Raw genomic sequence first — 72,089 nt, forward strand, 5'->3', positions numbered from 1 at the left:
GGGTTCTTGGTTCTTAGAAATCTTTTATTTTTGGTAGGAGCAGGGGAGGGGGGGTTGATGCGAAGTCTGAATTTGAAATAAATAAGGCAATAATTTTTTTAAAGATTTTATTATTTATTTGAGAGAGAGAGACAGAGAGAACATGCGCATGAGCCGGGGAAGGGGGTGGAGCAGAGGGAGAGGGAGAAGCAGACTCCCCACGGAGCAGGGAGCCTAACATGGGGCTCGATCCTGATCCGGGCCTCCAGCATCATGACCTGAGCTGAAGGAAGAACCGTAATTGACTGAACCATCCAGGTGCCCCAAGACTAATAATTTTTAAAAAGAGAATTAAGTTGATGACCATATTATTATTTGAATAAGTGTAATTTATTATGATTCCATATGAGGTCTTTATAGTAGACCTTAAAATTCACGTTTTCTAATATCTATCTGTTCAAGTCCATGTTTAACATTACTTCAATTTAATTGTAGTTTATAAGTTTACAAGAAAGTTCTTTTTTTAAGTATTAATAGTGAACAAGAAATACAATAATATGTTTCCATATTATCCATTGGCATTGTAGAATTTCAATCAGAATGAGAGGCAGGGACTCATCAGTACTGAGAGTTCAAAACCGCAGAGATATACAGAATAGAATCTTACAACGGGAAGAAAGTATCAATAAAAATTCAGGTGCTTGAAATGACTAACCATAGTTACAAGTTTTATTAATTAAAGCCTTAAGTGATGTTGTAAAGAAAACTTTGGGAAGCATTCTTCATCATTTATATTTAGTTAATAATGCAATAAACTGTTATTGACACCAGACAGCATATCTGCCACAAACAATGGCCTATTAAGCTAATTAATGCTAAATTCTTACTAATGGTAAGGCCATGTGCTGTACCACCAATGATGATGATATCACTATAGATAACCAGTATAGCACACATCATTTGCTAGTTGCTGGTCTCAGCACTTAATATGAATTCACAATGATATCATGAAGTATGGCATCATCATATCCCCTTTTATCAGATGAGAAATTGAAGTTTGGGAAATTTAATTTGCTTGTCCGGAGTCACATAGTTATTATGTTTGCAGGACCAGATTCCAGACTCTCTGGCTTGTGAGTCCGAGCTACCGCACAAGGCTCTAGCTGGTAATACCCTAACACATCACGTCTTATTGTAACTACACTATTTTTTCCCCAAAAGATGAAAAGAATTCTATCTTTTATTCATACAACAAATTAAAATACAAATTAAAATTTTGGAGGAGATTAGTTTGACAGAATCTCTCAATAATGATATTTTTATTCTGAGAAGAATTGATATGATTAATTTTAAGAGTTTTACATGATAAATCACATAAATAGAATTTAAATTTAGAGGTAAGTCTTACAGATTACAAGTTTATTCATGAGAATTCTTGTTAATACTGAAACAATATTCCTTTTCTCATCTAAATCCACACACTATAATGGCAGTTGTAGATACTCATTTATTTAAGAATATTACTGAATATTCTTTATGTACTAAGATAATTTCTAGGAATATTCAGCCAGATATGAACAATGAATATTTAAATACGCAGATGGAGAAGAAAGAATTTATTGAGAACTTAGGGGAAAAGATAAATATATCAGTACATTGCAATTCATATACTGCTTGCTATAAAAATTACACAAATATATTTGAGTTTGGGTTCACTCTCATTTGCCAATGACAACAGAAAGCCATGCAAAGAGAATTCAAAATGCAGGAGTTTAAAGCAGCGTCTCTTTGCCCTCCACCATGTAATACTTTCCACGACAGCGTAACTCTAACTATGTAAAAAGATGTTTCTCCATCTAATTATTTGCAATGAGTGAGCACCTTATAAATTTCATGATGAATGCCCTCAAAAAAAATGAAAAATGAGTATTTTCATCAAATATTACTTGGAAAGTGTATCAATCTCTAACACAGAATTACTGCACTTCTGTGCACTTCCTCATGGTGTTTTCTCTTCTGGTTGGTTGGTTGTTTTTCTCACTACTACTGTGGTTCATTCCACCAAGAGTTTGAACTAAACAGTGGACAATAAAGACAAAGAGTTACAATGTGCATCCAAAGCAATTGCCTCATTGAACGTTGCCTTTAAAAAAAAACAAACAAACAAAAGCAAAAACAAAAAACACAAGTTTCTGGGCCTGTGATTTTTCTTCTTATGCCCCAACTATGAAAGAATAAGACAGGAAGGGGCTTGGGAACTGCTCTTGGAGGGGAACAAAGCAACTGTTGTCCTCCGTACTCTTCTAAATCACTTTCACTTGAATAATTTGCCTCTAAATTAAACATCACAAAATCAATATTTCTTCATCATTTCCCTGGAGCGTACTGGATCCCAAAGCTATTACAAGTATTTTTGAAACAAAAACAGATGAGAAGAGAAAAAAGAACCAGGGAAAACTACAAAACATCAGCGATTGGGTGGTGTCGACAACCTACAAGGCCAATGTCTCCGTGGACTTTTCATATTCATTAACTTATTTCATAAGGTGTCAGGAAAAGTAGTAAAACAATCACCCCCGTGAATAAAGAAATTACATGTTTTAAGTACCAGGAAAGAACAGTGTATAAATGTTTTTAAAGGGGGGGGCCTGCCTGTGCTCAGGAAGCATTCCCTCTGAAAGGGGGAGTTAGATGGGAGAGGGGAAGGAGGAGGGTGTTTATTTGTGTTTTAACCGCATCACCAACAGTGATGCAAGGAACGTGAACACTTTGGCCCGGATGTACCATAGCATTTCTGCAGGCGGTGCCCCTCAGGGTGCTAGGGGTGTAACTTCAGGTTTTAAGGCTGTGAATATTTTCACACTCACAAGATTTTTGCCACATTATTTTCCAAAGGACAAATTCTCGTTTACTTACAGTTCCACAATTGCAATTTACATTTCCACAATCATTTCCATGGTCTCCATCCTCATTGATTTTTGGAAGTATTCGGTTTTTAATTTATTGCCAGTCTGGTAAGCGTGAAATGGTAGTTTTTGATGGTTTTTACATCTCCCTGACCAGTTGTGCATTTGAGAATCTCACATGTGTTTGGCCATTCTCATAGTCTCTCCTTTAAATTGCCTGTTCATTTATGTCTCCTGTTTTTCTATCGAGCTATTTGAATATGTTTATTTATATTTAGATAATTCTACCTTATGAATATCATTTGTTGCATGGATATTTTGCAAAACAGAGTTTCTAATCATGACTTTACTTTTTATATTTCAGTTTTGAATTACCTGAGATGAGTTTGACAAATACAGCAAAAACATCCAATTTCATTTTTTTAAACATATGGTTTCCTAATTGTCCTAGAACTCTTTATTTAAGAATCCATTCTTTCCCACTTGATTGTGTGGGATATCCAAACCTGTCCCTTATCAAATTTCTGTATACGTGTGCCACTTTTAGCATCTCTATTATATTTCTTTCATCAGTTTGCCCGTTACTGGACCAGTACCAAACTGCCCTAATTACGAAAATTTATGTCTTTATATCCAGAGGACAACTTCCTTCAATGTCTCCCTCTTTCCTTCCTTCCTTCTTTTTTCCTTGGAGGAGTTTAAAAAGAATTGTAGTTTTAACATGTCACTATGACTGCCTAGGGGGGGCCAAGAGTAAGTTTGAAGAAACCGTTGAGAAAGTCAGTCAGGTGAAGGGTGAAGGTGTTTAACACTGAGGAGGTGGTGATGGGGACCAGGGGAAATGAATAGATGCAAAAGATACTTAGGAGGTAAGATGAAGATGATGGTTGATTGGCTATGTTTGATGAGGCAAAGAAATGTATAATGGATGACCTCAATACTCTTGCTTGAGGAAATACATGAATGAGAGTGCCATGCTTGGAGACAGAGAATACCAAAAATGGGTAAAAAAAAATCTGTTACTTATTTAGGAACTAGGAAATCTGTGACTCGGCCAGCATTAGTCTGTGTTTAACCCACCAGAAAAGAACCACAGTTGTTAGCTAAGATTCGCTTAGTTTTCCTAATTGTCCCTGCGCTTGATACACTTGCTGTTAAAACAGAAAGAATTGTCAACAGATGGATAGTCCTTGAATACGAGAGGCTGACAGATAAACTGTCAGGAGTGAATATTCTGGTACTATCTCAATTATTAAAATGGCTTTTATTTTTTTAAAAATGTACTCTCTCCACAAGATACTAATTCAGATTCGTCCTAGCTAGATTTCCTGCTTTTTTAGCATTTTGTCTTCTTGAGACACTTTCCAGCCTATTATTCTATTTATTGACACTCAAGGAAACCAAGACTTATGCCATGTTAGAACAGGAAGGAATTTAAAAAGACTGTTGTCTACCCCACCTCCACCAGCTCAAGGGAAGCAAGTGACTTAGACATTATGAGTTTAGCTCCAAGCTAGATTGCCCAGGTTCAGTCCTCTCCTACAGCTTGTATGATTTGGCAGGTTAGTTAACTGTCTCTGTCTCAGGTTTCTCAAACTGTCATGGTAACATCATCACTTCCTCACTTAATGGCTATTTTGCTAGAACGTGTTTACATATGTGACCGTCTGAATTGTGCCTGGCACATAGTAAGTGGTCAGTAATTCTGCCTGCTTTCTCATTAAGCTTACTTCCGTGCAAGAGATACATGGACTCTGCCCAGGATTCCCCAGCCAGCCAACCCTTTAGACACGGCGTAACAACCAAACAAAGAGGCATGGGTGTTTTTTGCCACCTTTGAATGTTCTGAAATATAATGTTGACCATCCCTCTTTCCAGTTTGTTCCAAATCACTTTTTTAATCACCCGATGTAACTAATCCTGTTTTGCCATTGTTATTGAGTATCGCTTAGAGTGTATGATTGCACTGATACTGGTATTTTGGACTGAGGCAATTAACAAAACCTGGGAGGGTGTTAATTTCTAAAGCCCCCTCCCCTACACTGTAATGGAATACGGAGGAAAAAGAGAGGAAATACAATTCACAGACACTCGTCAATATCTCGTAGAAAGTATACCTAAACGCAAACAGCAGTCTATCACCATCCAAATATAAGCTGATCACAGATATAACTAAATTATGAAGAAAATAGAATTATAAAAGATAACTTCTTCCTACCTGTCTCCCGAGAGCCAGCTCAAATAAAAAGATCTTTGAAATAAGCACCAAACTGACTTCAATTTCAAATTTCAAAATCACTTAACTAGTTTGTAACACAATATTCCAGCTGTCTCTCATATGCTTAAGCTCCAAAAGGAATCTAAGGTCAAAGCTGGGACTTCTCACATTCAAATCAAAGAACTTCTTTATTTAAATCAAGAAAGAACATGAAGTTAAAAAATGCCTGTAGGAAAAAAAATCAGAGATTCTCCTATTCTGTGATAATATTTCTCAACTCCTTCAGCTTAAAAAAAAGGATCAGGGTAGTGAAATTTGTATTCTTTTCATATATTCTCTGCAAAGCTGCTCTTATGTAATTAGAAATCCATTAATGACATCAGATATTTCTTTACCCAGTAGAGGGCAGTGCTACATATGGAAACCCAATACATAACTACGTTCCCCAAAGTTTGTGAATGAATGACCCCATTGACTCCTGTGCCTGGAATAAGCTCAATTTGCTTCTTGAAACATAGAATCAAATCCAAAGGAAGTAAGTGACAATACGCATATGCAGAAGTAAAATGTGCATAGAGCCAAGCGACAGCTACAGAACTGTAGCAACATAGATAACACTACCTCATTTTTTGTGAGTTACAGGGGTGGGCAAATAATGGGTGAAATAGAAATGTACACGACAGCCAGAAACTAGACAGATTTTCAGAACTAATATTCAAGAGTATTAGAAAACATATAAATTATATTTTCTTTTCCTCCAGCTGTCTAGAATTAGGAAAGTTCTAGCATCATAATTTTGTATGATGTAAATTCTACCTGTTGGCGATTTTGTGCCAGTTGAATCCCCACAGCGAACAAGTCAATCTTTTGAATCAAAAAATTCCCAATTCATAATCTAGTTTTACTTCAGTATATCTTGTGATGACATCAATATCCTAGAACCAAAATCTGAAATAATAATTCCTAATAAAACCTTCTCCTCAAAGATACTGAAATTTAAAAAAAAAAAATCTATATACATGTCTGATCCTTAGGGGAAAATTACATCTTACTCTTTTCTACTATATAGCATTTCATCTGTTTCTACGCCATGTGCTCCTCAAAATTGCCACGCGGATTTCTCAATTATACAACTTGGACACATCATCTTGAAAAGACTCTGCTTTCAAACATTTCCACGATACTTCTTAATTGCATCATTCCTTTAAAATCTATTTGATTTTCTCATTCTTAAGCATAATTATTGAAAAGAATCAATTCTGGATGTTCAATCTTTAGACGACCCTCTTTTCAGACTTTAGATTGAGGAAAAAGGAATTATATCTTCTTTTTCTGTAAAGTACTTAGAAATAAATATTTGATGATGATGATGATGATGATGTTGAAGCTTCCACGGGATTTTTTTCTCTAGTCTGTTATTTAAATCTTGTCTAAGAGGAACGTCTGAACTAGGATTTAAACAAGCCCGAGTATGCTTTAAACCCTTCCAGCTAGTTTACGTTGCAACACCTACCCCACTGAAGTGCTCAGTAGGAAGCAGAAATTGGTACTTTGACAGAAAATTAGTATTCAAAACAGTTACTCAAAAAATTAAAAAAAGATACTGTCTACGGAAATCTCCTAGAACCAACTCTAAATTATTTTATATTTAATCATTTGACCTGAAAAATGTGAACCCAAATTATTCTGCTATCATAAAAAATTTATTGGTATAAACTATTCAGTGAGGGAAATGAAGCTAATGCAAATAAGGGCAAACTATTTTATGATTCACAGTGAAATGATCTTAGTTGAGTTCTAGGCTCTGCCACGTGCTCGGCTGGGTTAACCTCAGTCTTCATGTCAGTTAATCGGTAGCAACACTGCCTTCCTTCGAAGGTTGCTGCTAGTGCCTTCAGGCAAATGTATAGAAGGCACCTGCCTTAATGACCAAGCTGTGTTTGTTGCCTAGTAAATGCCAGTGACTCTGATTAACTCTGCAAATCACTTTGTATTTGATGTTGGGCAAATTATTGACTTCTTCGAGTCTCTTCTTCAACCCTCAAATTAGAATTATAACACCCACCTATCCTACCAGGGAGCGTTGTTAATTTGAAGTGATAACAGTAATATAATAAATAATAAATGTGTAATAAATAAATGTGTATATATAATACAATAATAATATAATTTATATAATGTAATAATAACATATAATTATAATATATTATATTATATAATATATTATATAATATAAAATATTATAATTATAATGTAAATAATGTAAATAATATATATTTTATATATTGTATATCTATATAATATAATAAGTAATATATAATTATAATATAAATAATATATTATTATATATAAAAATTATATATTATTTATATTATAATTATATATTACTTATTATATTATATAGATATATAATATATAAAAATATATTATTTACATTATAATTATAATATTATATATTATATTATATAAATTATTATTATATTATATAGATATTATTATATTATATAAATTATATTATTATTATATTATATATACACATTTATTGTATTATTATATGCACATTTATTTATTATAAATTTTATATAATTTATTTATTATATAATATATAATAAATGTGTGATAAATAAATGTTAATAAATGAGATAATAAATGTGTAAAGTGTGAAAACACTTTGCAAGTGATAAAGTGTCATATAAATATTAGGGTATACAATAAACTGGGAATATATACAAGAATTACAACTGGCATGAGGAAAGCTCTTTTGCATACTCTTATCAACTGGGGATATTGTTGAGAAAGATCATGTTGAATGGAAAGTTTTTATTGACTTGTAGAGAGCAGATCATTTACAGCACCCTTATAATTTTTGTTTTGTGGAAATCATGTTTACATGTTTCATAGTTTTGCCTAAATACTGATGGATTGATTTAGTGGGTCAGAATAAACAGAGTTGACTATATGCCTAAATTACAAAACTCCCAAGATACACTTATATTTACCCTTTCAAGATAAATTTTAGTTTCTAAAAAAGTGAGATCTCACTCAAGGAAAATTTTGTTACTGCTGTTTACTGATAAGAAAACTGCCGGGGCTCCTAGGTGGCTCAGTCAGTTAAGTGTCGGACTCTTGATCTTGGCTCAGGTCCTGATCTCACAGTCATGAGTTCAAGACCCACATTGGGCTTCACACTGTACAAGGAGCCTACTAAAAAAAAAAAAAAAAGAATGAAAAAAGAAACCTCTGGCGTGTATTACAAGGATTTATATTCAGAATTACTTTATATATCTGCTACTTGGCAATTCTTTAAGGAACTAAAGAATCTCTGAAAAAAAGCAATGCATATGTTGAAAAGTCAATCTTATATCCCTCTAGAGGGTCATTAAACAAGAAGCATCACTAAGAGCTAAGTCCTTCCTTAGGGCACCATAAAAAAGAAAAGGAAAGAAAGAAAGGAAGGGAGGGAGGGAGGGAAGGAGGGAGGAAGGAAGGAAAGAAGGAAGGAAGGAAGTCAAAGGGTCTTTAAACTCATTTCAGGATCTCTTTCCCCAGAAAACCGTGGCTTCCCATGTCATCCAAACGCCCATTCAGATCCCCCTTTCTCAGAGGAGAGGGAATCACTATCTCTATGCTTAGACAAAATATATTAGTAGTTGGGAAAATATTGGCAATACCTAATTCATCTAGCTATTGCTTTTTCTATTTATTTATTAAATCTAAGATTCCCCAACCTCCTAAACACACACATAAACACAGACACATGCACACATACTGATCACACTAACATTTAGATAGATGACAGATAGATAGATACTTGAAATTTGTGGAATTGCCGAGCCTATGGCTTTATCTAGCTTCTAAGAGAGAGTGAGATGTCCCTCTAATGGTCCATGTTTAGGAGAACAAACAAGGTATGGGACCGACATGTTGTCCACTCTGGTGAGCCCCAACCAAGGGTAACTATAGTGGCCTGTTTAAATTGTTCTTTCAAGAGAAAGAACACCAACTCCCACAATAAGTCCAACTGCCTAATAAATCAGTCAGAGTTTCGTAGCTTAATACACATACATACCTTACAGTTTTCTCTTTCACACTTATAAATGACTTTTCCCATCACTTCCTAAAACACACCATGCTACTTCCTATGACAGGCTCTTTGCACATTCTTCTTGCTCAGTCCGGAATGGAATATCCCTGCCTCCAGATTAGACTCCTTTTGCATGAACTGTCATAGAACTAAAACCTTCCCCGTAGGAGTACTTCCCTATAAATGTGCATCATATGCACATCGTGTCCATCAACGTGTCTTTCTCACTAGACTGGAAGCCGAATATTACAAAGGCTTATTAAGCATTTACAGTATATTTTTAGCATATTTTAAAAGAACGTGAAGTAAAATGCCCTTGTTATTCAAGAAGTGTTTCTACTAATCAAATCATAATTAGTTAAAACCACATAACTCTCCTTAATTTTGATGACAAGCCTTTATTCTTCAGAAACAGTGTTTCTGTAGTTATGCTTACATTTTTCATTTGGTAGGTATCCAAATACAGCTCTTTGCAAGTTATATATCATATAAGCTAAAAATAATATCTGGGTATTTGTTTCAGAATAGAAGGAATTCTAAACTAATGTGATAAATGGCATTTCCCCCAACTGCACAATTCCATTTTGATTAGAAAGTCAGCTCCAAGACTAGGCAGAGTCTAAAATGTCTATCTTAATGCACTTTAAATTTGTGATATTTACAATTTCAGGGATGGAAGTTCCTTTGATTCTATGTACTTTAATCAACAGATATAATGGTGAATTTTAATTTATTTTTTTCCATTTTATTTATTTAAGCAGCATTTGAATGATGCAGAGTTAAAATAGGAGCCATGGGGGAAAAGAAAAATTATTTAAGGCACAGACCTCATGTCCAACTAGTCTTCTAGTCCAGTGAGGGAGAATGTCATGGTATGTGTTCTTTTCCTCTTTGAAGATTCATTTATACCCCCCCCTTGAAACCCACATAGATTATTATTGTTATGCCAAGTAAGAGTAGAAAATCATTATTACTTAGAGAGCTAAGAATTCAACAACATTACAATTACATCATTAATGGTCAGGATTAAACTATTTCCTTTCTATATGTCCCTTTCTGGTACAACCATGTCTTCAGATAGGACCACAGAAAATAATTTCTCAATGGTGAGGACTAGATTCTAAAGAATATCAAAAAGAGCAATAACAAATATTCAAAAATGTCATTCATTGACCCGTCCTATCAAACTTTCTCTTTTTTTTAAGTAAATCTCCCCAGCCAGCCCACAACTGGCTCCACATCTGTGAGAGAAACAGATATCATGCATCTTGAAACACACCGTCAAATAGGTCAAAACGAGAGCCAAGAAATGGTTACTCATTTTCAGTAATTCCTTGGGGTGATGGTGGGAATGGTGCTAAGTAATCACAGGCAAAGATGAAAAGCTCTACCGTCGTTTGCTGACTGTGACAGTCTTTGTCTAAAAGGGAGAATATTTTACTTTTGGTTAGAGATGGGTTGGCAAGAACTCGACTCTGAACTCGCAACTCCGCTGATACTCATTAATTTTAATTGAATGAATTGGATGTCCAGTCTAGATACAATTTCTCAAACCCAATTAATAAGGTACTTAAGGTGTTGGCAAAAGTCACTGCAAGGCTTCCAGCTATAATTTTAAGAATTTGAAAGATGGGCAAGATGCCTAGAAATTATAAAAAAGAGTCAATGCAGTAATTCTAGTTAAAACAAGGGTTTGGAGGAAGATGATACCCTATGTCCTAGAAAGCTCAACTTACGTATATACATGTGCACAGGAAATGTGAATTTAAAATGTCACTTTTAAAACACCTGGATGAGAGCAGAATACTAGGGAACAAACAGCACCGCCTAAGAAAGAAAAACATATGTCAGGTTCACTTTATTTCACAATCCTGGATAGGATTCAAAATTAACCTCTTATTCCAGGAACACTGCTTATCTTTTCAAATATTATCTACCTTGTCAAGAATATCCTTGTCTTTTCTTCCTCTGGTCAAATTGTAGTATTTTGTCATCTATACCAACCCATCATTTATGTTTAGTCATGCCTCTCCAGGATAAAATTTATTGAAAGACTGATGTTCTATACCGCAGCATGCCTGCTTATAACTTACATTACACTATATGGTAATGCTACATGTTACACTGTCTAAAACCAATAGGAGCATCTGGGTGGCTCAGTCGGTTAAGCCTCCAACTCTTGATTTCAGCGCAGGTCGTGGTCTCAGGGTGGTGACAGCAAGGTCCCCCACCCCTCCTCTCCTCCCTTGAGGTTCTCTCTCCCTCTCCCTCTGCCCCTCCCCACGGTCCCCATGTGTGCACGCATCCCTGCTCTCTCTCAGTCTCTCTCTAAAAAAATAAATTAAAATAAAGTAAATGTAATTCACATTTCCTTGTTCCGTTGGAACTGTGCACCCTTGTTGGACACTGAGCAACGTCAGTATTGCTAAAGACTGTTTTAAAGAAGCGCCGCTTCTCTTGCTGAAGTGGGTGGGGGGCGCTGAGATGAAGCGGGTTAGCAGAAGGCTGGGGAAGGAGGAGGGGCAGGAGCTGCAGCTGCGTTCAGAAGGATTCAGAGGCAGGTCCTGATCCAGGATGGGCAATCAAGGTATGACCAGGAAGAACCTGGAAGAAGAGGGCACCCATGTGAGCTGAGGAATCCAACAGGCTCCAAGAAACAGGAAGGGCAGAATGAGTCCAGCCACGGAGACAGACAGTAGGTCAGGGTGTGATGCACGGAAGAGCTCAGAGAGGACACGTGGGACAAAGGCTGTGAATCCCATGAGAGCGTAAGCAAACTGTGTGACCTCGGCCTGGTTTCCAGGGTGCTTTCTGAAGCTCTCGGAGGACAGACAGAAACTGAGACCAGCAGAAGTGAAAATGTACATTCTTAACTTACGGAGTATGCCTACATCGTATCAATATGCATTATGTCGTTACAGGAGATTTCATATATCCTAGATACAAATATTCATCTGTGCATATAGATGTCGACGGAACTGGCTGTATACAGAGGCGTGTGCTAGATTCTGAGCGTCTCCCGATAAAAGCCCGCATTTCAAATGCGAATGTCTGAGATTGAATCTAATTAGAATCCGTTTGAGAATCAAAGCCAGGCAGTGGGAGATGAGCTCAGCCTCCCCCAGCGCCAGCCGGGCCAGAACAGGAGAGCGTGTTCGGTGGGAGCGGAGGCGTCTGGGCTCCCGGCAGCAGGGAGAGGCCTCCACTTCTGGAAGCGGTGCTCTCTGCTTTTCCTCCCAACTCCGCTCATCTCAGCTCCATTTTTTTAAATCTCCTTCTTCATCAGGTTTGCTCCCCCCGCCCCCCCACCCCCGCCATATGGAAGAGAGAAACACATGTTCTCCGTGCTGCCGAACTAACAGATGTGGACATACTAAATGCCAAAGGAAAAGGCTCTGCTCTGAGGGAGTTCGGTCCATCCACTCGGGGAAGGGCCGGGTTGGGGACAAGAAGCTTCTGCCTGTGGCCTCTGGTAGTATTGGAGAAGGAGAGACTTGCCCAAAAAGTAGAAGGGTCGTGTTTTTTAAGTGATTTTTTTTTTTTATAGGCCTCACATGGGATAAATTTTGCTCAGATGTCTGATGTGTCTGGATTATGACGTCACATGTACATGTGAAAGGGTCAAATGCTGCTTAGAAACGTGTGGAACCCGGTGGCCTTCGCCAAATGCCAGAAGGCAGGAAGACAACCTCCAGCTAGTAGGGTGGCTAGAACCGTGGATGTCTCTGCCTGATGGGGATTTGTTGTTGTTGCTGTTTCCTGAAGGGTAGGCACCTCGTCGCTGGTGTTTACGAAAGAACAGGGCTGGAGGGCCTGTGGGCTCTACTCTTCACCCCAATTCCTCCCTCCTCCAGGTGCCATGTTCTTCCTGACCCCCGTACCTTGCACTTGCCAGTCCTGAGCTTTGCAAGGTTCCAGAGGGATGAGCACTGGTGTTGACCCTTGCCCCAGCCAGCTTTCTCTATTCTGCCTTAAAGTGACATTCCTCTGCACGCTGTCCTGCGACCCAAAGGAGGACGCCAGGGCTGTTTCACCGCGTTCCACTCCCAGCCCTCCTTTTGGCATCGCGAGATTATACTTAGTTTCTCCCTCCCCTGCCACTGTAACAGCATTCAGGTAGCCTTCAAGGGTCTCTGAGGTCAGCCTCACACTGGGTGACTCCCTAGAAGAACTAGGGAAGTCACAGGACCCTTGCCCTGTGTACTCACAGCTACGGTTTATCGCTGTGAAAATTCTTCAGCAAAGGAAAAAAGAATGTGCTGGAAGGAGCCATCAAGAGGATGTAGCCGCCAGTCGACTTGTAGAGTCAGAAGCCCACCCCACCTCCTCACAATGCACGTTCTGTCCACATTTCCCAGAGCTGCAGCCTTTTCAAGGAAGCAACTCTTGAGACAGGAAAGTGTCCTTGAGACCGTCTGGGCAAAATCCATGACTGAACCTAGTTCAGGAGTTTATAGAAATGGCTAAGAGTCTGGTAGGCAGGTATGGAGATCTACTCATCCAAGACAAGCCTCGTGTATGTAAGTTCCTTTGCTTCTTAAAAGTGCTACCTACCCGTCTGTGGTGGCTTCCCGCTTTCTTCAGTCTCTCCACATACAGGGGTTAATTTCCGGTCTCCTCCAGGGAGCTCCCAAGAAAGGCCAAAGGGCTAGAGAAATCCACACGCAGGATCCCTCTGCTCTCAGCCTCCAGCCAGAAAGGGGTCACACTAAGCCTATTTTCCCCAGCAGCGAAAATGCAACAACATGTGCGCATTGCTTCTGTCTCAGGGAGCCAGTGTAAGAATCACAGTGCTGGGATTTTTAGGGAAAGTTGGTGGTCCAGGCACCTTCTGCCCATGAGTTCACCATAAACGACATCATTGATTTAAACCAACCAGACGCAGCAAAACTGACTGATCAGTAGGGACAAAGAGACCAATCTGAGAGCCGAGTTCCCAGCTGCCAACCAAAGGCCGGTCCTGCAAGCAGGAACTTTAAACATGCAATCTTACTATGTTAACGCTTTCCTGCAAAGGTGATAAAGGGAGGCAAGCCTATGTAAGAGAACATTACTAACAAAACTAAAGGCCCTTTTGATCTAGGCAGCCATTCAGAAGAGAAGCTTATACTACGCTTTCATATTAAAACCCATGTTGCGATTAACAAATAATATTGAAAGTTGGAGAAGTCAGTAATTTTTTTTCCTTGGTCAACTAGGTTAAATCTCAGGTTTTTATTTGGATTTTGAAGCATGGGTGGAGGGTAAATGAATTCAAAGAAGCAGAAAACGGCATGAACTAGCATGTGATGTTCTGCATAAATGTGCATTATAAGGCAAAAAATAAAATCATCCATTACTCTAGAAATGGAATCACATTAGGAAGCATATGGAGGTGAGAATTTATAGATGGGGACAATGTTGAACAATAAATTTTGCAATTCTGCTGTAAGAGAGGTAGGAAGACTTTTTTTTTTTTTTTTTTTTCAGAAGAGGGACATAATGGAATTGATGCAGTGTAGAGAAATGGATCTCTCCAGGATCCTATTATGGTTCTGTTTGGTGACTCTGGAGCCTTGTTGTGAACATGGGCAGCCGTCTGAGCTGAGGCTGTAAGCATTGAAGTGTTATTTTGACTACAAGGCTAGAATTAAAGTAGGTATTAAAATAGCAGACTGACGTTGGGAGGAAAGGAGAAGGTTAAAGGTCAAAAAGAGAGTTTGAAAGGATGAAAGTCAGAAACAGATCCAGATTTTGGTTTCCTGAATCTGGAAATGAAAGAGAGCGGCTGATGGTTATTTAGAGCAGCAAAACTTATGTAACTGAGATAGATAGATAGACAGATAGATAGAAAGAATAGATTAGACAGATAGGAATGCAAACATAGACATATATATCCTGGGTATTACTTGTAATAGACATTCTCGCGGTGAATGGGTCTCACACAGGTCATATGGAGAATAAGGAGCTTCCCACAGACCATCCAGTACGACCCACGTAGTGCCGTCTTCTGCAGTGGCCCTTCCTGAGGATCCATGGAAAACAACCCCAATGCATCTACAGTTTTCCAAATGGCTCCTGATGCAACACTCAGGGGGTCTAACCCAATTAAAAATGAAACCTTGAAGGACAGGGGGTAGCATGGTCGCCTACAGTCATCCGTACTTCCAACGTCTTGGAAATCATCCTACGAGAAGGCTAGACAGACATTTCTAGGCTGTGTTCTTCGGTGAAGAATTGGACCATAAGTGAAGCAATGTGCCCACTGATAGTTAACTCTATTTTATTTATTTTATACTATTTTACGTATTTTTTATTGTAATACTTTTTTTAAATTTATCCAAGGATTATTTCCCTTTAAAGGGAGAATCTGTATTTTTTTCTAATAGGGTTACAAATCATTCCTTCCTTATCCTCCTCTTCTGGATGTATCCATTGTGGATGTGGCCTATGGCCAAAACCAAATGAACTGTAGGCAGTTGGGCAGGGAGTGGGCTCCTGGCAAGAAAGTACTGTCCATGAATGGTACATGAGCCATTTCACATGGTTAAGCTGAGATCATTCTATTCTCCTTCTTGAGAATGTAAACCCAAGAGGAAGACAATTTGGTGGAAGGACTTGGGCACATAGTTCATGGGGCATTGAAAATGGGGCAGGCTTCATGGAGCAATGGACACAGGAAAGTGGGGAGCGGGTGAAGATCCTGATATAACTAGTCAGGAGACACAGACAGAAAGAGGTAGAGCCACAGAGAAAGGGAGAAGTCCTAAGGAAATGAGACACAGTTAAAAATGACTAATCTAGGAGCTGACTGGGGTCCTGCCTCTGGAAGCACATTTTCAGAGAACTTTCCCCAGAGTCAGAGAGATGTCTGAGCATTGTTGGAACACCAGAGAAGAACCATTGTTTGAGACTGTTTGGGCATAAGGGAAGAAAATAGAGCAGACATGCAAAGAAAGACAAACAGACAGAAACAAAACTGGAAGAGACGGTCGGTGCCTCACTGAGGAGAGAAAGCATCCATGAGTCCACAGGTCCAGGTCTCAGACTCAGCGACATTCCCCTTACTCTGTTTATGCCTATGACTTCAATTCCTTTGGAATCCTTGCAAAAAGCCCTCCCCTCATTTTTCGTGAGCTAGCTCAAGAGGATCTCTCTTCTTGTAGGGGTGGGGGAGGAAGACAATACTAATTGGCATTGCTTTACTCAAAATAAATAAAAATAGATAAATATAAATAAATAAAAATGGGTGTATCCATTTTATTCAAAATAAATTTTTAAAAACTGTGTATTTTATTTCCTTGTGAAAATTTATTTTGTAAATTATCCTAGCTGTTACTTCCCCTTGCTCATCTATCAACTGCTATCTCACTTAAACCTTAAAAAGACACCTTTTCACAATTATGGAAGTAAGACATTAGATGTTATTACTATAATCAAAGTTCACCTAAAACAAACCCTCTTGAGAAGATCAAAGAGATGGCATATAGTTAAAGGCAAAATAACTAAGGGGATAAAATAGATAACTATGATTTAGTCCCAAATATGAGTTAAATTTATTTATTTTTTTAAAGATTTATTTATTTGACAGACAGAGATCACAAGCAGGCAGAGAGGCAGACAGAGAGAGAGGGAAGCAGGCTCCTCGCTGAGCAGAGAGCCTGATGTGGGGCTCGATCCCAGGACCCCGAGATCATGACCTGAGCCAAAGACAGAGGCTTAACCCACTGAGCCACCCAGGCGCCCCAAGTTAAATTAATTTAAATCAAACCTTAATAAATTGTGATACTTAAAGGAATTGTCTGAGCTTGGCTTTATGTTGTGAAAGTTAAATATAGAAAGCGAAATCAAAACATATTTCATGGTATGATGGGCTTATATATAATAATACACAATTTTCAAAATTCAGAGCACAACTCTTTTTTTCTAACTATTGAATATTTAGCTGGTTAATTCTTTGGTTTTAACATATATGTGTATGGATGTACTTGGAAACGCATTAAACAAATTCCAGGAACAAATAAACCATTTAAGTATCTTAACACATAGTAAACATATTAGTTTTAATCTGAAAGATTTACTCACTGTTTACCTGTAATGTATCATGCCTTTGTACAATGTAATATGATAGCTTTTATGAGTCCATTTTACTTTTTTGCCTGAGTTGCAACAGAAGTGACAAAAATGAACAGATCAAGGAGAATTTGCGAACCTATGAAGATGAGGGAATTTGCAAATGCATTTGCAGAGTCCCTACAGGGCATATTTTTTTGAAATCCGAATTGTTCTGCTCCATGTGTTATTTTCATGTAGATAGCAAAGTGGGGAAAACATAAAATGTCTGTAGGTAGAGAGAGACTCAGTCTTGCATTAGCTTACATGCTTGGCCAATATCCTTGTTCTTTCTCCATACTTTTCAGCATCTTTCTGTTTGATCACTAAAGGTTTTGATGGTATTCTTAGCTGTTAGTCCAAAGAGAAGTTGTTCAGGCTGATGTCCAAATGTCTAATATGTTAACTAGATCTAGAAGATGTAAGGGAACTTTGGGAGCCAGCATAATTTTTGCTCCACTGAAAAAATCAGATATTTAGTGTCAAATTGGAGATGATAAAAACCCAAACATAATTATTGAGGTCTCATTTAAACCATTATTTTCAACTTCTTTCACCTTGAAACTGAGGCCAGCTCTAAAATTGAGCAGTAAAATTAGTGGTTTGACCTCCCTATTCTCTCTTTCCACTTGGCACTACATGGTATAATGCTGGAGATTATTGAAGGGACACAGATTGTGGGCAAGGGAGGAAAGTGAAGGAGAACAGCAGTTGTTTTATGTTCTTTAAACTTGATAATTAGGTCAAAAATATAAGGACCATAATCAAGAATACTTATTAACAGGGTAAATTAGGAACCTAAATGTATCATTCCAACATGATTTTCAGTTATAAATCATTAAAATTCATGGTATCACACTAAACTTGTCACTAGGAACACACTAAATTAGAGTTTGATATTATGAAGATGTGCCAAAAACCAAAGCCAAAATAAGATATTTCCCATCATCCCATCTCTTTTCATCTGAAGTGATATTTGAATGTTGATCAAATCAAATAGTTTGCTACTTCAGAGGAATTGGGGTGATTTCTACCAAGTGGACATGGATAGAAAATAAGGTAAAACAATAAAAATAAAATAAAATAAAAAGATATGGGGTTTTCTGAGAGTCTAATACAAACCAGGAATCTCAACAAGGGTTTTTTACAAATGAGGTCTAACAATTTTTATACATATTTTATGGGGACTAATTATCCTCATTCAAAAATGGGTGAAGTAAAGCTCGGAAAGACTAAAACTTGCTCTAGATCATGCAGGTAGAAAGTGGCTAAGCCTTTCTGAAATTAATATTCAGGCATATCTAGGCCAACAAACCAGGTATTTTAAAGCTGCCAACTTTAAGGCAAAGAGCAGCTCTGTTTTTAAGTCATTGTTACCAAAGAAACAACTTTGACATTCGAGGATCTTTGAAATCAACTTCTGTTACTAAAATATTGATTGGGATAGTGGAAATCAGGAGCTACAAGATCTCACCTACAACTTTGATAAAAAGCTAAGGTTTCTTGGAATACAAATGTACTAAATATGTTTAAATCCATGAGTTCATTATGGTAGGGAAAATATGCATTGGATTTCTCTAAAGTATATTAAGAAACCCGCTAATTAATGCCAGAATTGATAGATGAAGGAAAGGAGTTAATTTTTCCATATATATTTTTTCCTTTCCTATATGAATTGTACCTCAGGTAACCAAATAGTTGATATGAGGAATTTTCTTGTTATAGAAGTGTAATATGTAAATATTATAAGTAATAAGAATAAGTATTGATAGAATTAGGATATCACTGGCGTGCCTAGGTAACTCAGTCAGTTAAGCGTTTGCCTTTGACTCAAGTCATGATCCCAGGGTCCGGGATCAAGCCCTGCAACAGAATCCTTGCTCAGCTGGGAACCTGTTTCTCTGTCCCTCCCACCCCTGCTCCTGCTTGTGGCCCTCTCCGCCTTAAATAAATAAATAAATAAAACGTTTAAAGAAAAAGAATTAGGATATCACTGTTCAGTTACCCTGAATTAATTAAAAGATCATATCAGTTATCTATTATGATATAATAAATCTTCCCACAACATAGTAATTTAAAAGAAGAGTCAACTGTTGGTTTACAAACTTTTGAATGTGAGAGAATAGTCAACTGTTAGTTCACAAATCTTTGACTATAAAAGCACACAACCAGGCAGATCTGCTGTCTTCTCCTGAATCACACATATGGAATCAATCAAATATGCTGGTATAGAGGGCCTCACTCACACGCCTATAAGTTAATACTTGTTAACTTATAAGTTAATTAGCTCAGTCTCTCTCTCTACTCATCATCTCTCACACTTAAAGATGATACCCTGACCTTCTTCAGCTTATGGGTACAGGGCACAAAAGGGCAAGGATGGAAGGTTTCTCTTGAGTCCTAGACTTCAAACTCCCAAATTCATGTCCACTGAATTATGTCAGTCAAAGCAAGTCACAACACCAGAGTTATGGGCTGGGGGTGGGGTGGGGGGAATGAATGCCATCTTTTAATGGAAGGAGTGGAAGAGTCCATTGCAAAGGGAGTGGGGCTCATGGGGTTAAGAATATGTGACCATTTTTTGAAATCTAGCAAATAATTCAAGAAAATGATTACCACATACAGCTAACATCTCAAAAACTGAAACAAATAAACATTATGAACCTCCTAATCAATACCCAAAGAAAAAAAGAAATCAAAATCTGATTAAGCTGTAAAAATCTTGGATAGGAAATTCAGGGAAAAGAAGAATGAGCTACACAAAATCACAGGCAAATGCAGGTTGTGTTAAAGTTTATAGCACAAACAATCCGGTTTCTTCCAACCAATAAAGTACGGATAAAATAAAAATAAAGTCAAAAAGGGAAAGATTGGAAAAGGAAAAACAAAAGTGTTTTATTTACAGATAAAATGACTCCCTATATAGAAAATTCAAGAGAATCTGTCTACAAAGTATTATGAATTATGGTAACTAGAAAGAATTATGGTGACTGGAAGAACAAGAGAAAAATAGAGTTTCTCTACAAAATAATAAATAGAGAGACTAAGAATGCCCTTTTACCATACCAACAAAAATATAGTGGTTTTTTTTTAAAGATTTTATTTACTCATTTGACAGACAGAGATCACAAGTAGGCAGAGATGCAGGCAGAGAGAGAGGGGGGCAAGCAGGGTCCCCACTGAGCAGAGTCAGATGCGGGGCTTGATCCCAGGACCCCAGGATCATGACCTGAGTCAAAGGCAGAGGCTCTAACCCACTGACCCACCCAGGCACCCCCAAAATATAGTGTTCTTAAGAAGAAGTCAAATGGAAATTGGCCAAGGATTCTGTATACTACCTTCAGAAAAGCCAAAAAAGAGGAGGTCTTTATTATTCCTTCTTGGACTTTTGGCTAAGATGAAGTGAAGAGGAGGTCATTATGATCAGAAGTTAGTTTCAAACTATTTTTTATGGATTTGTTTATTTATTTGAGAGAAAGAGAGAGAGCAAGGGGAGGAGCAAAGGGAGAGAATCTACAAGCAGACTCCCCACTGACCATGGAGCCTGAGGACGCGGGGCTCCATCTCATGACTCATGAGATCATGACCTAAGCCAAAACCAAGACTAAAACACTCACTAAGCTCCCCAGGTTGAATGACCGAGCTATCCAGTTATGCCTAGGTTAATTTTTTAAAAACAAGATTCAAAATAAGTTAACATTTCTCATTTATGGATTGAAAGCAATTTCAACTCAAGTCTGAACTAAAATTTGAATAGACAGTTTTAAAAAGAATATGAATGTGCAAAAGCCCACAAATGACCTAGAATAGTTTTTTCCAACAAATGTTATTGAGTCAACTGGATATCCACATGAGAAAGAATGAAGCTGGACCCCTTTCTCACACTATTCTCACAAATTACACAAAATGGATTATTGGTCTAAGTATAAGAGCTAAAATGATAAAAATCTTTTAAAGAAAATCATAGCAATCAATCTCTGTGACCTGGCTTGGGCAAGGCTTCTTAGACATCCCACAAAAATTTAAATTATACTTCTTCAAAATTAAAAATATTTTGTGTACCAATGCATATCATCATGAAAGTGAAAAAATAACCATATAGTAGGAAAATATATTTGCAAATCATATGTCATTAACCTTAAACACATATTCAGAATATATAAAGACTTCTACAACTGAACAATAAAAAACAAATAACCCAGTTGTTGGGTATTTTTTTGTTGGTTTGTTTTTCTTTAAAGAGGGTCAGAGGGCTTGGTTTTTTTTTTGTTTTGTTTTGTTTTTTTGTTTTTGTTTTTTAATGGCTGAAAGATTTCAATAAACTTTTCTCTAAAAGGGATCTACAAATGCTAATGAACACACACAAAAATATGCAAAGCATCTTTAGTCACTAAAGAAATGCAGATTAAAACCCCAATGAGAAATGTCCTAATACTCCTAAGAGTGGCTAAAATCAAAAGACAGACAATAATAAATGGTAATAGGACCAGGAGAAATTAGAATGCTTATCCATTGCTGATGACCGTATAAAAGGGGTATAAAGTTTCCTTGGGAACTAATTTGGTCGTTTCTCAATATGTTAAGCATCGAGTTATAAGATGCAGCAATCTTACTTCCAGTCCTGTACCCGAGAACTTAACACGTGTCCATGCAAAAAATACATATACAACTGTTCCTAACAGCATTATTGGTAATAGAAAGTTGGAAAACCCAAACGTCTTTCAGCTGATAAATGGGTAAACAAACTGTGGTATATCCACACACACTGGGGTATAATTTGTCAATAAAAAAAATGAGTACCACCACAGGGACAACGTGTGTGAACCTTGAAAACACTAGGGTTTTATACGTATATACTACACGAAAGAAGCCAGGCACCAAATGTTATATGATACCTTTTATATGACAAGTCCAGAGAAGGAAAATCTGTATTTTTTTAAAGTTTTTTTTTTCTTTTGGTCTTTGTTTTTAGTAATCTCTCTACCCAACATGAGTTAAAACTCACAAGCCCAGATCAAGCACCCCGTGCTCTCCTGACTGAGCCAGCCAGGTGGTGCCCCAAGGCAAATCTTGAGAGACAGAGCTTAGATTAGGGATTCTGAGGGATTGAGGGTAGTGGAGGTGGACAATGATATGAAATTTCTTTTGGGGTGTGGAGAATCTTCTGAAATCAGAGAGTGCTGATGATTACCCAAGTTGGTGAATTAAAAAATACAAAAAAAACAAAAAAACAACAACCCACCAAATTGAGCGTTTTTCAAAACTGAATTTTATGGTATGTGTAGTATATTCCCACAAAACCATTATTTAAAAAAAAAACTAAAATCTGCCTGTGACATCAAGGTTACTTTCAATTTAATATCTTTTTAAAGAGTAAATAAAAAATGCTGAAAGCTATATAAATTTTTCAAAGGCAATTTGAAGATATGCTAATCTCTTAGAAAGTAGGATAAAAAACATATCATCTTTGCAGAATTTTTAGATCCAGAGTGGGGCTTCCTTATCTTTTCATTTACAGAACTGTCCACTTTACAATTAGCACTCATTGAAGTGAGATAAATTGTCTATTTTTGCAGATGAATGAATCAAAGTCAAGTGAAAGAAATTGGAACTTTTAAATGATGTCCAAACTTTAAATTATAAAATGATATTACCCATTTTAAGAAATATAATTTCATTTTCTTCTCATGTTGATCCACATTCAGACTACTGAAAAGCCTAGCAAATCAAGGAAATATACTGATATACTGATTTCATTTCATTTCTTTTCATTTTAACGGACAGAGAAGGGAGAGAATTCTTCATGCTGATTATAAAATGCTAATTGTAACATTCATCCTTTATAATTAAACAAACTTCTAGTTTTTGTTTATTAAACATGGACAGATTCTTCTCACTTTGATTTATTAGAATGTTTTTGCAAGGCTGCACTTATTGCAACTTTTTTTTTAACTAGCATAGTGGAGAGGTTTAAAATAGATTTCCACTTTGTCATTTTAAGTTGTAAATAAAAATCTAAAAACAAGCTGTAAATAAAGCTCAACACAGGATGACAATATAGCTAGAACTAAATGAACAAAGGATTAAATGGACTGGGATTGCCTTCGGGATGATTTATCAGTTTGCGTAGGAAAAACTGGGCTGTTTTACACGGGAGTGCACTACATAAAAATCATGAACTCTAGAGCTGTATAAACTGAAATGACTGTGAAGGTTAACTTCATTTAAATTCTCTTCTGAAGCCTTCATTTCCACAGTTGTTCAATGTGTGTCTGTATTTAAACAAATTCAGTGATGCTTCCACCGTGTTTTGTTGATCGGATATTTAAAAAAAATAATCTTTAATTGGTGAATGTTACAATGAATAGAATTTCTCTTTCTTTTTTTCCTTCTTTCTTCCTTTTTTGTTTTTTATTCCTATTTATTTGTCATGTCAAGCTCAAGTGCCCATTGATAGTCTGGATTTTTGTTTTAAAGCGTCTACTTAGTGCATACATTACATTTGACTAACATCTTGCCTTGGATCAAAATAAAAATTTTCATCTTTATTTTGTTTTGGTTGGATAAAATATTTTAGGCTCACACTTTCTTCCCCTCAGAATTTTAAACATCACTCTATTATTTTTTCACACCAGGAATTGCTGAGTGGAAACCTTTTTATGATGAAAAACAAAACATGAGGAAAACAAAAATATCTTATCGAAGTGAAAAACTTCCTTACTGATTTAAAAAAAAAACAAAGACTTCAGTATATATTATGCTTAATACTAACAAAGGAAAAGGAGTATAAGGTACATTTAATAAAAGATATTCAAGAACTCTATGGAGAAGATTATGAAACTTTATAGAATGACATAAAAGAATGCCCAAATAAATAAAAAGCTAATTTCTCAAATCGCTCCACCTTTGGATAAAACAAAAAGTGGTTTGGAATTCCAAACGCTCCAGCAGATTCTTTTTCCTGGACACTTGGCTCAGCCAATGCTGACGAGTTGCTTCTTCCAAGAAGAAGGAGATTAACACACACAGAGTTTGATAGAAGATACTGACTCAGTCAAGCCTTCAGAGTAAGACTTTCTTAAATTCACTCTAAAGTTAGTTCCGAAAGCCCCAGCCTTCCCGTACTCTGGATTATTTAAAGAGCTGGTGTACCTGATACCTCCCTCTTCTCCGGCAGCCTGGAGTTAGGGCCCTGGCATGGCATAGGCAGATCAGCATAAGCAATAGTGATGCCTGAGATTCTGTCCAGCACAAGGTCCACTGAGGGCAGGAACCCTTTTACCAATGTGTGTTTTTGTGATGTGACTAGCAAAGAATGGGTGCTCCATAAACAGATGTACAAAAATTTTTGAATTTGAGCCCCGACTTCACAACTACATTGAAGGGTTCATTACCAAATATGCAAAATCAAAATATTCTCCTTGATAGAAGAAGGTCCATGATCTTGCTCTCTGTCTCCAGCATGCTTCAGAGGATAAGACGGGACTGTGTGTGAAGGTGAACGAGAGACTACAAGGCACTCCCCAAGGCAGAGGCAGGGCAGTACCAACTGTAATCTTTGCTCTTTATGTACTTTGTTTCACAATGTTATCAGTACTGATTTTATTAAAAACATACACTCTAGTGACTAAAACATACATAAACATATGCCTAGTTTTGTACAAATAGTTCTTTTAAACACAAATTACTTCTAAACTTTTTTAAGTGTTGTGTATGTTCTGGTTCCTTTATCACGTGATTTCCCAAAGGTGACACTTATATTAGAAAATTATATAGTCAGGGGCATCTGGGAGGTGCAGTCGTTCAAGTTTCTGACTCTTTGTTTCAGCTCAGGTCATGATCTCGGGGTCGGGTCGTGACCTCAGATCAGGAGATCAAGCCCAGGGTCGGGAGATCAACCTGCATTGGGCTCTGCACTCAGCATGGAATCTGCTTGGGATTCTCTCTCCCTCTCCCTCTGCCACTCCTGTTTGCTCTCTCAATCTCTCTCTCTCTCTTTCAAATATAAAAATAAAACTTTTTTTAAAAAAAGAATATTACATAGTCATATGTTCAATAAATATTCACAAAATGCATCATGAAAAGATAGACTAGCAGGAGTGAAGGGCCATTGATGAAATAGGTTGAGTTTTGCCTTCTGTGTTTTGTAATTCATAAGGTATTATATAAAGGGAATCAGATGTTTGTGTTGGTTTCAAGTCACGAAATTTCACTGCTGCAAAGGAATCTGAAGCACTAGCTAAGAAGAAATTCATATCTTTATTTCCATTAACCACTCACAACACACCACTGTGGTAAGAGCAGTACTTATGAGGCTGCAAATAGAAATCACAAGTACTATCATATCCTACTGCGGACTTCAGACATCTCAAGATGACATTACTTTGAAATTAAAGCAGTTATCAAATCTAAAGTTAGGCCTTGATATTTGATGCATTAGTAATGAAGCACATATATTATTATACCGCAAACTGCTATGACAGTTTCATATTGGTATTTATAATTGCTCAGTTTGTAATTTTATGAATTTTAGCATATTATTTGAGAAAGGTCCATAGGTTCATAAAGTTGTCAAAGGAGCCTAGGACACATATTATTTTAAAGATGATTAAGAACCCCTGCCTTTGAGGGTATCTAATTGTACTTCCCGTCCTCTATGACCTTCCCCTTGAAAGGGGTGACCAGTAGCATCCCACATCATCTGGGAACTTAAAATGCAGAGACTCCAGGCCTACTCCAAAACTCTTGAACCAGAATTTGCATTTCAACAATATCCTTTGGCTATCTGGACATTTTTCAGTGTGTTATTCCATACTATTAACATATTTTCTATAGCAAGACCCCCCTTTGGGGCCTATATACTTTTCATGACATTATTTATACATTAGTCCATTTACCAGGATAAAACAGATAGAGAGGGACAGAGACCCATTTTATTGCCAATAATCAGTGCATTTTCTAAGTTTAATTAGACACAGACACTACTTTTCTAAAATAATTATTCATTATATTGAATCCATGGATGAAATCACATTTCTGGGTTCCAAGAGGTTTTTATGACCCTGGAATTGCCAAAAAATAAACACATCTTCCTTCTTTTTAGTCCCGTTTTGGAAATTTAAAATCCATGAGAATATATTTATCCTGGAGGAAGAGAAGAAGGAAAAGGAAGCAAGTCACTAGGGAACATTGATGCATTTGATTAACAATAGTGTCTATATTTAAAACCTGTGAAATGAGAAATAAAACAGGAAAGAGATTGTTAACGAAAAACCAAAATTGGCGAATTATTTACCATTCAGTTTTGAAATTTGAGCAGATATTTTAATATAACAATTTTTTTAAGTGTTCTTAGAAGTAGTAGAAGTATTTGCATGATTTTTCAACAAAATCCAAAATGATGCTGAACTTTTGGAATGCAAAGTTCATAAAGTAAATGATGCAAAATCTTTCTTTGAAAATTTTGATTCAGTAATTTCCTGCCAAAAACCTTTTTTAGCAGTACTGCCTTCCAAGAATATAATAAAACGATTAAGCACAGAACACCTTTAAAATATGAGATAAGACAACGTGCTTATATAATGATATTTTCAGAAATAAAATTAAATGTGAATTTTTATTATTCTTTTGCTGCAATATGTATCGACTATGACTTAAAAATTCAGAGGAGCTCACAAAGAAATGAGTGTATAGGGTGGGGGATAGGTGAGCCTGGCGGTGGGTATTAAGGAGGGCACAGATTGCATGGAGCACTGGGTGTGGTGCATAAACAGTGAATCTTGGAACACTGTATCAAAAACTAATGATGTATTTTATGGTGACTAACATAACACAATAAAAAAAGAAAAAAAAATGAGGGGATAAGCAAACACTGACGCAGCAACTTTCAGTTTTTTTGATTCCATGGATTCAAGTTTTAAAGCTATATTAAGTCAATTACTTTTTTAAAAAAACAAAGCACAGGAGCGCCTGGGGTGGCTCAGTGGGTTAGGCATCTGCCTTCGGCTCAGGTCATGATCTCAGAGTCCTGAGATCAAGTCCCACATCTGGCTCCCTGCCCAGCAGGGAATCCACTTCTCCCTCTTCCTCTGCCCCTCTGCCTTCTTGTGCTCTCTCTCTCTCTCTCTCTCTCTGTCATATAAATAAATAAAATCTTAAAAAAAAAAAGAAAGAAAAAAGCAAAGCACACACACAAGCACGCGCACCCACACACACAAACACCCACTATTCAAGCAGTAGACATAAGTAAAGACTTTTTTTCTAACTGCAAATGTACCACTAGGAAAGAGCATAGTTTTATTATTTTTTAAATAAAACTAAACTAAAACTAAAAAAATAATACTTATTTTTTAAAATAATGATGAACATGTACCAAGTGCTTCCTGGGAGCCAGACACGGTTTTGTTAATGTCACTTAGTCCTTATCATGACTCTGTGCCAGAGGCCTTAGTATTTCAGCCATTTTACAGATGAAGAAGTGAGCAGTCGAAGAGGTTCTAACCCAGACGGTCAGAGAGCGACGGTCACAGTGTGAACCCAGGGACTGTTCCTTGAGAGCCTGAGGCTTACCCCCACGTGCTTCTTTGTTCCAGTGGGAAGAAGTCCCATGTGTCCAGACACTTGCCTGGCACCAGGGTCACACTGTCACACCATCATCAGCCCTCTGGTTCCTGAGCCGCCTCTCTGTCTGCCTCGAGCTTCCCAGGAGTCAGAGTTGTGGGAAATTTCCTCTTTGCGTTCCCACCGGTGTACTATTCCTCCAGACACTGAGGGTTTGCTACTCACCTGGAAGAAAGGATTCTGTCAGCACACAAGCTAGAGAGAGGGTAAAAAGAAGGAAATTGAACACCACAGGGTACTGGCTGGCTATTAAGGCATGTCATAAAAACCCTTTGAAACAATTCTTAATTGGATTTTTACTGAAGTGGAGAATGAGGTTCTCTGAAGTCTACTCCTGAACCCAATATTGCACTGTATGCGAACCAACTAGAATGTAAATGAAAATTTGCAAAGAAAGAAAAGCAATGAATTTAAGTACCTGTTGATTTTTTTAAAATCCTTAAAAATCCACAAACCACTTTTGGGCCAGCAAAGACCTTTGGTTCTGGCTGGAGGTGTCAAGTCATTCTTTTCTTTTTCAAGAAATCCGTTAATGACTTGGCACCACCCTCTGTGAAATGAGGAGATAATCTGATTCTGTCCTCTCCCCAGGGAAAAACCCTGGAGAATTACACATCTTCATCTTCAAGTATAATGGCCTGGGGCACTTTGTATAACTTCATTCTCCACTCCTGAAAGCATAGTCTCAAAAGAAAATTTTTCCTGAGAGAGCAGTAATCTATCAGGTAAAAAACTAAGAGTAACTTTTCCATCATATGAAAAATATAGGTAAAAATGATGAAAGATACTCATGTGAAAATAGAATTGTGTATGCATTGCCAACTTCAATTACCATCAGAACAGATAAATAAGTGGACATAAACAATGAGTGAATTTAACTGCTGTTCAACTTATCCAGGGACAGAACTCAAAATTGAGTCATAGGAAATGGGCTCATCTTGAACCAGAGGCATTTGGGCACTGGACGGTGACACGAAAATCACTAATCTAAAAAGCAAGAGTTGGTCCAACTGTTAAAAGTAACTGCAGTAATGACTTTCTTCCTATTTTACAGCAGGAGTTCCCCCACACACCCTCAGGAATGGAAAGTTTCCACTGTAGCCTGCCATCTTGGATTTCTCTCTGGATCCCTGCCCCTTTCTTCAACTGCATTAATTTTATATCTCATTTCTGTTGGTAATCAATTGTGTTGCAATAATCTCTGAATGTTTTCTATATTTTCGAGATTTTAAAACTTACCAGAACACATGTCAAGTAACGTTTGTGCTTATGTTAGGACACATGCCATTCAAACTTCCCATCAAGGAACCACTTCTTTCCGCTGATCCTGTTTTGTCAAAGCTGACAGCCACTTCAAGGATGGCCTCAGCTGCGGTATCACCTATCCCAAAATTTTGGCCTTTGTGGGCAAGTCCCTATGTGAAGACTTCTGAGACAGGTTTATAAAGGCTGGCCAGTCCATCCAACATGGATCAATTCTCCAGGCCATTGTAGCCTCAGAGACACCTGTGAGAATGACCAAGTTTCATCAGTCTCCACTGCACCTTTACCTCTCCCTCTCTCCACACCTGCTTCCTTCCTCTTGTTATAGGTGATGTTGAACCTAAAGGCACTCCTGATAAGCATCTTGCCCCCTTGCCAACTTCTTGGTTTAAGAACCTCTCTGGGGAACCCTACTTGCGACACTGCTGCTTAGAAAACCTAAGCAGGCAAGAATGGTGTTTTGGTACTTGGGTCTTTTGATCTTTTTGTAGTTGTTGTTGTTTTGGGTTTTTGCTTTTTTGTTTTGTTTTGTTTTCATTATTCTCCTTCCTCCTCGTGATTCTCCCCTTCCAGTCTATTTTAAAAGTACTGAGTTAGTTGCCAATTTAGTTGATGATTAAGTACCTCCCAGGAGTGCATTTTAATGAGGAGATTTTTGAAGATATTGCCTTGACAACCCAAAAGAAGGAAGCAAAAATGGTAGAAAAAAATAGAAAAAAAAAAAAAAAAAGAGGTAGAGACTAGTATTCTGATCCAGGCAACTTTTTAGTATCAACTCTAATATGTTATTAAATACCATGTAAACACCAGGAAAACCAATGCTCACAAGGTCTCTGGCCTCAAAATTAGCTTATGGAACCCACCAAGACCAACAGAATAGAATGCACAGGGATACACCAAGTGATTCTCTACATTCAAGGATCTACTTGTCTTATTCCCTGAGTATTTGGAAGGAATTACACCTCAAACCAGTCATGCTCTAAACTCTTTACCACCCTAACCTTTTTCTAAAACATGCTCTTGATAAGATTTTATTGTTTGTTTGGAAATCTGACTGAATCACTGATGAGAGAATGCTGGCTGACCTCATCACTCTCATTAACAGCCTTCCCGGCATGGTCATCGGTAATGACCAGAAATTCGACCAAGCGGGGGTGGGGGGTGTTAATGTAGTTTCGTAATTTGGCCTGTACTAAATGCCACTTCTATAGTTTACAAAAATTTACTCAAAGTTAAAATGATTTTGGATTTTTTCAAGAGCTTTGGTAATATTTCCAATATGTCTAAGTTTTTCTTAAATTCAAATTTGTTAAATTCTCCTTAACATCCTAATAGATCTTTTAAACTCCAATCCTGGGTAATCACGGATCAACCATAAAAAGTAAACTAACCCAAAACTATGATTTTGTTTCGATTATTCATTTATGAATTCAAGGCCATAGGAGTGGAAGGAAATTTAATTTGTTTCTGGCACTAACTGTTCTTCTTCTGAATAAGAACCCCTTCTTCTTAAACCTTCCTTTCATCTTTTTACTTTTCCTTCTGTTTTCTCCTCCTTATCCTTTTTGCTTCTTTCTTACCAGGTCACGGGTACTGGGGAGTTTGTGGTATACCAGAGGAGCTAATATCTTTCATAACCCAATATTTTCTTACACAGGTTGTGAACGAAAATACATACCTGCCTTTCTTTCCATGTCCCAATTAACTACATATATTGTAAGTTCCTAATTTAATTAAGCAGTGCACAGGTGGGTCCTAAGTACGGGAAGAATCCCCAAAGATTTGCCTAACACTAGCTTCACAAACAAGGTCTATTGCATGTACTTGTTTGAAAAGGCCACGGGAAAATACCAGGAACCATGACTGGTAAATATATTTGAAGTTATTTGTAAGCAATGATATCATGGTGACATAAAAGGAAGAAAAATCACCCTGTGGGATGTCTGGTTGGCTGAGTTGGTTAAGCCTCTGACTTTGGCTGAGGTCATGATCCCAGGGTCCTGGAATCGAGTCTTGAATTGGACTCATTGCTCATCGGGGAGCCTGCTTCTCCCTCTCTGCCTGCCACTCCCCCTGCTTGTGTGTGCATGATCTCTCTCTCTCTCTGTCAAATAAATAGATAAAATCCTCTTTAAAAAAAAAATCCTCCTTGGGATGCCTGGGTGGTTCAGTGGGTTAAAGCCTCTGCCTTTGGCTCTGGTCATGTTCCCAGAGTCCTGGGATCGAGCCCCTCATTGGGCTCTCTGCTCGGCGGGGAGCCTGCTTCCTCCTGTCTCTCTCTCTACCTGCCTCTCTGCCTACTTGTGACCTCTGTCTGTCAAATAAATAAATAAAAAGTCTTTAGAAAAAAAAAAAATCCCTCCTTTACTGAGGCTAACAGAGGCCACAGGGTTGTAAATGTAGTCTCTCTATAACCCTATGGTAAAATTCAAATATAGCAAATTCAGAGAAATTTTTCAACCATCTAACACCAAAATTATGTTTATTTTCTTTACCAGAATATGATTACTTTTATATTATATTTTAATTATTTCTTGAGAATTGATGGACAATATTCAGTAAGGTATTTAAATAACTTTGGGGATGTTAATAATGTATTCAAAAGCAACAGTGGAGTATTTTGTCATACAATTGTGTGTATTTACGTATATTTTAGATTTGTATCTTTAAGAAACATAGCTTAAGTACCAGAAGTATTTAGGACTTGGTCTGTTAGTTCAAACTGATATCCACCCAATTATGTTTATTAACAGCAAATCATTGACTTTAACATAAAGTCAGCCCCAATGTGTTATGAACTATCATAGAAATATACTTCCTCTTTTTAATATTTACTTTAAGTAATCTCTATACCCAACATGGGGCAAAATACGCTTTCTTTTTTTTAGGATTTTATGTATGTATGTATGAATGTATGTACGTATTCAGACGGAGTAGGGGCAGAGGGAGAGGGAAAGAGAGAGTCTCAAGCAGAACTCTTCACAGAGCTTGGAGCCCAGCGTGGGGCTCAATCCCATGACACAAGATCATGGCCTGAGTCCATATCCAGACTGGGTCACTCAACTGACTGAGCCACTCAATCGCCCTAAAATATGCTTCCTTTTTAAAAAAAATTACTCTTGAGAATAATTAGTATGTCAGACACAGCTGACTAACAAAATAAAAAAAAAACCAAAGCTAGAAGGCCAAGGATTTTATACATAAACTCTTAACCCTAAAAATCTCTCTTCCTCCTCATCCTTTTTTTTTCCCTACAGGCTCAAATAGCCTCATCAGTACAATTTAAAAATTTTAAATGCATTTAATGAGCTCTAAGTTCCCTTGGTTGCTTCCAAAAATGTCATTATTCCAGCACATCATTTAATCTATTTTAGGATATTCTAAATATCTATTGTTTTGCAGATCTATAAATAAAATATGTGAAGTAGACAGTTATTATTCATTGTGTTACATGATATCCATGCTCTTCCATGAAACACACCCTGACTATCTGGAATAAAATGTTTTTTCTTACTATAAAAAATAGCGATGTTTCGTTTATTTTTATATTGAAAGGAATGTGAGATCAAGCAATAAAAATTCATTACATTTAACCACTTAATTTTTCGTGCAATAACTGTTAAAACACTGAGCTTTTTATACTGACAACATGTGAGTCAAAAGATTTTTTGTTAAGTTCTTTGATATTTTTGAAAAAATAAGTTGCATATATATAACAGAAACCACTTAACTTTCAAAAATATGTCTAACAGATGTTTTCAAAGAATGCATGCTATAAGCATTTTTCAATGTAAAAAAAAGTGAAACGTTTGCTTTCATGTGGCAAAAAAAGAAGAACTTCATTAAATTATTTTACATAATACCAGTTTTTACTTGAAATGTCAAAATTCCAAGGAACAAGACAGATTTTCCCCCCTATGGTTATTTTATTTGCAGCTGATAGACCAAAAATAATCAGTTGGACATACATAGCAACAGGAAAACGTGTTCTATATCATTAATACAGTATTTTTAGTGAATTTAGAGATAGAATTATATTAATTTCACTTGGTTCTTAAAGGAAAGTAAGTTCTATTAATAGAATATTTATTGTTGAAGAAGTGAGTCATATCTACTCTCAAAGTAAAAAAGAAAAAAAAAAGTATGGAAAAATTAATCCAAAAAGTATTGAAGACATTTTTGAGTTTTTGTTTTGGAAACAGAAACAATATCAAGCTGATTTGTATATAAACCCAATGAAACCCAATGATAAATAACCAGCAGGTTGAACAAGCAAAATGATTGATATAATCATGAAGCCTGTTTTTTCATTGTTTTGCTTACTCTGTGTCTTCTGCTCCCATTTACAACGTACATATTGCATGTAGTTTCCCTCTGCTCATGGGAAAAACGTGGCTGGACCCCTTGACAATTATGTTCACGGTCTGAAGAATAGTTCATTCTATGCTCACTTTCAGCCATTAATAGAGTCTATACGGTAACTAGAAGGATCATTCCAACATACTAATAAGCACAGTGATAAAAGAAGTGTGAAGTCCCTTCCCACCCACCTCAGAAATCAGCCAGCTTCAGGCTGAAAATCTTGGAGAAGGGAAGGAAGTAGTGCATCCTTGAAACCCTCTCCTTCTTCCTCTCCTTTTTATCACACCTACCCTTGGTTTTATTCACCCTCTACTTGGTCCTCAGTGGTCCAGTCCAACCCCTGAAGATCTCTCAGCTTGGATGGTTACATCTTTAACCAAGTGACCGTATCTCTAATCCCAGAGGCTGTCTAGAATATTCCACACTCTCTACAATTTTATACAATCCTGTCCATGCCTCCACAAAGCCTTCAAGCTGAGTGTGTTGCCAGAGTTCTCTGACCACGGTCCTTTCAGGAGACTCTACAGAATCGTAGACATCACTGTGTAGCGTCTCTTACTTCAGTCAGCCCCATGAGCCCGTACTCCGACGGGTCTGAGGAGAGGGAACAGCAGGAAGCCGGAAAGTGGAGCTCATGCACCACTTCCTCTCAAGATCTTGCAAAATCCCCACTTTCCATGATTTAAAATCACATACACATACACAGAGAGAGAGAGATGGATATATTATTATGTCCCAAGTTCATTATTATGTAAATATTATCATATGCTAAGTTGAAGTTATACGGACACACACACATGCACTAAGTACAGGTGTTAAGTGTCCTGGAACAATTTTTTTATATAATATCCTCCCCATGGTGATTAGTATTTCATACACTTTAGAGTCTAATATCTTTCTCAATTAACCTAGCCAAAACTAAAGCAAGGAGACCGCTTCTAACACACCATATCGGTCACTTATTACTATAATAAAGCTGCATTACAAACTACCACAAAACTCTGTAACTTAATAGAATCATATTCCTGTTTATGCGTGTATGCTTTCTGGGGTTGGGATGATTTTTGGCCGGGGCTCCTCAGGTCTTGGCTGTTAGCTCTAGGTAGACACCAAGTCTGTTGCTTGTTCCTCTCCTCTTGGGATCAGCAGAGCAGCTGGGGCCTGTTTTTGGTAGGACAATAGCAAAAGTGCAGGAAAGTCAGCCCAAATACTCAAAGTACATTTCAAGTCCTTGCTCATGCAATGTTTTCTAGCATTAAATTGGACAAAAGAAGTCTGCAACAGGGAAATATCTCCACCTCTAATAAGAGGGACATCAAAGTTACATGGAAAAAAGACAGGGAAGAACGAAGTATTGTGGATGACAATTCAACCTACCAGTAGTCTCTGAAAGTTGTAACCAAGTCTCAAAGGTCAACTCAGTGTTCTAGGTCATTTCAGCAATATGTGCGGCTGCTGTCTTTAGGGAAGATCAGTTGTAGAAATTGAGGTACTCTGGCGCGCCTGGGTGGCTTAGTGGGTTAAAGCCTCTGTCTTCCGCTCAGGTCATGATCCCAGGGTCCTGGGATTGAGCCCCACGTTGGGCTCTCTGCTCAGCAGGGAGCCTGCTTCCTCCTCTCTCTCTCTCTCTCTCTGCCTGCCTCTCTGCCTACTTGTGATCTCTGTCTGTCAAATAAATAAATAAAATCTTAAAAAAAAAAAAACAAAAAAGAAAGAAAGCAATTGAGGTACTCTATTACTATCTCCAGTTTCCCATGATGTCATCATTAGTCCAGATGAAAACATTCTGCTCTAGAAATTACTCTGTTTTCATCTTGAATTCTATTTCCTCACTTTCTCTGATATGTTATTCTCTATATGATTCACTGAAGCTAACATGTGCCTAAGAACTTGGGTTCAAATTTAATAAATTCCTGCTAATGTTCTACCTTGCAGGTCAAGTACATAGCATCTCTCAAATCCAGAATTTAATTAAAAGCACTGTTACCTGCATATCATTATTTTTTAGTCTCTAATCACTTGTTATGATCCATTCAGATACTGTATGTCTTTCCTACAGACTTTTGTTTTTCTTGTACCTCTTACCATATTTAACTATGTACTATTTTAAGTCCTGGATTCAGTCGTTATGTTATCTCGTGACAATAATTTGGACCATCCTTTTTTTCAATTCAATTTTTAGGTAGAAATTTAAAATGCATATAGTGTGGAGAAACTACGCACTTCATCCTAGTTCCATAGGTATTTTGCAGATGTTTACCTTTATAAATGTTTAATTTGAAATAATTGTAGACTTGCAAAAATAGTACAGAAATTCCCCACATACCCCTTATTCAGATTCTTCTCATGCAACAGCTTATATTCATGGTACAGTTTTTAAAAGAAGCAAACATTGATGCATTTTTTTAAGATTTATTTATTTTAGAGAGAGCATATGCACAGGGGGATCATGTGGTAATGATAGTGTCTCCCAGTTCCACTGTAAAATGAATATTTTTTCCTTTCCATCTCCATTTACTGGAATGGGCCACACTAAGCCCAGTCCACACTCAAAAGGAGAGTAATTAAGCTCCACCTCCTGGAAAGAGGAATATCAAAGTATCTTTGACATGTGTTAAAACCATCACAGAAGCTCCTGGGTGGCTCAGTCTGTTAAGCGTCCACCTCTTGGTTCCAGTTCTTGGTCTCAGCTCAGGTCATGATCTCAGGGTCATGAGATCGAGGCCTGCGTTGGCTTACATGCTCAGCTGGGAGTCTGCCTGAGGATTCTCTCTCTCATTCTCTCTGCCCTTCTTCTTCTCCCCTCTTTCAAATAAACAAATAAAATCACAGTAAACAATAAATATTTGGCAGAAGATATTTTGAAACTCTACAAATATTGTTTCTCTTTAAAAGTTAGCTTAATGGGCGCACTTGGGTGGCCCAGTGGGTTAAAGCCTCTGCCTTCGACTCAGGTCATGGTCTCAGGGTCCTGGAGTCAAGCCCCTCGTCGGGCTCTCTGCTCAGCAGGGAGCCTACTTCTCCTCTCTCTCTGCCTGCCTCTCTGCCTACTTGTGATCTCTGCCTGTCAAATAAATAAATAAAATCTTTAAAAAAATAAAAAAATAAAAGTTAGCGTAATGATTTTAGCATCCATCGTTACGTCCTACATTCTTGCTGCTGCAACTGCTGTTGGAATGTTCTGGTGATGGTTTTTATTTCCCCTATTCCTCCTACGTTCACTGAGTGGAAATCTTTTGTAAGGAAGACTTGTTCCTGCTCCCCTGTTTATTTCTTTATTTAGTCACTCAATCATTAATTTATGTCAGTACAGACTCACGAATATCTATTTCATTTTGGGGGTTAAAATCCAAATACTATCATTATGTAATTTGTCACCTAACTTGTTCCACATTTAATCATTGACAGCTCCTTCAGGTTTTTTTCTAATGTCCTTTGGATATGCCCATTTTATTTTCTCTTTCCTTACTTTCTTTTTTTTTTTTTTTAAAGAAACTTTCTTACTTTCTAGTACCCCAAGACACTCCAGGCTCATATTGCATTTTCCTTGACTCAACCCCATTTCTCCAAGAAGCTCTTCTCTCTTGAATCTAAGAATGGTCTTTAGAAACCAAAAATCGGTGGACTCACTGTTAAACATGATTAATTTTACATAGAATAATCATTTTCACAAAATCATGACATTTCATTAATTTTGTAGCCTGCCCATTTTTCTTTTCCATTTCTTTCTCTTTGTCTCTGTGCTACTCAGTCTTCAATATTCTCCCCTGATGTGTGATACCAGAGCACACTAATACATCTTGTTAAAATACAAGAAAATGGAGACCAGGCTTGAAAATCTTCCAAGCGGGCAAAGCCATTTACACTATGTAAACAAAACTATATCTAATTTATTTCAGGAACATAAACAAAACTTAGGTCATTTCTTACAAATGCCTATGTAATCATAAAAAAACCCATGTCATTTTCCTAAGAAGATACACGATAATCACTTTTAAGCAATGCCCTGCCATCTGGACACACCTATTTTAATAACAAAATCATTGTAAATGTTCAAGAACTTCCTCATTTTCACTTTATGAGATATCCTGTAATGTCGTGCCTCTGAGTCTTAACTCAATTTTTAATTTGAAGACCCCCAGTTTGCAAATTGTTCTTTTATATGCAATAAACCTTAATAAATACTGTGTTACAGATCTGGTTTTAACTTGTATTGTTTCTAGATTTTCGACAACCTCAACTTTGGATTTATTTTTATTTCTTCTGTCTAAAAATTCTGTACATTCTGAAGGGCTCATCCTCACCCACCACATGTCTACTTTTTTCTCCTTTAGATCCTATCTTAGAAAGCTTAGCACAATCAGTGTTGACCTCTTTCTATTCCCAAATTGCCTATCAACTGATCCCTCCTTTCATGCTTAAGTTAGTTCAAATGTAATATTTTCCATATCCACCCTCACATGTGTTCAATAATATTCAATTTATTATCACTAGAATTGTCGTGGTGATACAAAGGAGGGCTATCAAACAGTAGTTTGAAAGAACGACTTGCAAAAGATTTTGCTTCCTCTCCCCTTCCTTTATATTCTTGCATGATGTCAGCTATCAATAAGAGAATAATAAATCTTCCTACCGCTGGATGAAAGCCTTCTTTCTATTACCGAAGTCTTCAAGAAAGCTGTAAATATTAAGAAGAGAAAAAATCCTGGAATTGTTTCACATATAAATGTCACATTAGTTAAGATATAGATTCAAATACCACTTTAACAAAGAACCCGAGTTAACAGTGGTTTAAACGACATAGAAATCTGTCTTTTACATAAATTTGAGATCCAAGGAAAGACAGAAGTTCTTCTTCATCAGGTCATCAAACAGCCCTGGTTCCATCCGACCTAGGGTTGGATTATCATTTTCATATTAATAGTCAGGAAGGTTTTCTCCCTAAAAATGCTTTCTATTTTTCTGTATTTTGTACATTATGAGTCAAGGTATCACACAACGGGAATTAGATTTACATAAAGATAATCTAGTGGAAAACATGGTTTACTTCTTACTTATGATCCATTGTGAAATTTAAGCATTCAGCATTATTCAGTTCCTAGTTGGATTAAACTGGAAATCACATTTATCTTCAATTTATCTCAAAACAAAATCATTTATTTACATCTTTACCTTAATGTTTTCTTTTGAAGTTTTACTTTCCATATCATTTTTTCATGAGCGTTACTATGTCCTTAAACAGCTGCATACATATCACTTTGATTTTACTTTCTCAAATAGAAAACAAAAGGTTTGAATCACAAGGTCCATATATACATATATTTACACTGTCTGCTTGTCACCTCTTGCTACTTCCCAAAACTTTTAAGGAGCCGCTCCACTATGGTCAATCTACCAAGCTTGTCATGTGTCATATTTCAATTGCTATTCATAATATGGCGTCATTTTCTGTATTAACACTTACCTGTCAAGGTATTACACAATTTAATCAGATTCCTCCAACATAAAACTCTCACTTCCACACCCAATTTACATCAGTGGTGTCAGATGGGGGGGCCTGGTGCTTGGTCTAGAGAAGAAGAAGGAAAGAGGGAAATAAACATGAAAATTAGACATCCTGTGTCCAGCTATGTAATTAATGTACTTGTATTCTGAAGCACATTTGGAAAAATATAATTATCTATTAGCTCTTTCCAGGATCCCTCTGTCCATAGTCATAGTCCAGTAGAGTTATCTGCAAAATGGAGGACTTAGATCAATCATCTAATGATAATTTAAAGATGTTATTTTTCCCATTGGAGTCTGCAAAGCCCATATAATTGGTGCATATAATTTCATAAGTCTACAGTAACCGTCAATTTATCCTCTTTTCAAAGCTGTAAACACCTTTATATTATCATGCTTGGGTGGGAGATGCAACATCACTTGGAAGAGCATTACAAGAAAGGTAAAATAAATCAGCTTGTCTCTGTAACATCTGCTTATTGTCTTGGAAATGTCTCCCTAACTTCATGTGATCTCCTAGCATTTAATGACCTTCACTCTAAGCATCAAGGTCTTCCCAGACATGTGGAACCAAATATTTTGAATCATCCCCATATCTAAAATTTTCACACCTAATGAATATCAAGGCTTCATTGATCCTATATAAAATCATGGGGAGAGTACAAACACTATGAGAAAATAAGAATATAGGAAAAGCCACCACCACACACATCAGATAAGGAAGTAAAAATTGATGTTGCATTCTAATGGTGTAAAATCCTAGGGAACTTATAAGTTTAAACTTCTAAGACTAAGAAGACTCTCAGGAAAATGCCACAATCCAATTAAACCATCAAATACTGACTATTCTCAATAATAGTATAAGTCAATAATCTCACTGTCCAAGAGGAAATGACACAGAGGTGACAACCTATGGATGCTTTTCAGAGATTAGTAGTCAACTGACAATACTTTAACTATATATTAAAGTTTCATCTTACTCTTGATTGAGAGAAAGAACAGATTTGGGGCTACGTGGAACTTTTTTCCAAAATAAATCTCAGTGCAAGACACAGCAAGGAGAAAAAGTAGCCTCTGGAGAAGGGAAGTATAAAAATATAAAAAGGGGAGGGTTTGGTGGAAGCTTGTAAAAATGGGTAGAGCAATGAAGCTAAGCAATAACACAGAAAGATGGTAAATTTTGATATATCATATTTTGGCCAGCAATGGAAGTTGGCTTACTGGGGAAGAGACAAAGATGGCCCTGGGGAGTAATAGAAGCAAAGAAGCGGAGAAAGAAAATATGCTGTGTATAGTCTCATAGTTTGGAATCTGAGTTTAATTTTTAAAAAGTCAGGTTTCATAAGACAGGGATGTACAGAAGCAAATAAAATTTTCCAACATACAATCGAGTACATCTGAAACTCTGCTACTTTGTTTTTTATTAAATCCGATCTTGAGTTAGATATTTAATTCTGGATTTCACTATACAATACAATTTTTTATAGCAAAAACCCCTCCCCTCAGCATTTTCTGGAAGACTTCAGAAATGTATATAAAGGTACTATGTGGCTATTCTTATTAATTGAATGCAGACGAATCTGAAGAGACATTCATGACGGTGTTATCCAATCACTCTGGCTCAACATTGTCAAGAAATAAAATTTATGGATTTTCTTAATACAGAATAACCATTCTTAATGTTCGGATTGCCAACTGTCAATAGCTACACACATTAAGTGTACCACTTCTGCTTTTGCAACTCCTACATTCCTTACTTTTTTCAGCTGCTAGCCCCACCTCCACCCTAAACATATATTTTTTTAATCTTTTCTTCTCTGCTGACAACTACAATTCCACCCCAGTTGTATGTCCTATTTCAGGCTTGGAATATCCAGCCCTCGCATGAGCCTCTGTGCTGACAGTAATGGCCAGCCATGTGTAGGTGTGTATGTGATAAATATTTAGTCCAATTTAGATAATAGGACAAAGACTACCGTTCCTATGCCATCTGTCACCATACAAACAGAATTTCCTTTACAGAATGTTTTTTAAATGTTCATTGTCCATGTGAACTTCAAATCATTATACAAATTATTATTCAGGGCTTCATAATATTGAAAGTCAAATGTCATAATCTACTTTTGAACCTAATTACACACCATGAGTGTTATTCCATTTTTTGATAGCTCTTGCTTCCGTATCAGCTGTGTTCATTATCTATTGTAACATAGCAAATTACTGTAAAATTTAGCAACCTAAAGCAACTCGTATTTCTTATATCATAGTTCCTGTGAGTTAAGAATCTGGGCATAGGTTTTCAGGGTGCCATGGACTCCATTTTTCATTAGCCTGCAATTCTGGTGTCAGTCAGGGCTGCAGAATCATCTGAAGACTCAACTGGGGGAGGATCCACTTCCGAGCTCAGTCACATGGTTGTGGGTGACATTCATTATCTTTTGGGTTTTGGACTAAATGTTTTAGTTTTCACGGGCTGTTGACTGGAGGTCTCCTTTGTGGTCCATGGAGTACAGCATAGGAAATCTAACAACTGGCAATTGTCTTCCATCAGAGTAAGTAAACAAGAAAGAAAGGATGCTCAGAATATCTCTTTATAACCTAACCTCAAAAGTAACACTCTCTTTTTTTTCCCCTCCATATTCTAATTATTACTAGTGAGTCACTAGATCTAACTCACCCTTGAAGGAAGTAGGTTACCCAAACATTTGATGATCCAGAAATGGAGATCTCTAGGTGCCATCTTAGGAGTTGCCTACCATATTGCTGTTAACCAGATTCCCGAACTTCATGTGGCAGACAAAAAACTGAAATGACCCCGATGACTGTGGCCTGTGTGACCTCCTCCCCTTTGAGTATGGATATGATATCATGAGATACCAATCCTGTGACTGTGTTCCATGAGAGATTTGAATATAAAGTAGGAGATTATTGGCATGGGCTCTCAATCACATGAGCCCTTTTAAAGCCCTTTTAATGTTTTCTCCATTTGGTGGGAGAAGAGGAAGTCAGAGTAGAAGTTCGGGAGAGACCCAAAGCAGAGGGGGTTATTTATTATTGACTTTGAAGATGAGGGGGCCACAAAGACAAGGACAGAGAGCAGCCTCTAAGAACTGCAAGGAGCTCCAGGCTCATAGCCAGCGAGGAAGCTGGGATCTCAATCTTCTTGCCACAAGGAAATGAATCCCTCCAAAAACCAGAATGAGCTTTAAAGCAGATATTCTCCAGAGCCTCCCAATGAGAACTTAACTTAGCCAACACTTTGATTTTAACCTTGAGATAGCCACAGAGCAGAGAACCAACTCACATTGTGTTAGACTTTTGACTTCCAGACAATGAAATGATAAATGGGTGTTGCTTTAAGCCATTTCATTTGTGGTCATTTGTTATGCAGCAACAGAAATTAATCTATCCACATAATGGACATTACCTCCTGCGGCAAGTTCTCCCTAAAGATTTTTGGGAGTTAAAATAATCTTATACAAATATAAGCATCTGTGTAGTAATGTTGCCCTTTTGGATGTTTTAACAGTACATATTACTGTGACGCACATACACACACATATATACACACATTAATATATATGTGTGTACACATATATAACAATATACTATAAATGATTCAAATATATATATTTAATTATTTTTTTTTAATTTACCTCTGAGGATTGTTTATTCATTTATTGCAGCTTGGCCATTCCCCCAAGTTCAAAGCTAATAATCTAAATTAGTATTTCTTTAAGTTCTGTGGGTGGTTGATAGCAAAATCAAAAATATTTTCATAATAGTACAAAGACTTTACTTGCTTTCTTTACTCTCATCCTCTCACAAGTGGACTTTTCCGAAAGCTACGTAAGTTGTGATGTCACAACAGACTGAATGCAGAGGCAGTTATTACTGTCCAGGTGTCTTCTATTATGTCAGACATTAAAGAGATTTCCAAAATGAAAACAAACAAGCAAACAAAAAAAGTGAAATAATGCCACTCTTCTTGCTGTTATTTTTCATTTTGAAAAAAATAGTTCTTTTCTATAAATATATTGTTTATCTTAACAATATTTATTATCATTTTTGTGATGGGCTTACTATTATTTTTAAGTAACTTACTATCATTATTTAACTTTTTTAATTTAAAAAAAATTAAGATTTTATTTATTTATTTGTTTGAGACAGAGAGAGAACCCGAGTGGTGGGAGGGGCAGAGAAATAGGGAAAAAGGAAGAGGGAGAAGAAGACTCCCCACTGAGCAGGGAGCCCAAGCAGGACTCAATCCCAGGACCTTGGGATCATGACCAGAGCCAAAGATGGACACTGAAGAGATTGAGCCACCCAGGTGTCCCTGTAATTTAAATTTTTTAATGAATTAATACATACTAATTTTAATGGTTCCTCAATATTATCTGTTTTTATGGTAAATACTGATAGCCACAACCCATAAATGAAAACAGGCTTTCCAGAAGTTTTAAAAAGATAAAGAAATGCCGAGACAAAACATCTGAGAACTGATCTACACCTTTCCTTTTTGTAGGGACATTAATAGTTCACTGAGTAAATGAGCCACATTTTATACTGGGGTGTTTTGTTGATTTTGTGACAATAAATTCCTACATCTTTTGTCTCAAAGTAGTCTAGCAATGAGTAGAACCTAGACTATACATATCTTTGATCCAGAAGCTCCACTTCCGGGTACCTAGGTTAGGATTAGCAAGTTGCCATAGGAAAGGTCAAGGAAAATTTAGAAGCTACAGTAATCAGGGAAGGCTACATTGATCCTCCAGTAACAAAGAAACCCAAAATATAAGGGCATGTGTTAATGTGTGCACGTGTGTGTGTGTTTACTTTTTTTTTTCCTATCTTTTTGTTGTTGTTGTTATTGTTAAAGTAGGCTCTACACCCAACATGGGACTTGAACTCAGGACCCTGAGATCAAGAGTCCCACATTCCACCAACCGAGCCAGCCAGGCTCCCCTAACCCATGAAAGGTTTAAGTTGCATTCATGCAACATGTCCACAATGAGGCAGAGGGGACTTAGCTCCACGGGGACCAAAAAAAATTTTTAAACTATTCAAAGTATTTATAAGTAAGTGTATGAGGTCAATTGGACAAAAAAATAAGACACTAATGCACTTATGATTTTAAGACAATGCTTAAGTGTACCACATTAGTATTGTGATAAAATCTAGTTCATTTTATGTGGAAAGGATTGGAATGAAATTCTAGAAAAGTATTTGAGGGTTATTTTAAAGACAACTTAAGGTGGAAGTCTACATTTTTGCCAATTGTTTATTCTCTTATTTCACCAACTTAAATATCTTTTCTTTCTCTTTGCATATTATTCTGCAAAATGTACCCATGTTTGTCTTTATATCAATTAAATTTCAAGAGAAATATATTTTAGACAGAAGGCTTTGGATGATGTTCAAAAATAACATTTTTTGCAAAGTTGCTTTGACAAATAATTAAATTTGAAATGTGTATTTGGGCAATTGCTGCCTAGAAGATTTTTTTAAGCCAATAAAACACAAGTAAATTGTACAGATGACAGATCTAAAAGTTCATAACTTTTTCCTTCTAGCAGTGTATTGCAGATACAAGGAAAAGTGGTTGACATTTTTTTTTGAACACTGGTAAGTTTTTCAGAACATGAGATTGTCAAGTATTTTTCAAACTAAAACTCCACTTTTAAAGTTGAGAAAAGATATCAAGGTGTTTCCTGACAGTTTGAGTGTATGAATTAGCCGCTCAAATCTGAGTTATCCATGAGCCAAATTTATATAAGCCCCAAATAATGCTAGATTCCCAAATCAACTTTTATATCAAATTACCCTTATCAGGGAAGTTTATCTATCCCTTTCTCCACTGCTGGGGAAACGTGGAGTTGTTGCTCAAGGAATATAAAGTTTGCGTTATGGAAGAGGAGTGATTTCTGAGTACTTTTGCTGTACAAAGTTGTGCTTTTGGTAACAACACAGAACTTCACACGTAAAAATTTGTTGAGGGTAGATGTCATGTTTGTCTTACTCCATTCAAATATAGACATTTTTTAAAATCAAGGCTACAGAAAAACTTTTTTTTTTTCCTGGAAAGCAACCAAAACACTTCTTTAAGAGTGTTCCGGATTACAATCCAGAGGACACAAAATGGACCGAAATCAAAATTCAGTTCTGAATAATAAGTAGGGAATACAGGTTTCTGAGTGCAAAATCCACAGGTTACATAAGTTGTTCTGAAATAATTATGATCGGTGTTGGCAGAGTTTAAACTGATTATCCAGTACACCATTGGCTACAGAGAAACTATTTGAAACATTTAAGAATTCTACACCCATGAGCCCCTCTTGAGGAATCCACTAGATAAGGAGCTTCTTCCAACCACAATGTAACAAAGAAACTTCTGCAAAAGGCCTAATAGTGAGCAATTTAATTTCTCTGTAGGTAAGATTAAAACAGAGAGATATAATGGTGGGATAGTGGCTACTACAGCAAACGTGCTGACAGGAGAGTAATAACAGAAACAAAATTAATAGCAGAAGGAAGGAAGAGGCAATAAAATATATGGTAATTATTGTTGTACAAGAAATAGTGGTTAAAGAATGTCATTAAATGCAGTTAACCCGGGTAGAAAAACAGTAAAAAGCAAATATGTCACATCTCATAGAGACAGAAACAGCAAATATAACATAAGACCTATCTACTGACACTACCTCCTTCTGGATTCCTACACCTAATTCCTGTGCAAGGGGAAGGAGTTGCCCCCACACAGCACCAAGCAGTTCTTAGACACCATCAGGGTGTCTGAGAATTAAACCAAATCTGATGCTATCTGTCCAGAGGCAACATCAGATCTCATAGGTTAAGGGCTCAGTCCTACAGGACTGTGCCTTCCTCCACCATACCGCATCTTCTAATGGAGAAACCCATTAGAAGCATAAGAATCACCAATGGAGAAATAAAACAACTTCTATTCACTGTTTTATAGTTAAAACCCAAGAGAAGACAATTCTAGAGAACAAAAGATAAAACTAAATTAAAAGGGAAGAATTTAATAAGGTGGCAGTTTATAAAAATTAACATATAGAAATCGCTAGAAATCATACATACAAACAATAACCGGTTAGGAGGTGCAAAGGTAGAGTTAACCCCATTGACAAAACCAAAAGGGAGAGTTGGAGATTTACATAGTCTCAAAGTATTACCCCACAGATCTTTACCAATTAGAAAGAAAAAACCAGTTTTGTTAGAGTGGTTAAAGTCGACAGACGCTGCCAAGCAACAAAAGGCAATCGGTAATGAGGCAGTGACATCATGTTCTTCCTGATATCATACCCCGAGAAGGGTACATATCGCTTTGTGGCATTCACGCCCAAAATGCATCAACTGAATTTAATTATAAGAAAATATCAAACAAATAGGAATGGAGAAACGTCCTACGATTAACCAAAACTCTACAAACGTGTCAAGATCATGGAAGACAAAGAAAGGGAAGAAGAGTTACATTGAGAGGCGCTCAGGAGACAGGACCAGTAAAGGCAAGACAGGATCCGTGATAAGAATCTGCACCACTGTTGGGAGAGAGGGGTGGGGTGATGGACACTGGGGAAGGTGTGTGCTATGGTGAGTGCTGTGAAGTGTGTAAACCTGGCGATTCACAGACCTGTACCCTGGGGATAAAAATACATTATATATTTATTAAAAAATAATAATAATAATAAATAAATAAATAAATAAATAAAAGAATCTGCACCACTGAGTGGATGTAAATGGATCAATGGTCGAAACTTAAATAAAATCTATAGAGGAGTTGAAAGCACTACCTCAAGGTTAATCTTCCTAGTGTTATTAAATGCACTACGGTTACGTAAAATTTTTAACATTTAGGAAAAATGGGTAAAAGTCTTCGGAACTTTTTTTATGTGTGCATTTATTTCAAAATCAGGAAGTTTGAAAATGGCCTTATTTTGGAAACTGAATGATGAGGCTACAACAAATACACGCAGAACTGGGTAAGAGAAGAACCATGCAGTAGAAACAACTCAGACACAGGGAAACTGAGAATAGGAGAAAAATGCTATTCAAATCAGTGGGGCATGATTATTTCATGGTGATTGGAAAATGCACACTTGCTGTTTAGAAAGGGCAAAAACAGATCAGTTACTACAGGATTTAGACTTGTAAAATTAACCATAATTACAAAAAGTATTTATAAACATGAGGGAGAAAGCCTTTTAGAGCTGGACTGAAAATCAAAAATAAAAACGGAGGGGCGCCTGGGTGGCTCAGTTGTCTAGCGTCTGCCTCCTGCTCAGATCATGATCCCAGGGTCCTGGAATCAACCCCACCCCACCCCACCCCCAGTCAGGCTGGCTCACTGCTCAGGAGGAAGCCTACTTCTCCCTCTCCCACTCCCCCTGCTTGTGTTTCCCTCTCTCGCTGTGTGTGTGTGTGGGGGGGGGGGGTCTGTGTCTGTCTGTCAAATAAATAAAAAATAAATAAAATCTTTTTTAAAAATAAATAAATAAAAAATAAAAACAGAAAATATGGAAAACAATCAAGAAGAAAGGAAAGACTACAAGAAAAACAATTAGCAGCCAGATAGAAGATAAATACAAGCGACAGGCTATGAACAGGTAGATCATAGAAGAATTAAACAGCAAATCAATTGTGAAATGATGTCATATTCATAAATGCAACAAATAAATAAAACAAATGCAAATCAAACTAACATGGAGATGCTGGTTTTAGAAATCAACCTGGCCAAGGTTAAAAAAGATCATAAATCAAAGCGTGTCTGAGGTGCTGGGAAACGGGCCCTCCCTTACATGGCCGATTAATTTGCCAACAGGGATGACCATTTTGGAGGACAATTTAACATTATCTAGCAGAATTTTAAAAGCACATACTGGTTCTTTCAACAGTTTACCTGCTAGGAAGTTTTTGTCTATTCTCCACAGCACCCTAAGGATGTTTATTTCCTGAGAGCAGAAACTCCCTGAGCAGAGGGGTTGGGTTTATTCCATGCCAACGTCCTAGAAGGGCCTGGCACAGACGTTTTTGTTGAATCAATGAGTTAGTCAATTGTAGTAAGGCTTGTACAGCAAAAGCTAAAAACAAGCGTTGAATAATCGATGATACTTCATGTTACATCATACAAAGGTTTTGTTTTGTTCTTTAATGAGAAAGACCTGTATGACTGATCTCCAAGATTTTCAAGTTAAAGGCAGAGCACTATATTAACTATTTATTGAAAATGCTTTACTCAATAGTGCACCGTCAATAACATTTTTTTTTTTTTTTACTGCTTCTTCTACCTCTAATGTGGGCTATCTTCCTGTCTTGGATTAAAAACTCAAACAGGTCTTCATAACTTGTCCTGTCACTCACAGATAATGAAAAGGCCTCAGGTCATTTGCGGACAAACCACTCGGTTGTTTCTGAAATAAAATCCACACTCCAAAGTCATACTGAGCTAATCCCACCACCTTTCCGTTTGCAACTCGCTCTCTCTTGTCTGGAAGTCTTGGGAGCTTACGCAGCGGAGGGGGGAGAGCAAGGAGCCTTCCCTCCCCTCAAAGCCCCAAAACTTGCTCCTTCCCCTCTCCTCTCCAGTTCCCCTGGGGCGCCTGTGCCTTCCTTGCCAGAGCCACCAGGAGGGAGGGAGGAAGAGCGAAGGGCCGATGCAGGTGCAAGCCCAAGCTGTACCCTAACTTGGCAGAGGCCCCTGCTGCGAACTCTCTCGCCTTTTTGGAGGCTTCCTCGTGCTCACCTACACATGCCCAGGACCGGCTCCCTCGCAGAGCCCCTGGGGTGCTCTCCCCCCTCGTGGCGAGTCCTACCCCTGGAAAAGCTCTCCTGAAACATCTTCCCCAGCACCTCCGCCTTGGGGTCCAAAAGGGTCCACTACTTGCTCCTCTTTGTCTTAGACGCCCATGAGACGCCTCATGGAATTAAATCTTCATATCCAGATAAAGTGGAAGAATGAAGTTTGGGGCAACTCAAACCATCTGACATGAAAAGTGGTTTAGGAATCGCGGTGCACTGCTGAGCTACAGGAAGTCTCGCTTAGATAAGTTCCTTCGGAGCCATTTTTCCTATTTTAGGCTCAGTCAGGTTAAAACAATTGTTAAATATAACGTGTTTAGACAGTGCTGGCATTTGGGGCAAAAATCCATATAATAATAATTTTTAAAAAGCCTGGAGAAATGCTATACTTTAGCTATCCATTTTTATTCTAAAATACAGGTTTTGCTTTTTAAATTAATAATAAGCACCATGCTTTATTTAGCTTTATATTTTTATACATGGTATTTTGATAAGGGTTTTATAAAAATAAATACAAGCACATTTTAGAATGCCAAACATTGAAATTTGGCAACCTGTCTAGTGGATATAGCTACAGACAGAAGTGTAGGATGGTATATGTTTAAAAAAAAAAAAAACCAAAAACTATTTTCAGCAGCACTGCAATAACAAAACAAAAAAAATGTCTGAAACTCTTCCTACTTCTGGACAATCCCTACCTAGACTTAACTCTGATAGATTGTGTGTGTTCACCTGGTGACAGGTGTATGAGACCTAGTAGAAATTTACAGTTTACTTACACTTAAATTTTTCTTTCATTTATGGAACATTCTTAACAACTAAGGGACAGATTCAATTAATTAATAAAGGGACTGATTGAATTTAGCAACATAAAAATACATAGACCTGAAGTCTTCAGCAAAAGAGTCAAAAGACAGAACACAATTAAATAATTTACAGATTTTTTTTAAAATTTTATAATATTTTTTCTATAAATTCCAAATTATATGCAATGAATTTCTATTATTTTCTTCTGAGGATAACATTTTCAAAGATTTATTTGATAGCTAATGTATAAGGAATAATGAAGTGGGCATATGACCAACACTCATGCACCTTGAAGAAAAATATTACTAAGTAAAAACAGTAAAACATAGCAAAGTGTTTTCCTCATATTATGTTGCTATCGATTTAACACTAACTTTTACCTTTTTAAAATTAATCTCTACATTGAATGTAGGAATCGAACTTACAACCCCGAGATCCAAAGTTGCATGTTCTGTGGACTGAGACAGCCAGAAGCCCCTAAAACTAACTTTGAATTTTAATCAGCTCTAGTGTTTTAATGTAAAATATGTTTCCTTCATAAATATAATGTAGAACTCCTATTTCTAGCAATGTGTCTGTCAGGTGACATAATCCAGAAAATCCTTTCCAGAAAAACCGTGTCCTGACATGCTAGATGATACGTTCAAATATGAGTTTAACTGCAGAGCTAAGAAAGTAGAAGAAACTATCATGTACCAAAAATGTGTAGGAATTAGAAGAAGAAGTGGGAAACTGAAGGTATTGTTACTGCAGCCATTCTGTGACTTCATAATTAAAAGGCTGAAACTCAGGTGCCTCCAAGTGTAGGTGACATATCTTTGGGCTTGCAGAATGAGGGCTTGATGTTTTAAGGAATGGCACCCTCAGTGAAAGGACAGGTTATAGGAAGAAAAAGAAGTCAACCTTCCAGAAAAGGAGATAAGACATTTTTTTTCCAATTTATTTATTTTCAGAAAAACAGTATTCATTATTTTTTCACCACACCCAGTGCTCCATGCAAGCTGTGCCCTCTATAATACCCACCACCTGGTACCCCAACCTCCCACTCCCCTGCCACTTCAAACCCCTCAGATTGTTTTTCAGAGTCCATAGTCTCTCTCATGGTTCACCTCCCCTTCCAATTTACCCAAAAGCACATACCCTCCCCAATGTCCATAACCCTACCCCTTTCTCCCAACCCCCCTCCCCCCAGCAACCCACAGTTTGTTTCGTGAGATTATCAACAGATGAATGGATAAAGAAGATGTGGTATATATACACAATGGAATACTATGCAGCCATCAAAAGAAATGAAATCTTGCCATTTGCGACAACATGGATGGAACTAGAGCGTATCATGCTTAGCGAAATAAGTCAAGCGGAGAAAGACAACTATCATATGATCTCCCTGATATGAGGAAGTGGTGATGCAACATGGGGGCTTAAGTGGGTAGGAGAAGAATAAATGAAACAAGATGGGATTGGGAGGGAGATAAACCATAAGTGACTCTTAATCTCACAAAACAAACTGAGGGTTGCTGGGGGGAAGGGGTTGGGAGAAGGGGGGTGGGGTTATGGACATTGGGGAGGGTATGTGCTTTGGTGAGTGCTGTGAAGTGTGTAAACCTGGCGATTCACAGACCTGTACCCCTGGGGATAAAAATATTTGTTTATAAAAAATTTAATAAAAAAAATAAAATAATAAAAAAATAATCGCTACACTTTGAAGAGTTTTGATAAGGAAGGGTTGCAACCTAGATGTCCATCAACAGATGAATGGATAAAGAAGATGTGGTGTATATATACACAATGGAATACTATGCAGCCATCAAAAGAAGTGAAATCTTGCCATTTGCGACAACATGGATGGAACTAGAGTGTATCATGCTCAGCGAAATAAGTCAAGCAGAGAAAGACAACTATCATATGATCTCCCTGATATGAGGAAGTGGTGATGCAACATGGGGGCTTAAGTGGGTAGGAGAAGAATAAATGAAACAAGATGGGATTGGGAGGGAGATAAACCATAAGTGACTCTTAATCTCACAAAACAAACTGAGGGTTGCTGGGGGGAGGGGGTTGGGAGAAGGGGGGTAGGGTTATGGACATTGGGGAGGGTATGTGCTCTTGGGTAAATTGGAAGGGGAGGTGAACCATGAGAGACTATGGACTCTGAAAAACAGTCTGAGGGGTTTGAAGTGGTGGGGGGTGGGAGGTTGGGATAGAAGTTCAGAAGAAATACATTTAAAACTTGCAAGTACCCATTAACACCACTTTGATTCAAGATGTTCTTAAGATGCGAAGAAATGAAATTAAAGGGAAAAATGGAATGAAATAAAAGTAAGGAAAATGAAACTGGAGTAACAAATTACCATTATTTCTCGATGCTTCACTATAAAACCGTCTACACAGAAAATGCAAGTTTCCAAAAATAATAAGATAACTGAACAAGGTTATTGGTTAAAAGATAAATATACTAAAAGTAATAACAGATTAATTAGAAAAGTATGATTTAATTTTTTAGAACAAATATAGAGATAATTTTTAAAGATTTATTTTGAGACAGAGAGAGAGAGAGGGTGCAAGTTGCGTGAAGAGGGAGAGCGAGAGAAAGAATCTTAAGTGGACTCCCTGCTGAGTGTGGAGCCCGATGCCGGAGCTCAGTCCCATGACCCTGAGATAATGACCTGAGGTAAAACCAAGACTTGGACACTTAACCAAGAAAGCCATCCAGGCACGCCTAAAAATTACTTATTTATTTATTTGTAAATAAATAAAATCTTTACTTATAAATATTTTATTTGTTTCTTTGACAGAAAGAGACAGCGAGAGAGAGAACACAAGCAGGGGTTGGTGAGAGAGGGAGAAGCAGGCTTCCTGCTGATGCAGGGCTTGATCCCAAGGGCTCCGGGATCATGACCTAAGCCGAAGGCAGACACTTAATAACTTAGCCACCTAGATGCCCCTAAAAATAATTTTTAAATGCCAGTTATGACAGCAATAAAACATAAAATAACTATGAACAGACATAACAAAAGGTCTGCATGCATCTTATGGAGATACATCACACATTTTAAAAAGTACCTGGGTGTTTCTGTTGACTGAGCTGCTGATTCCTTGTTTCTACTCAGGTCATGATCTCAGGGTGCTGGAACAGAGTCCAATATCAGGTTCCACCCTCAGTGGGAAGTCTGCTTGAGGATTCTCTCTCTCCCTCTCCCTCTGCCCCTAACCCCCACCCCACTGCTGTGCAAACTTTCTCTCTCTCCATGAAAAAAATAAATCTTTCAAAAAATTTTTTTAAAAAAGTAGTAACTTGAAAGGTTGCCATATGCACAGATTGGATATTATCATCTGTTATCAGCCAAGCACAAATCCATTCATAATTACAGACAAACTTCTGAAAAAATCAGGATCTGGATAATATTTTTGTGGCCTTTAGATAGGAATTTTTTTTTTTAAGAAGACACAGGCAAAACATGAACAATAACAATAAAATTAAAAACAACTTTGCCTGAAAAGACTCTTCAAAAATATAAAAATGTAGCCTGCTTGTAAGAGCGCCTGACTCTGGGACCCCAAACAGACCACGTTTGGCCACTCTCCACTGACAAAATCCAAAGGCAGAGAAATGAGCAGTGGTGAAACAAGAAAGGAATTGATCTCAGTAAGTCCAACATCAACAAACAACACCAGGAAGATGGCCCAAGTGTGGAAAATACTTGCAGGTTTATATAAGGAAAATACGGAGCAAAAGTGCGTGGGTCCGTGCAGGTCAGCAGAGGAGGTTAAATGGATCATTGTCTTGGAGTCAATCGCAGAAGGAATCTTGCTGGCTCTGGGCAGTCCCTGCAGCCATCCGGGGATGCCAGGCAGGGATGCTTTGCCCTCAGGGTCTTCTACCTGAGCGGAGGCACCAGCTGGAAAGGAGAACCCAACTAGGAAGTTCAAGGTCAAAATAGAGGCAGCCAACGTCCTCTTTCAAAAAGGGAACTTTCAGACTAAGATATTTGTAATGCATACTTCCACAAGTAATTTATTTCTCAAAATAATAAAGAACTCCTAAATACAGAACAATAAACAGTCTAATAGGAAAAAAAATGGACAAAATATTCATTGGTCAGTTCAAAGAGAGGAAATCCAAATGGCTGAGAAACATTTGAAAAGTTGTTCCACCCCTCAGGAACCAAAGACAGGTCCAAATTAGAGAAATGTAATAATTTATTTATTTATTTATTTTTAATATTTTATTTATTTATTTGACAGACAGAGATCACAAGCAGGCAGAGAGGCAGGCAGAGAGAGGAGGAGGAAACAGGCTCCCCGCTGAGCAGAGAGCCCGATGTGGGGCTCGATCCCAGGACCCTGGGATCATGACCTGAGCCGAAAGCAGAGGCTTCAAACCACTGAGCCACCCAAACGCCCCAAGAAACGTAATAATTTAATGCTAAAGAGATGGCCAAAGATTCCATGTGTTAGTGAGGATACAGGCAATCAGATCTCTATGTCAGCTGTTGGGAGTATTAGCGGATACCTGATCTTTGAGAGTCAGTTTGACAATATCCAGAAATTTTTAAATGCTCATACACAATAACCTCAGAAATTCTGGACATTGGTATGTCCTAAAGAATGTCTCAGTCATTAGTGGCATGTATACAAATGCTCGTAAGGGTTTCTCGTCTTTGGAAAATATCAGAAACAATATTAGTGCTCATCGGCAGATGAATGGATAATAAAATGTGTTGTATTCTTGCAAAATAATAACATATGCCGAAAGTTAATATTTTGAAGCCACATGCACTCCCTTTAATAAACATAATTTGAGAGGATAAATGATAGAATGTAGAAAAAATTTATAAAGTTTTAATATATGCAAAAAATAAACATCTATGAAAAACTGACACCAAAGGTAGGATCTGGTTATCTGTAAGTAGAGAGAAGAGCTTCAACTGTCCCTTCATGTTTAATTCTCAAGCTGGGTCTGAATTATTTCAAATTGTAACTCAACATAAGTAAAGATAATACAACCTACATAAAATTAAAATTTAAAAATAGATGATTACACATCTTTCTAAATATATAGAATATATGTAAGGATTTAACATTATTTGAAACAGGTAACCTTAAATTGTAACTTTATCTTCAGATATAAAAATGTTGTAGAAGTCACTAAAATTTTAATCATTATTATTATTTTCTTCCAATAGAAGTCATGATCTCTCATCTTTTTTCCATGGATATTCAGGTATCAAAACAGTAAAATGGGGGCACCTGGTTGGCTCAGGGGTTAAAGCCTCTGCCTTCGGCTTAGGTCATGATCCCCGGGTCCTGGGATTGAGCTGCACATCTGGGCTCTCTGCTCAGTGGGAAGCCTGCTTCTTCCTCTCTCTCTCTCTCTCTCTGCCTGTCTCTCTGCCTACTTGTGATCTCTGTCTGTCAAATAAATAAATAAAATCTTAAAAAAAAAAACAGTAAAATGACTTCACTATAAACAATATTGAACATGATTGAAATTGGGCTCTACTCTAGCTTCCTGGAAAGTAAATAAAATGCCCTATGATTTTGATAATTGCAAAATGAGAATTATACATTCCTGGAAACCAATAAATGATTACAAATTAAAGCCATTTTTGTATGCAAAATAATATAATTGGGTGTAATTTTTATAAATTTAAATTAACATCTATGAATTATGTAAATACTGATTATTTACATGCTGACTCAATTTGAAGTTTAAAGTAATATGTGAGAGAAAAACTTTTAAGGTATTAATTAAATGACATAATATGCACTTGAAAGTCCATTTATAGTTTTTCAGTTAAACATGGTAAGTAGAAAATTGTTGCTTTAAAATCAATAAAACAGAGCATCTGTGTGGCTCAGTTGGTTAAGCATCTGCCTTCAGTTCAGGGTGTCCTACGGTCCTGGGATTGTGTCCCTTGCCAGGCCCCCTGCTCAGCAGAGGTCTGCTTCTCCCTCAATGTCTGCCCCTCCCCTCTGTAATGCTCTCTCATGCTCTCTCCTCTCCCTCTGCTGTGTGCTCTCTCTCTCTCTAAAAAAAAGTTAGAAGCAGAACTCACCTAAGCCTGAGAAAAAGGTGAGGAATGAATTGCAGAAAATGGCAAAAAATTTTTAAAAAAATTTAGTAAGATCAATACAAAATTCCCATGGTTATTTCTTTGAAATCAAACAATAGAAGAGAACAGATGAGATAACCAATCAAAAATCTTTCGAGAAAAAAAGCAGATATAAATTCACATATTATAGTCAGATTCATGTATAAATGTTTTCAAGAAACACAAAATCAGGAAGCTACATTCAACAATGCACTTTTTACCTTGAAAAATGATCTGAACAAGTTAAGTTTATTCCAGGAAGGCAGAGGTAACTAAACATTTTGCAATCTATTAAAACAGTTAATCGTAATAACACATTAAATAGAAAAAACTCATGAAAATAATCATAATAAAACCTTCATAAGAGATAGGGAAATTACTTGGAAAGACAACACTTATTTATGAGCAGTTGCAAATTACTAAGAAACCGAACCACTTCCTTATGACAATAAGTATATTCATTAAAATCCACAGCCAAAACTGTGTTTAATGGGAAAATGTTGGAAGCATTTATTTTGAAGTCAGAAACAAAACAATAGTGACCACTGTGGCCAATAGTATAAACATGAGAAGAAATAAAGATTATCCTATACAATAACATTTTTAAATTGATAAAATTTTGGAAACTGGAAAGAAAAAAATAAAACCATCATCATTAAAAGAAAATACGTTTATTCAGAAAAGTACTAGAGGCAAACGGAATCAATCCTATGTTTCAAAGGGGCTGCGGCTTATAAGATCAATATGTAACAACAGGCAGCATTCTATGAATCAACTGTAACAATTCGAAAATTTGTTTAATAAAATAAAAATCTCATCCATAGAACAACATAAAGTAGAAGGTACCTAAGTGTAAATCTTAGCAAATGATGAACAAAACTCCCACGGAAGAAATGATGAAGTCCAAATGTAAATACAGATTAATTTGACATCAAAATTTGTACTATCCTGGGGCACCTGGGTGGCTCAGTGGGTTAAGCCTCTGCCTTTTGCTCAGGTCATGATCTCGGGGTCATGGGATCGAGTCCTGCATCGGGCTCTCTGTTTGGCAGGGAGCCTGCTTCCTCCTCTCTCTCTCTGACTGCCTTTCTGTCTACTTGTGATTTCTCTCTGTCAAATAAATAAATAAAATCTTAAAAAAAAAATGTGTACTATCCTGGGATCTTAGAATTAGAAAATGTGTTTTATAAAATCAAGCTGCATACCTTGAACAAGTTTATAATGTAGGTTTTTGAGGCTAGTATCAAAACATTTCAATTGTGTTTGCTCTTAGAAAATCAAGTATGCGCTAAGATTGAAAAAAAGTAGTACTCCAAAGGTAACAGGTTAGATATTGTCTAATTATAGTGAATATACAAATGTAAATAAGAAGTATGTTAGTTAATTTATAAGTGGCATGGCTAAAGGATCTTAAAAGCAGCCCAGGGGCGCCTGGGTAGCTCAGTCATCTAAGTGTCTGACTTCTGTTCAGGTCATGATCTTGGGTCCTGGGATCGAGCCCCAAGTCACCAGGCTCCCTGCTCAGCGGGGACTCTGATTCTCCCTCTCCTTCTGCCCTTCCCCCATCCCCGCTGGCGTGCTCTCATACACATGCTCTCTGTCAAATCAATAAATAAAATCTTTAAAAAAAAAAACAAAAACAAAAAACAAAAAAACAGCCCAAAGACTGCAATACATTTCCTGCTGACAGGCCAGCCCACAGGCGTTAATTTCAGTTGTCTTTCAGACTCGATTTCAGCAAATCCCCAGATCAGACTGACATCTCTCACGATGCTGGGTTTATCTCCAGCATAAAAGTAGTGTGTCTGCAATTCTTAACTCCTCGTTTTAATGTTTTGTTTTGTTTTTTGCTCTGTGTGTGTGTGTGTTTTAATGAAACTCCAAAACCATAGATTTTCCCAGGTTATGCCTGCTGTGGGGCTGGCTACTGCTCTGCAGGGCTTCTCAGCCTTCTCTCCAAAAACAAAACAAAACAAAACAAAACAAACAAAACACTCTCTCCAAACTGAATTCCACACTTAATGAACAAAACCTCACCGGTCCTTAGGTGTTAGCTACAATTTTCACAGAAAATATATACAGTGGCTGTTATGCATTGGTTTAAAAGGACACGGTCCAAAGGGAGCCAGTGTGGAGGGGACAAGACTTCAGGTGGGTCATTTCACTCCAGGTCAACAAACTTTTGCGGAGTGCTTTCTGAAGGAACCCAATGAGAAATTCTTCACCTCTGCTGAGTGTCATTTTAAACTACATTATCTTAGAATCGCCATTGATTTTTGCTCATTTAATTATTTGTTTAAATCTTTATGTGTTCACACTTCATTGAAACCAAAGTATACTTATTTGTAAAATGATGTTTTGCTGCAGAAAGAACCTGTTCTTACTGAATTGTGACTTTTTCTTGAGTAGGCTTTATGCCCGACATAGGGTTTGAATTCATGACCCCGAGATTAAAGGTCATGTGCTCTATCAACTGAGACAGCCAGGTACCCTGGAACTGTGATATTCTTAAGTCAAACGTCAACTTGGACTAAAATTATGCATTCTGGAATTCAAATATCTAAAGTCAAGTCAATTCCAATATTGCCATTCATATTTTCCCCCCTCTGGATGATTAAGATAGAACTCTGGGTTCAGCTAATGGAAGCTTTGGGGGTGATTGAAGGTCAGATAAAATCCCATGAGGCTCCTTCACCAACAGGACTTGCTGAAGTCTGCAAACCATTCCTGTAAGAGATCCTTCCTGAGAAAATGGCTCCTCATTCGCTATTCTTGCTATCCCTTACACAATTTTTCATCCAAATAAAGAGAAATAAATGTCCTATTTGACTGGCTAATCTCAAACAATAAGGAACAATACCAACTGAAATAAATGAACTATAAAGAAAAAAACAACAAATATTTATGTGATCTTAAACCTTTGACATCTCCAGTTTGCAACAGTCCATTAAATGTTTTAATGAAAATCAGGAACCTTTTCATTGGATATGGGGTTTCTACAGTTTTATATACTTGCAATTCTAACAAAAACAAAATTCATGATTTTAGAATAAAATTTAATATAAATTAGAAAACAAAGTTTGTATGGATATACATTTATTTATATATATGAACATTAATGCAGCTCTTCATGCCAAGGGATCATGAACATTTAATGTGTGTTAAGCCAGGGGATTTTCAAATTATTTAAAACCAGTTTTTCACAACTTTGAAAAGAATAGTCTTTATAGTGTGTTTCTTATTTTTTGTGAAGAGAACAAATTCACTCTTCACCATTATGGCATCTAAATTTTTGAATAAAGAAGTCTCTCAAACACTAACTCTTTTAAAAAATGTTCAGAATGGCAAATACTCAAAATACTCCAAAAAGAGTTGCGATAATTGACTTCTGTATTTGCATAAATGACTTTTTAAGATTCCTTTGACATCTTCCCCTGGTAATGCCTTAATGTTCTTCTTCCCTAAATAATAAATTGATGTTGACTTGTATAAGAGTTCCTTAGTTTCAAATACTCTTGCTCAAAATCTACAAAAGACATAATGGTTTACTAATTTTCTTTTTATGTTCAGTTTTCCTAACCATGTAAATATTATTTTTAATGGAAGTATAATTGACATATAACATTGTATTAGTTTCAGGTGTACGACGTTTCAATATTTGTATATATTGTGGAATGATCACCACAATAAGTCTAGTTCACATCAATCACCATATACAGTTACAAAATATTTTTCTTATGATGACAACTTTTAAGATTTGCTCTCTTAGCAACGTTCAAATACGCAATACAGTATTACTAACTATAGTCATCATCGTGTACATTGCTTTCCCCTGACTTATTTACTTTAAAGTTTGTACATTTCGACCCCCTTGACCTATTTCACCATCATCCACTCCCACCTCTGACAGCCACTAGTTTGTTCTCTCTGTCAAGGAGCTTGGGGTTCTGTTTGTTTGTTTGGGGACTTTAGGTCTTATTGTATAGATTCCACATATAAGTGAGATCATATGGTATTGGTCTGTCTCTGTGTGACTTATTTTGCTCAGCACAGTGCATTTAAGGTCTCCATGTCATTACAAACAGCAAGATTTCATTCTTTTTTATAGCCAAAAATATTCCATTATATACATATATACCGCAACCTTATCCATTCGTCTATCAATGGATAGTTAGATGGCTTCCATATCTTGGCTATTATAAATAATGCTGCAATGAACATAGGGGAGCATATATGTTTTGAATTGATGTTTTTGTTTCCTTTGCATAATATCCAGCAGTGGAATTTGTAGATCAGAAGTTAGTTCTATTTTTATTTTTTTTAGATTTTTATTATTTGTTTGTTTGTTTGTTTAGAGAATACAAGCAGACGGAGGTGCAGGGGCAGAGGCAGAGAGAGAAAAATCTCAAGCAGACTCATGCTGAGGGCAGAGCCCAGTGTGGGACTCGATCTCACGACCCTGAGATCATGATCTGAGCCAAAACCGTGAGTCACACACTTAACTGAATGAGCCACCCAGGTGAACCCTGTTTTTAACTTTTTGAGAAATCATATGGTTTTCCATAGTGGCTGCACCAATTTCCCACCAACAGTGCACAAATGCTTCCTTTGCTACACATCCCGCTAGCACTTTTTTCTTATCACTTTGATGACAGCCATTCTGACAGGTGTGAGGGGGGATCTCACTGCACTTTTGATTTCTCTTCCCTGACGATCACTGATATTGAGCATCTTTTCATGTTATCTGTCAGCCATCTATAGGTCTGCTTTGGAAAAGTGTCTACTCAGAACCTGAATATTATTTTTGAGGCTGTGAAAAGTAAAACTTCTTCTTAAGTAATTTATTATTTCTTCATAGATCACCCATAACAATAATGAGAGCTAAGTGCACATAACTCATGCATACTTAACACATAGAATTGGCCACACTTATATTTACTTTATTGGTTTTATAGTTCTCGGATGTGATTTTTAATTTAGAGAGAATTTTGGTTTTCTCAAGAAAAGAAAGAAATGAGCAATATTCTCTCGCAATCATCTGATACCTACGATCAATTGTATTTTATCTGGTATATATGACGTTTTTATTACAGCAGCAGGAAAATATTGTAAGGTATTTTCATAAATCTTAAAAATCAGAACATTTGTGTGCCAGAAATAGTGACACCGCCCTCCAGTGTAGCACAAGCCAGTGGAGTCGGCTGAGGTTTGGAACCATCACAATGATACAAACTCATTCAAAGGGGAGCATATAAGTATCTGAAATATTAATTGAAAACTATTACAATCAAATTGAAGTTATATTATAAAGCGATGGACTACTATATCTCTAGGTGTTTCTGAAGCAGATGAATCTTGTGAAAATTCAGGAGAGAATCTTCACAGAATCTTTGCATGAAGAATGCGAAAAACAGTTTCATTCATGTTATCTTAAAAAATGGTGCTTTATCTCAGTACTCTTGTATTTTAAGGACCATTTATGAATCCTCTCATGTCTGTGCAAAATTATAGTAATATAAACCTGGGATTTTTTTAAAAAAATAAAATGCTAAGGCCATAATATTAACAAAGACATTAACAATTCTTTTTTTTTTTTTTAAGATTTTATTTATTCATTTGACAGAGATCACAAGTAGGCAGAGAAGCAGGCAGAGAGAGGAGGAAGCAGGTCCCCTCTGAGCAGAAAGCCCAATGCGGGCTCCATCCCAGGACTCTGGGATCATGACCCTAGCCGAGGACAGAGGCTTTAACCCACTGAGCCACCCAGGCACCCCAAGACATTAACAATTCTAATTTTAAAACGGGATAGTCTAGGGGCACCTGGGCAGCTCAGTGGGTTAAGCCTCTGCCTTCAGCTCAGGTCATGATCTCAGGGGCCTGAGATCAGAGCCCCACATCGGGCTTTCTGCTCAGCAGGGAGCCTTCTTCTCTTCTCTCTCTGTCTGCCTTTCTGCCTACTTGTGATCTCCGTCTCTGTCAAATAAATAAATAAAATCTTTAAAAAAAAAAAAAGATAGTCTGTAACTTGGTCAAGCTAAAATGGTCTAGTAAAACCCAAGGGCAGGCATTCTTATTTTAATGACACCGTTTTTTGCATAACAACAGTATGGAGACCAGCATAAGAGTAAATATATACATATTTCCGATGGATAAGCTGAGATGGAAATTGAGAAATATAAAATAAATAGAATATAAACTTTGTGAAAAAAGGGCTAGTCACATCACTTAAAATGTGGAGTAATGGTATGTTTTGATGATATTGAGAAAAAAATGTTTCTAATAAGTAGATATCTCTAATAAAAATAGCAAAAATGTGTTAATGGAATGTCAAACATTCTGAAATGATAACAATTTTACTTTGGTTAGCTGCCTGGAATGAAGTGGTAATGTATGGTATGGTGTATGTTCACCATCTCCTAACAGGAGACTGGTGGTCAGGTTCCCAAGACCGCACCCAGGATTCACATCTGTACTGTCCAGTTGTTTGGGTTTCACAATCTTTATGTGACTGGCCAGCAACTAAGAAAATCAATTCAAAAACAGAAATCAATATTTTGAAATACGGAAAGGACTGTTTCCAAAACGTATGCTGCTTCAGTGATTGTGAGTTAATTGATCTTTTTATCCACTGAAAAAAGCAGACTAACTCCATGCTTTTCTCTAAGGATGCTATGAGAAGTATTCTTCTCTCTTTGTAAGTTCATATTTTAAGCCAATTTTCTGGGGGAAAAAAATTAAGTATGAAACCTCCATCAATCAATTATATAGCTAATTTTCTCCATAATTTCATTCAAATCTAAACCTTAGATATGGAGGCCGAGAAAAATCAAGGCCATCCCACCTCAGGTTTAGCCTTAGCATAAGTACAGCCATCTCAGACCCCTGTGCCCAAGGGCTGAACTTTACCTATTTTACTTTAGTTGCAGGAAGCCCCACCCTGCTTTAGTAACAGGAACCCATAAATACCCCTGCCTTAACTCAGCTCGGGGTCCAAGTCCCTACTCCACTGCATGGAGTATACTTGGGCCCAAGCTTAAGCATGTCACCTCGGGGTCCAAGTCCCTACTCCGCTGTGTCGGGTATACTTGGGTCCAAGCTTAAACTCATCAAATGAACCCTCGTGTGATTGCATCGGTGCTTGGCTCCTTGGTGGTCTCTCAGACGTGAAAACTCGGGCACAACATAGAAATATTCTTCTCACAAGGTATTTTTAAGGCGAAATTTTAAAGAAAAAATTGGGGGAGGAAAAACTAACCACAAGAGCATAAAACTTAGATTTTTAGATTTTTAGTGTTTTTCCTCATGCTTCTTTTGTGGAAAGGAATGAAATAGAGGTGGTAGAGCGTTGTTTTTCTATTGAGAGTTTGGGTGTGAGATTTATATATTTGTTTCCTTCTTTTGAGCAGTTGCAATTGAAGGAAAGCTATGGGGGAAAAAAAAACTCTGTGCAGGGTTTCATGGGCAAGAATTTAATCTGAGTACCAGATAGCATCAGGCTTGCAAGTGTCTGATATCTCTGCCCCAGGCTCTTCGTAAGTAATCTTCCCTTTCCGTTTCAATGAAATTTAACACACAGCCTTACACGCCCCTTATTATGAAAGGGGGAAGGGGTAAGTGAAAAGTATTTTCCCACCTAATTAGTTGCCAAAGGTGAAATCACCAAAATAAATCCTGACTTCCATGTAGAAAAAAATGACATATTTTACAGGGAAATTTTGTGATATTTAGACTCCCATTCTTTTTTTTTTTTTTTTAAGATTTTATTTATTTATTTGACAGACAGAGATCACAAGTAGGCAGAGAAGCAGGTAGAGAGAGGGGAAGGGAAGCAGGCCTCCTGCTGAGCAGAGAGCCCGATGTGGAACTGATCCCAGGACTCTGAGATCATGACCTGAGCCAAAGGAAGAGGCTTAACCCACTGAGCCACCCAAGCACCCTAGACTCCCATTCTTCATAAATTTAACACTGTACATGCAAATCACCAGTTGGGATTGTTTACTTTTCTGTGAATTATCTAAGTTCTGTGAATTTTCCCATATAAAAATATCTAAAAATAGCAGTACTGGAATTTTATCTTTACTAATATTTGCAGGAAAAAAATACTTAAATACCCTGATCTCTTAAGAGGGAGGAAATAACACGATGGAAATGGATTCAGAGCCATATATAAAACGGATGAATGGCTTTCAGAAATGACTCTAACTAAATATTTCTGGCATTTTAAATGGGACCGTTAGAAACTGTTCTTTGCCTGCAAAGACAAGAATTTCTCTGATATCTGTTTTAAAACACTTTTTACTTTTGGGTAAATTGGAAGGGGTGGTGAACCATGAGAGACTATGGACTCTGAAAAACAATCTGAGGGGTTTGAAGTGGCGGAGGGGTGGGAGGTTGGGGTACCAGGTGGTGGGTATTATAGAGGGCACGGCTTGCAAGGAGCACTGGGTGTGGCGAAAAAATAATGAATACTGTTTTTCTGAAAATAAATAAATTGGAAAAAAAAACACTTTTTACTGGTTTATTTCAACAGCAGGTTGAAGTTTTCTAAGAATCGTCTTTTCAGCTAATGATGTAACCTAGTTAATTATTTGTTATCAGCTTCAATTGTTTATTAAGACACCTACTAAAAGGGTTTCTGAACCCAGTTTCAACACAACAAGCAGTTCATGGACACTAGCTTGGTGTCCTACGATTTAAGTCAGTTCTGACCCTTTCTACCAAGAGATGGCATCCAACTCCACAGGTGAAGGGCTCATTCCTGCGAGACTGTCTCCTCCTACCACTTTGGATTCTCAGCCCCAAAAGAGACAGAGTGGCTACGGTTTGGAGATACCCAAGACGTCTTCCTCGAGTTCAATTAATTTGCTAGAGTGACTCACAGAACACAGAGAAAGATTCTACTTACTAGATTACTGGTTTATTACAAAAGGCTAGAACTCAGGAACAGCCCGCTGAAAAGAGGTGCGTAGGGCAAGGTCTGGGGAAAGGACATGCAGCTCCCATGGCCTTGCTGAACATGCCACTCTCCCCGGAACTTCACATGTTCACCAACCAGGAAGCTCTCCAAACTCGTCCTTTTTTATGGAGGTTTCATTACATAGATATGATTGATTCCATTGATTGACTAACTGGAGGTGATTGATTCAATGTCCAGACCTTTCCCTTCCCTGGATGTCCGGGGGTTGGGATTGAAGTTTCCAACCAGTAACCACTTGGTTGGTTCTCTAGATAACCAGCCCCCATCCTCAGGGGCAGAAGTCACCTCATTAACACATCAAAAGGCATATTTAACTGCTCTAGACCTTTAGGACAGTCCAAGGGTTTTGGGAGATATCTTCCAAGGAGATTCCACAGTTTTGGGAACTGTGAGCCAGGGACTGTAGACAAAGACCAATACATATTCCTGATAAATCACAATATCCCATGGACACATATTCATACATAAACACCACAGATATTCCTTCAAAATAATCTGAAACCATCATTTTATTGGTAGAAAAACTGAAGCATAGAAACATTAAGCGACTTGATCTTGCATCTGGACAGCTATTAAGAGACTGAAACCCAATAAAGTTCTAGTACAATGTTTGCTTCATCATTCCATGATAAAATATGGCCTACCAATGCAGTCCTTGCTATTTTGGTTAAGCGTCAATTGATAAGTGTCAGTGAGAATAATCACAATAATTTGTTTTATGCTGTTTACCTTTCATAAAGTAAACTATATCTCAAACATCCTTGAAATGATAATGTAGATTGTCTAATGTCAGAGATGGAAAAAAATAAGACAGGGAAAATTGCCGGAAAAGGAAAGCAAATAACTAAGTATTCAAGTAAGAATTACAACTTAAATCTCTTAAAGAGAAATTTTATTCTGAGCTTTCTATAAAATAGTGTCAATGTCTATAAAATTATTTTTTTAGTATCGCCACTGTGTAAGAAACTCATTTGCCAGATTCACTTTCCATGGATTGTACCATTGTTTTTTATTAAGGCTTCATACAATAATAGATGCAAGGCCCATTAAAATAAACATGCTTCTGTCTCATTAATTTGTTTGATAACTCCTTTTATGCATATCAGACTATGTGACCTTTCTTTAAAATGAAATTTTAAGTGCACGAACCATACCGACCCCTTTCACAAATACTGGCATGACATTAATGGAATTAATGGGATTGTTCCATGGTATTATTATCATTGTTCCAGAGTATTCATACAGTAGCACATTAAGACAAGAGGTTACAGAGATCTAAAAATAATAGTCAGCAATCAGTACAAAACCATATTTAGATTCCCAGGTGTAATGCTGCAATATCTTCTGAATCCAATTCCTGAAGGGATAGGACACATTTACAGCAATTAAACAACACTCCCTTTTATCTGATGAAAGGGTGAAAATCTATTTTCGCAATCAGCTGCAATTATTGGTCCATTACCCTATTTTCCCTCTGAGGATCGTTCATGATCTTGGACCTTTAAACACATGAGCTCCCCAACACTTCAGTCTTAGGGGACTAGCCATCCAGGGTAAAGACAGCTCAGTAATGGCCAGTCGTGAAATAAATAAAGATAGCACTCTCAAGATAGGTTGTCTCAGAATATTCAAGAAAATATGTAAAATTAATAAAACCATTCCGAAAATGCACACCACAAGATATATGGCCAAACATGGACTGATTATATCACTAAAAGTGGTATTCTGGAAAGTCATGAGAGAAACGGTAAAAATTAAGATTTGATAATCCATGCATAGACAATATGGGGAAGTGCCTATTATGTGCGCAGCACTCTTGTGGACAGGGGCTGCAGAAGCCTCAAAGTTAAAAGCAGAACTCTACCACCAAGAGATTTAGTGAGGAGGTCCGACAGGTAATGACTTCAAGGTGAGATGTGATTAACGTCCTATAAGTGGGGCAAACCATGCTGGACAGTTATAGCCACTTAAATCACTCCTGGCTGGAGTAGCCAGGGAACATTTAATAAAAAAAGGAACATTTCATCTGACTTTTATCCTTTCTGGGGGAATCTCAAAGATATCTGGACAAGTAAAATTTATGCCAATGCATTTTCTGATCCAGGGCAGGGTGGAAAGGCATCCCTAAGACTTGTACACCTCTCTGTTCCAGGCTATTATGAAAAAGTATTGAGACATCAATCTTAAGAAGGTTGCATAGCTACAATTCTCAAGCCAATAGGTGTCTGGTGGTAAATAACACGGTATCCTTTTAGTGGACAGAGGCCAAAAGATTGCTCTGTCCTCCTGATATGCTCTATTACTTGACCCACCTTGGGACAAAGGTGAGAATGATTGCTTACAACCATTTCTTACCTCTAGAAAAAGTGACTACATTTTCATAAAATAAATTGAGCCATCTGGGTGAATGCTGTCTGAGTTCATGTGAGTCATAGCTATTTCCACATTTCCTGAAATGTAATCCCACTAGTTAAAAATTCCCAAGATGGAAAAACAATCCCAGATATCACAGCTATACATTTTGTTTTTACCCAAGAGCTTCCTCTCCAGATATTGATCCAACTGGCTTCTCATGTCTCCCTTGAGCCAGCCGCATTCAAAATCATTACAGGGCACAGTAACAATGGTTTATAGCACACATGAGAAAGCAAGCATTGTTAGGAAGGCTGAAAATTCTCTTATTTTCATGGTAATATCCAGCTCGCCCATTTGTTTTAACAAGGAATATTCTGGTGACCCAAAAGTTAGTTAAAGAATCCTTTACAACGTTACTAAAATAAAGACGAAAGAAGATGGGGCCAATCTTGCTTATGTATTTTGTTTATACCAAAGTAAAATACAGATCTCATCGGCAAGACCTTAAAGCTCTAACTTAGAAGATTTTCCTTACATTACTCTCCACAATAAATAACTTTTTACTTCCTTCCTGAACTTAAGTCAGGAAGAAACATCTTTTAGATCCTGCTTTACTCTCTTTCCATCACTGCAGAGTTCAAGTTATTTTTACAACTTTAATTACTAATGTTTATCACATGCAGTACAAAATATTTTGATTTAAATTGCATGTTTGAATTATTACATCACCTAATTCAGAAATTATTCTCCACAGTTTATTGTGGGTTTTTTTTTTCTATACCCATTTTCAGTACTTTCAAAGGAAATAATGCAAGGGGAGAGAAACAAGGGGCTTATTCAATGATAATCAAGACTTTTCATTATCTTTCCATTTACCTTACCTAACATAATCATTATAACTGAACATCAAAAATTTCCTGAAGTTTCATCCTCTCACTAACACTGTGTTTTCCCTTTTTCCTGTGTAGAAATTCCTATCATTCATTCAAGATTCATCTTAAATTCAAACTCTGTTCAGTATCTTTATAGAAATTAACTACTATGATATTAGAGAATATAATTTTGCTACAATCATAACATTTATCAAAGTTTAATTTGCCACTATCACTGAATTTTTAATTATTCCTACATATCTGCTAATGTTTATTGACACAATTATTCATTTTGTATTGTTTAACAAGAACTATTCATTTTCCCAGATTCTGTAAAGAAGAAAAGATAAGACAGAAATGGATATGGTGCTCATAAATCTTCCTCTTCAACAAGAAAAAATTGGACACGTGCATCAGTATCTTTCATATGGAGCTGAGCATTTAAATTAACAAGGGAGACCCAGGTTAAGAGTTATAGGAGCTCATAAACAGGAAAGAAGAAGTATTAGGTGATGATGAAGAATACAGGGCACCACAGAGCTAGGAAGTTTGGGGTTTACTCTGACTAATAAAAGAAGTAAGTGAAAGTGTTCAATAGAAGAGTTAAATGATCAGATCTAGCATTAAGGAAAATTTACCTGCTGGTAATGGTTACATTGAATCAGATAGAATGGCTGGGACGTGGGAGAGCGCTCTCCTACCTGAAATTGAGTGAGAACTTAAATTAGAGAAGTGTCAGAGAAAGTAAAGAAGAAGAAACAGACTTAAGATAATTTTAAAGGTAGGCTTAGTTGCACCTAAGCACTGACTGATCAGGAGTAGGGGAGGTAGGGGTAGGAATCCATGGTGCCCCCACGTCTTGGGAACTGAATGACTGAAAGATTTGGAAAAGGAATCAGACATACAAGAAAAGAAATGTGGAAAAGATGGCAATTTCAGATGGAACACCCAAGAATGAAGCAGTAAGACATGCATCTAAATTTTAGGAGTGTGAGCACATTTCTGTCACAATAGATGACCATGAATTTAAATTTTACATAGAGAGATGTGAAACCATGCTATAAGGAGACTTTGAATGAGACATATGGAATGAAAGACAAGGTAGACCAAAGATACCCTTCCTGTCAAGGAGAATTATTACAAGGGAATTTATAGCAAGTTAGTTACCCTGTAACCATACGGATTATGGTTCTTCCAGGCTGAACTCTTGGATAACAGAGATGCATAATATTGACTTTTGAGAGGTCTTTATAGGCCAGACTTTCCAAACATATTTATGATATTTGATTATTCCTCAACCTGTGCCAAGAATTTTTTGTACGTTGTTACAGGGCAAATTAAGAGGAGTCAATGCATGCTTCAAAATTTCTGCTCCAATATTTGCTTATTTCTTTGCAAAAAATTTCTTTCTTAGCAACATATCTTTATGATAACGTTTCTCATAACAGTGGCCAGGCCATGTATGACAATAGAACTCTGTGTCACAGACTCTACAGAAATCAGCTCAGAAAGCCAAACACCAACTCCTGCAACATTCAACCCAGAAAGAGCGGACCCTGGTCACTGACTACCAGCTTTCTTATTCTTGTGACTACTTCCAACTTGCGACCAATCAGAGAAAGCAAACATGTTACCCCGCTGATCATAGGCAATGTCCCACTTCTAGTCAACCTGCCTCCACTTCCCCGTCCAGCCATCCCCAATTAGAGCATACCTGATGTCTGCCTTTTCTCATTATAAATATTTCCCATTCCCCTGCTTGCCCTTGAGTTTCTGCCAAATCCAAGTGATGGTGGCTCTTTGCTCCAGCAAGCTCTGAATAAATAACTTTTTTTGTTTTTGTCCACTTTTTTTGTAAAAATTTGGGTGGACTTTGTTTATTTCTGGGCTTTCCTGGAGAAATGATCTTCACTACTTATCCTTGGCCCCCAGCCTTTAAAAAGGGGTAGGACCTATAGAATCTCTTGGTGTCTTGCTGTTCATGGCTTGTCAAGTCTGCACCAACATGGTAAGTCAGCACCAGGTCCACAATCTGCTCTCTTTGTGTTGAGCTCTTCAACTATTCTCAAGATACTTGCAATATTATAACAGAAGAGACTGGAATAAAGATTGTCTTACCAGTTGAAAAAAAAATAAAAAAGAAAGAGTGAAGATATTGATTTGTTCAATCAGAAGCATCAACAATATTGTCATCCCTCACTTCCCAGTGATATCTAACCCAAATATCACCAATTCCTTTCGAGCCACTTATTTCATTGCAGTGGATTGTGCCTTTTTCAATATGCCTTTGTATCAGTACCATGAAGACCTTTTGGGCTTCACTGGGTAAAGATAACAATATACCCAGGTAATTATGTTCCACAGGTTCACTAAAGGCCCCTCTTATTTTTCCCAGATCCGCAATCAAGACATAAGAGATCTAAATTTCCTTTGTGAATTGGTTCTGGTACAATATGTAGAAGGTCTCGCACTATGCTGAAAGAAGAAAGAAGCCCATAAAAGTGATGCCAGTTTACTTGGTCTCAGCCTTAGATGAAAAAAGAAATAATGTTTCAAAAAGTAAATCACAATTTTACCAATTTTACAGTCCATTATTTAGGTGATGACCTGTCTATGGAGAGAAAAAAAAATCCATTCAGTTTTGATAAAGACTATTTGGATGTGAAAGAGATCTGGCTGTGGCATCTGTAACACCATTGACCACCAAGGGTTGATTTGGCTGATCTGACTGCCTAGGCAGTTGTCACCTTCCTCCTTCACCGCTCCATGTGTGTCCCTCCCGAAGCTGAGCTTGGTCTAAGAAGATGACCTTCCCCAGTAGAGGAGAGGACCAGAGAAGACTTTTATTCCGTCAAGGGCATCCGAGTAGCTGCACTCCCCGGCTAGAACCTTCAAACAAGCTCTCAAGAACATTTGTCGGAGAATGTAGTAGAGTCAAACTTCCAAGACTCCAAATGAGGGGCTGCACATGGCAGTCTGACTTTGTAAAAAAAAAAAAAAAAAAAAAAAAAGAATAGAGACCATTAACACTTCTTCAGCTCTTACAAAAGGACAAGTGGGAGGATTTCTAGGCTTATCTGGATATTGCAGATGTTGGGGGCCAGTGATTTTCTGAGGCTGTAATACATCTCTATGAATTGACTAAGTCCCCAGTAAGAGAACCTCTGCTTCAGGACAAAAAAACATGGACAGGTCTTCTGGAACCCAAAGAAGTTTCTTCAAAGTTTTCCTAACTACAAAACACTTTTTGTGTCTATTTATGCATGACTGATTTGGAATAGCTTTTTTGCCCTTTTGGTGGTTTATGGGAACCATCAAAAACTCATCAGTTACTACAGCCTTATCTCTAACTCAGTTGTGAAGGCTTATCCTTCTCATCTTTGGGAAACAGCTGCAGATGAAAAACTGGCTGGTAACTCTCTGGAACTAGTCGTAGACTCCACACTTGATCCCATGGTTGTCGAACAACTGACTGAGAACACATAACACTTCTCAGCTAGTTAAGTTGCTCTGTAAGATGGTGTTACTTTCTCCCTCCCACATGGCTATTCACCTGGACGATATCCTAAATCCAGTCCCTGCCTGAAGAAGATGAACCTGAGGGTTATTTTTCATCAGTTAGGGAACTTTTGGTACCTCAATCAGGTGAGAATTAGAGATTCTCATTGGGAAACCTGACCTAATATTACTTATTGATGGATCATACCTCAACATTGAAACTGAAGGTAATCAAGCAGGATATGCTATCTCTAACTTACGTTGTCCTTTAGAATAAAGACCCCTACCTGAGGTAAAAGCAGCCCAGATGGAAGAACTTACTGCACTCGCTAGAGCTTCTCAACCAGCCAGTCTGGAGAGTCCATATACATACTGACAGTAAGTATGCTTCTGGAAACAACAGGGTTTCTCCTTAGCTGGAGACCCCTTCAAAAGTAAAAATGATCTGCAATTTAAGGAACATTCATGCACTCTTAATTCTAGAAGCTCTCTAGACTGTTGAAAACTACAGACCCATGTAAATGATAATATGGATGCTAAAAGAAATTCTCTAGGAGATCACTACATCAAATAGGAGTCTTAATCAAGGTTCTTCTTCCCCTTCTTTTTTTAAGAAAGAGAGACAGAGAGCATGAGCAGAG

The sequence above is a fragment of the Neovison vison genome, chromosome 1 (genome assembly GCF_020171115.1).
Source record: "Neovison vison isolate M4711 chromosome 1, ASM_NN_V1, whole genome shotgun sequence".
Taxonomy (NCBI): Eukaryota; Metazoa; Chordata; class Mammalia; order Carnivora; family Mustelidae; genus Neogale; species Neogale vison.